The sequence below is a fragment of the Canis lupus genome, chromosome 13 (genome assembly GCF_048164855.1).
Source record: "Canis lupus baileyi chromosome 13, mCanLup2.hap1, whole genome shotgun sequence".
Classification (NCBI taxonomy): domain Eukaryota; kingdom Metazoa; phylum Chordata; class Mammalia; order Carnivora; family Canidae; genus Canis; species Canis lupus.
In genome coordinates this window covers 56,286,030-56,358,118 of record NC_132850.1, presented here as the reverse complement: position 1 = coordinate 56,358,118, position 72,089 = coordinate 56,286,030, and the positions used below count along the sequence as shown (strand labels likewise).

At 34.2% G+C, this 72,089-nt stretch overlaps 1 long non-coding RNA gene across 1 annotated transcript; it reads left to right on the top strand.

Moving 5' to 3' along the window:
- The first annotated feature begins 15,138 nt into the window (after window positions 1–15,138).
- Window positions 15,139–48,579, top strand: LOC140603140 (uncharacterized). The gene is made up of 4 exons (XR_012006187.1): window positions 15,139–15,353; window positions 45,398–45,464; window positions 47,731–47,846; window positions 48,515–48,579. It is a non-coding gene; the product is annotated as an uncharacterized lncRNA (long non-coding RNA).
- Window positions 48,580–72,089: the final 23,510 nt, after the last annotated feature.

Here is a 72,089-nt window from a genome sequence, read left to right as displayed (position 1 = left end):
AGTCTGATCCTGTGAACCATCATTAGATGTAAAAAGTTTTCTATTCAGAGATAAAATAATTTCTGTCCTCATAGATTCTATGTTCCTGTAGAACACAGACCAAAAAAAAAAAAAAAAAAAAAAAAGCAAATACTTAGATACATAGTGTATTGAGTGGTGTTAAGTGCTAGAAAAATAAAAACAAGGAAGGCAGCTAAAGAACATATGTGTTTACATGGAGGACTGTATTATAGGCAGAGGAAACAAGTGCAAAGGGTCTGAGGAAGGAGCCAGTGAGCCAGACATGGACCAGGAAGAGCAAGGCCAGTAAGCCTGGATCAGAAGTAAGAGAGCAGTAGGAGATGGGATTAGGGAGTTAATGGCCAGCCAGATGGGAAAGTGCTTTGTAAACCGTGGTAAAGAATTTGGCTCACTCTAGAAATGAAGATAATAAGAAGTACCATTCTGAAGATGGACATTTTGAAGAGTTTGGAATACTTTGTGATCTTAAAAGAATGGATCAAGAACGAGTGGTGGAGCTGCTACAAGAGAAGGGTGATGTTCTGAAGCATCTGGTTAATGAAGTGCCAGTGCTTTTTATTCAGTATGGTTGTGGTTTGTGTGACTTTGTTCTGATTGCTGAAATTTCCAAGGAGCAGGATTGAAAGACTTAATGTGACTGTTGGTATTGGTCCTCTGGGAAAGTCCTGTTTTGTTGCTAAGAAAGTGCCTCTAGTGGCTGGAGCGTATATTACAAGCCTAGAGGTAACTTGGGATGGGTCCCTTGGGCAGGATATTACTTTTACTGGTGATTTTTAAAGGTAGGTTCCTTATGACCAGATGTTACATGTTATGGAAAGATATCCTGAAAGAGTTCCCATAAAGAGTGACTTTGCGGAGTTTAACAGAAACTGAGAAAAATGAAACACACACACACAGACACACAACACAGAGATTTTGGCCAGGGGTTTAACATAATCTAACAGCTCAAGGCAGAATCACTTCAGTTGCTTTTTGGGGGACAGACTGAAAGATGTGCGAGAGTAGAAGCAAGTAGAGAGCAAGAGGTCATTGCAATAATTCTGATGCAAGATGATGCCAGACAGAGAACACAAGCTGAGGAGAGGGCAGAGGCAGAAGCAGACTCCTCACTGAGCAGGGAACCCAATGTGGGGCTCGATCCCAGGACCCTGAGATGATGACCTGAGCTGAAGGCAGCCGCTTGACCAACTGAACCACCCAAGTGCCCCAGTGACCTTGAATTTAAAGTAAGGCTGGCCAGCTGAGTGACTAGTTCATCCCAGCCCCTTTCATGATTTAAGAGTTGGGTATAACCAGAATCTATTTGGGTCAAGTAAAAATAAGGACAGAAGAGAAGATTGCTATTAAGGAACTAGTAAAATATGGTTGACCCTTGAACAACATGGGTTTGAACTGTGTGGGTCTACTTATACATGGAATATATATATATATATATATATATATATTATATATATAATATATATTATATATATATTAGTACTATACATGTATTTTCTCTTCCTGATGATTTTAGTAACATTTTATTTTCTCTATCTTACTATATTATAAGAATATAGTATGTAACACATATAATATACAAAATATGTGTTTTTGTTATTGGTAAGGTTTCCAGTCAACAGTAGTATGTAAGTTTTAGGTGAGTCAAAAGTTAGATGTTAATTTTCTACTGCATGGGGATCAGCAGCCCTAATCCCCATTGTTCAAGGGTCAAGTGTAATAAAATTGACAACATATATGTTTACAAAAATTATGAAAATTCATAAATATGAAATTAAGAGTATGTAAATTACACAAGCTTTGAGAGGAATCCAGTGAAAAAAGAAACCCTGGTTCAGAAAGTTTTCCTGGAGGAGGGGCAAGATGGCAGAAGAGTAGGGTCCCCAAATCAGAAAGTTTTCCTGGTAGAAGATAGACTTGATTTGAATCTGACCCCCCAAAGTATTTTTCTTCCTTATTTGAGAAATCTATAAATTATTTGTCCATTTACTAGTTTAACTTATTACATTATAATTGTAGGACTATACTGCTTTCATAAGTTATTCAATAGGAAATTTCAAAAAGCCCCAAAGTAGAGAAAATTAAAAATAAAACCCCAAGTACAGATATAAAATCATCAAGTCAGGATCACTTCTGTTTGTCTTTAATTTTCCATCACTGAGGCTGATATATCTGAAATATTTTGATCCCATTTTCCTAATAGTTAAAAAAAATGAACCCCTGAATGTATAGACAGGTATATATACATATATAACTTATTTACAGAATAATGAAAACATATTTATTTATAGAAAACAACTATGTGTAAATTATAAATATATCATCATATTTGTTACATAAATATGCTATACAAATACCATAGAAATAATATATAATATACATAAGATAAACTATATCATTTATAAATCAGATTCATGTATTATGGTATATTTGTATATAATATAGTATACATGTGAGAAAAATTAAGTATAAGCCAAAAATAAATAAGTGACATTTTAAAATATTACATTTATTTTTATTAGTCAGACCCAAATCTCTTTGCTTTTATTAAATATTATTGAAAATGTGCAGCCACTCTGGAAAACTGTGTGGAGGTTCCTCAAACAGTTAAAAATAGACCTGCCCTACGACCCAGCAATTGCACTGCTGGGGATTTACCCCAAAGATACAGATGCAATGAAACGCCGGGACACCTGCACCCCGATGTTTATAGCAGCAATGGCCACGATAGCCAAACTGTGGAAGGAGCCTCGGTGTCCATCGAAAGATGAATGGATAAAGAAGATGTGGTCTATGTATACAATGGAATATTACTCAGCTATTAGAAATGACAAATACCCACCATTTGCTTCAACGTGGATGGAACTGGAGGGTATTATGCTGAGTGAAGTAAGTCAGTCGGAGAAGGACAAACATTATATGTTCTCATTCATTTGGGGAATATAAATAATAGTTAAAGGGAATATAAGGGAAGGGAGAAGAAATGTGTGGGAAATATCAGAAAGGGAGACAGAACATAAAGACTTCTAACTCTGGGAAACGAACTGGGGGTGGTGGAAGGGGAGAAGGGCGGGGGGTGGGAGTGAATGGGTGACGGGCACTGGGGGTTATTCTGTATGTTAGTAAATTGAACACCAATAAAAAAAAATAAGATAGAAAAAAAAAAAAAAAGAAGAAATACTCAACCTATAAAACTGAAACAACGTCTAGAAAATTCTCAGGGCATGCCACTATGTGACACTAGGAGAACAAAAAAAGGACAAAAAGAGTCTAACCTTCCAATTACCCGAAGGGAAGGCTGGCCAAAAAAAGAAAGCAAATGCTATAGAGTGAAAAGTTTTGTTCTTGTTTTAAAGGTATTAAGAATAGAAAGGATGACAAAAAAAAAAAAAAAAAACCTCAAGATAATAAAAAATGGTAATTTGCTCATCAATAAATTTAACTCAGACACTTTTTAAAACATTTTATTTTATTAAAAATTAGCTGATTGTACCAGAAAGCACAACCTAGGAGAGGCAAAAATTGAAAATAAAGCAGGAGTAAAAAAAAAAAAAAAAAAAAAAAAAAAAGAAAATGCTTCAGTAAACTGAAAAATGAATTTTAATCCTGTGTTTTTGATTATTTTAAAGTTTTGGTTCTAAAAAACTATATTACAATATTTGCTTTTAAAGGAATAGCTGTTATAGCTGAAAAAAAATATATAAATTTACCTAGAGAAGTTAATACTTGGCAATATTTGATAATTATGATACACTTTTTTCTATTCTAATTATGAAAAATGTTTAATTGAAATTTAGCTCTTAATTGTATATTCTAACTGACTTTGATAGGCTATTCCTGAATTGTTTGGAAGCTGCTGAATTTGGTATTTTAAGCAAATGGTTCCAAGTTTAATAATACTATTTGGAGAATTTGAAACTGATCTGAAATTTCTATTTCCATATTTTAATGTACAAATACTAAAGTCTATGTAAATGGCATATTTTTACAATAAAGTCTCACATTAGGAGAAACTTTAACAAATACCTGAATTCAAAGGAGTCCCTTTCAAAATATAGTTACTTTCATTTATTATTAAGATATCATTTTTATCTTAAGGGTACAGTGAAGGTTGAATTTTTTTATAAAATATCTGCTATATAGCACACTACAGATAGCAATTTTTTATCACCAAAAATTCAATATATTTGGGACACTTATCTTTTTAAAAGAAAAATGCTTTATCTTCAAGCTTGACAGCTCTTTACAGTACTTTGCCATGACATAAACAGTGAACCTCAGAATGTTACAAAAATAAATCAGAATCACTTTCCTTCCCATGTCATTGTCTTGTAAAAACTCTAGCATTTGAGTAAGCGTTCAAACCAATCTAATAGTGCACACATAAACTATTATAATTTAACTTTTGCTAAAAGTAAATAAAGAAGAGATAATACCACTGTCAACCTATCCACCATGTAAAATTCCCACTCATCCCTTCACATCCCTGTATGTACAGAACTCCTCACCTGCTGACTTACAGGCTGAGTGAGGGCACCAATGTTAATCAGATATTAAATATTAATATAAGTTGATTTTTAAATCATTTGAAGTTGTTTTAATAGAAAATAGATATTCCAGTATTTTTTTCCACACTAATTAGTCATCTCTGGTGCTCATAACCTATTTTGGAGACCATTGCTTTAAATACATAGAGTGAGGCATGCTACTATTCCAAGAGAAAAGAGATGTTGAATCTTAGTGTTAGTGATGGTTCTTTTGCTTTATAGTTAAAGAAATCAAATTAAGCCATATAAAAAATTTATTAGAGAAGATATTCTAGTGTCTCACTCAAATCAAGGAAGAGGTGGTTTTTTTAAGTTTTTTATGTATTTATTTGACAGAGAGAGTGAGAGAGAAAAAGAGAGAGAACAGGAGCAGGGAGGAGGAGTAGAGGGAGAAGCTGACTTCCTGCTGAGCAGGGAGTCTGATGTGGTTGAGGCTCAATCCCGGGGACTCCAGGCTCAGGACCCGAGAGACCGGAGACCTGAGCTGAAGGCAGATCCTTAACCAGCTGAGACACTCAGACCTTCATGGATGAGTTTTTCACACAAACCTCAAGGATGGGGCCCAGGATGGCTGATTGTAGACTTTCTTTTACCACAATCCTATTACTGATACTCCATTACCCACAGAATCTAGTCCCAATAATTTTGTTCAGAAATCTACATTCCTGAGGATTTTAGGATTCCTGTATCTTTTAGGTATGCCTGGCCCAATTTTTTTATGGATAGAGAGGAAGGTCATATAGCAGAAATATACCGGTAATATTATAAGAGGAGACATGGGAAGCAGATCTCTGAGAAAAAGAGGCTGATCAGTCAAACCAGATTATTTCTATGTATCAAGGAATGGATGTGGGAACACATGTGATATGTGAGGAGCAGAGTGAGCGATATAGTCTGACTAGAGAGTAGTGCCCATGTAACTGAATAATTGAAAATCATCAAGACTGATGGATTAGGGCTAAATTTAGTGGGGTTAACAATCAGATGTCGGAAAGTGGAATCTATATTAGAGGCATAAGAAGACATTTGTGAGCACCTGTTTAGAAAGTAGCATAACTATTGCAGGTAACAATTGAAGAGATAATTGAAGAGCATGGAATGAAGACTATTTGGAAAACTTTGGGCAAGATTAAGGGAAAGCCATGGTGGGGCTCAAAACATTAGACTTGGAGACATGGGAAGAGAAAGCGATTGCCAGAATTTGAAGAAGCTGAAGGTGTTGGAGACTGCCATCTTCTTGGAAGATGTCCTTACCTTGGAAATACATAGCTACCACCAAACCACAGCCCAACAGCATGGTGACCAGCATAAAAGGTATGTTTACCTCCTTGTCCTACTACTTCCTAACCTCCTATTGGTAACTCCCTTCGGCAAACTCAAAACAAAAGCCAAAGACTGTGATTACTGGTTGATGCTGGCTATAGAGGTTAACCTCTGGGGCATAGAGAAGAGTAGAGAATGTGTAAAATGAATGAAGAGGGACAAATAGAGAATATCTCAGGCCACTGATCAAAGCTCCATTTTAGATATATAATATTTTGATGTTGACTAAGGAGTATTGGGCAAGAGAGATTATAATGAGAGAGATTATTTCAATAACCTAGGTAAGAAGGAATAAGAATTTGCACTTGGGTGTTAGAAATGGAAAGAAAGTGGAATTCATACAACACATAAAGGAAAAAAAGATGACTTAATAGTTGACTGGATATGGTAAAAGTTGTAAAGAGAGAAAAGTCCAGAAAACTGTCTTTAATTTATTCACCTTGAAATACCACCCACAGATAGGGATAAAGTAAAATGGTATATAGTGAGTGAGTGTGTGGTATATAATCAGTGTAAGGGTGGGGGAGATGGTGGCAAGAACTCAGTTAGGTGACCACTGAAGTCATTTTTTATCTCACTATTTAGTGAATATGAAAAAACACTATTTGATGATGCAAAGGTTCTTGAATTTCTCCCCCAACTTCTCAATAACAGAGCACAGCCTTCTGGTTAACCAGCATAGGATTGACCCTGCTTTGATCTTCCTAGGCCCAGCTCTTTGAGGCTATACCCAATCTGATTCCTTTTAATGAAATGCATTATGGCATTTTCTACAAATGAGAATACTTTGTATAAAGAATAGCAGTGGTACCCACTAAGAGAGCAAATAGCATGAAATGGATATCTTTTCTCATGTTATAGATTTCTAAATTTTTCTTCTTTCCTTTTTTAAAAAAATCATTCTAACTACAAGATTGATTTCCTAACTCAATTTTGATTACACCATTTCACAAAGCTATTCAAAAAGCTTGCCCATATATTAAACATCTCTTAAGTATGACATACTATACCTATGAGATTTATATTTATGAGATGGGATGGGGATGGGAATGGGGATGGTTGTAGTGGTTTCGTGCTCTCAGGTATAAAGATACTTTGTTCATTCTTCTAATTTTCCTTTTTCTTTCTCTTTTTTAAATATTTTATTTATTCATGAGACACACACACACACACACAGAGAGAGAGAGAGAGGGAGAGAGGCAGAGACACAGGCAGAGTGGGAGAAGCAGGCTCCATGCAGGGAGCCCAATGCGAGACTTGATCCCAGGTGTCCAGGATTAGGCCCTGGGCTGAAGGAGGCGCTAAACCTCTGAGCCACCCGGGCTGCCCCCTAATTTTCCTTTTTCAATCCTCAGAAGGAAATTTTAGACATCTCTGGCAATTAAGTCCAGTTGAAGATGTTTTCTTTATCTTACAATAATTCCCAGGAGATTTAGTTTATTTTGGAACTTTCCTTAGACTTTGCACAATTGAATAAATAAGGTGAATTTATCTTCCAAAACCAGTTAGGTAGCAGCTGGGAAGAAGGTGAGGACCTCATCATATGGCATTGTTTAATGTCACTAGGACTATGTGGGAAGGAGAACTCTTTTTTTTTTTTTTTCTTGGACTTTTAAAATATGGTCTAAGTTTCATTGAAGTCTCCCTTACAAAAACACCATTAAACCAAAATTAAGGGCTCCATACATTCCAAAAATAGCTGGGTGGTTCAGAATAACATATTTGCTAGCTGAAAAGTACCTCTGAATAGCTCATGGCACTGCTGGAAGTCTTATTCTCCAAACCCATTAAGTTTATGCATTAGAGCACACAGACGGTGGCAACTGCCTGACATATCCCATTGTGCTCAAGGACTAGAAAGGGATAAGGTTAATGAGACTTTGTATTGATGCTGAACCACTCAGAGGACAGCAGAACTATGTAAGTCCTGCCTTACAGGTTTTCCAGTGATTTTAAAGTGTTAATAAGCTCACAACGGTGTTTTTGGAGAAAGGGTCTAATTTTGATAGAAATATCACCCTCAGAGAATGTGTTCTTTATACTCAAAATTTTAACCCTATCAGTCGTTAACAGGATTTTGTAAAGTTCTGGAAACAGTCTTGTTTCCCAATATAGAGAGTTTGAGAGAATTCTGACTGTTGGATAGAAGCACTTTTCTCCCAAAGGTTGGGAGACAACTGTATGCAAGTTCTCCTCATCACCTGTTGTTACTGCACAGAAATGTTCATCACCTGTTGTTACTGCACAGGACCCAACATTTGATCCTCCCTCATTTCGTGGGATGAAAACAATGAGTCCAGCTTCAAGCTTTCCGTTACCCCTGAATGGATGATGTTCAGAGTGTTAGCAAGTGTTGGGTTTTGAAAGATTGGTTATCTCAGGTCCTCTGCTAAGAGTTTGACAGTCATTATCTCATTTAGATTTCACATAAACATTTTAGTTTTTTGATTCTCAACCCTGCCTGCATGTGCACCAAAACCTGGTTAGCTTTGCTTTGCTTTGCTTTGCTTTGCTTTGCTTTTCTTTTTTCTTTTCTTTTCTTTTCATTTCTTTTCTTTCTTTTTTCTTTTCTTTTCTTTTTTTTCTTTCTTTTCTTTTTTCTTTTCTTTTCTTTCTTTTCTTTTTTTTTCTTTTCTTCTTTCTTTTCTTTTCTTTTCTTTTTTTCTTCTTTTCTTTTCTCTTTCTTTTCTTTTCTTTCTTTTTTCTTTTCTTTCTTTTCTCTTTTCTTTTCTTCTCTTTCTTTTCTTTTCTTTTTTTTTCTTTCTTTTCTTTTTCTTTCTTTCTTTCTTTTTTTTTTTTAAATCGCAAACATCTGGGTCTCATCCTTTGAGATTCAGCAGGTCCAAGCACCTGTATTTGCATTTGTGATGCTGGTGTATGTCCTGTGTTTGTGTAGATGAGAAGAGCAATGCTCATAAAGGCATACTGAACTGCTTGAAGCCACATTGCCAGGGGAAGAAGTATTAATTCTTCCTTGAAGGTCCCAAAGCTCATGTGCTTCCATCACACACTGATTCTCCCCTCTGCTACTAACTTTTTGTGACCCAGGGCGAGTTCAAGGGAAGTTCAACCGGCTTTGCACCAGGGGTCTGACATTTTTTTTTTTTTAATTTAATCTTCATGCATCTCTTGTTTATTTTTATTTTAAAGTTTTATTTATTCATTCATGATAGACAGAGAGGGAGAGAGAGGCAGAGACACAGGCAGAGGGAGAAGCAGGCTCCGTGCCAGGAGCCTGATGCGGGATTTGATCCCGGGACTCCAGGATCGCGCCCTGGGCCAAAGGCAGGCGCTAAACCGCTGAGCCACCCAGGGATCCCCGGGGTCTGACATTTAGAAGGCATAGGAGCTTTAAATTATGATTGTAAATAAGTGTGCTACTGTTAAATTGCACATTCCCGAGTTGATAGCATAGGCAGTCCTCCGCCATCACTCCAGACATAGCAATAAGTAAGCCCAAGACCAGTTAGTCTTAATAAAAGCCTTTGTTGAGGACCCCCTATTTCCAGGCACTCTTCTAGGTGTCCTCCATGTATTACATAGTCACTCTTGGCAGCCTCTCCATAAGGTAGTTACTAAAATTGTCTCCATTTCACAAATGGACACAACGGGGTTCTCAAAGTTTAAGAAACTCATTGGAGTAATGACTAGTAGGGACAGACATGGTATTTAAACCTAGTCTATCTTGCCCTGAAGCCCAGGCATATGCTACCCCAAGGACTGACAACCTTCTGTCAAGGGCCATATAGTAAATATTTTAAGCTTTGTCTGTATACAGTTCCTATCATAACATACACACTCTGTTGTGTAGAAAAACGGAGACAATACATAAATGAATGAGGGTGGCATTGTTCCAATAGCACAATGAATAACACGGTCACTGAAATTGGGTTGTCATAATTTACATGTCACAAAATACTATTCCTTTGATTTTTTTTCAACTGTTTAAAAAGTAGTAAGGCTTTACGTATGCAGGTAGCAGGCAAGATTTGACTTTTGGGCCATAGTTTGCTAATACCAGTGATATTCCTTATTGCCATGTCTCATCAGTAGGGCTTGGGAGACTGTCGTGGATGTAAAGGGACATTTACCTCTTCTTTTGCTTTTTAATCACTCAATTTATTAAATTTATAAATCACTAGGCAAATTTCCCATATTGAAACGCTACTTACATTGCTAGTAAATCAAAATATACATTTATAAGTCCAAAATGCTGACCATTTGAAAAGTTGATTAGGGGAGCCTGGTGGCATGCTCAGTACAGAGTCGGGTTGGGACTCTCCCCCTCTCCTTCTGCCCCTGTCCGACTCACTTGCTCATGCACATACATGCTCTATCTTTCTCTGTCAAATACATTTTTCAAAAAATTTTAAAAATTAAGTAAAATTTTAGTAAAACCCAGGCAAGAGACACTGGGGTGGCTCAGCGGCTGAGCATCTGCCTTCAGTTAGGGTGTGATCCCCTAGTTCCAGGATCAAGTCCCACATCATGCTTCCTGCGGGGAGCCTGCTTCTCCCTCTGCCTGTGTCTCTGCCTCTCTCGCTGTGTCTCTCATGAATAAATAAATACAATCTTAAGACAAAACCTGGGCAAGTCCCAAATGTCAATAAAAATAAGAATCTGATGTAAGAGATCTTTTAAATGCTTCAACCTCTTAAAACAAATCAAATATACACTAAATAGCTCAATGATTACAAATCTTATTGTTACACTGACACTTCACTCACTACAAAGATATTGCTACCATGGATTTATGGGTTTACAAAATTAGCATTTTCTTTTCTTTTTTTTTTTTAAGATTTTATTTATTTATTCATGATAGTCACACAGAGAGAGACAGAGAGGCAGAGACACAGGCAGAGGGAGAAGCAGGCTCCATGCTGGGAGCCCGACGTGGGATTCGATCCCGGGTCTCCAGGATCGCGCCCCGGGCCAAAGGCAGGCGCCAAACCGCTGCGCCACCCAGGGATCCCAAAATTAGCATTTTCATTCATTCCTTTGGATAGCATTGTCTTAATAATAATCTCCAAATAATATTCTTTCAAGCCAAGATATCAGGTTCTAATTTATTAACTAGTTGATTCTTGGTCTGAAAACAAGACCTGTTTTTATCTCAGTGGGATTCAGTTCCAAGTCTACACTAGTTGGTGCGGCTCCCTCTTTCAGGACAGGTTCATATGCTATTTCATCGGCTTTGTAAATTGATTTCTTTCACCTCCTCTTTCTGTTCCCTTATCCACCAAGTTTTGGCTATAGATATTTCATATAGTTATTTACTTCACTATATCTTGTAGTGCCTCAATTAAAATTAGTAGAAGCATACTAATTTTTTTTTTTCCCTCCCAGACAGCTGAGTCTTCACTGTCCACTTCTTTATGGATATTCGGTTGCACCACTGAATGGTTTCTACCTGGTTTTCTTGTACGGTCATTTCTGCTGACCACTCTTCTTGTTTATAATACAGGTCTAGGTTTTCTGGTTCAGGTGAGTTCACTCATGATTCTGTCTACCATTCCCTATCACATAGTTAACAAACAATAAATATCTCTTATCACACATATTCTTAATAAAAACAAATAAAACCCTGAGATCAGCACATTCATATGTCAATCTGTAACTCAACTAATGTGAATTTGTTCCTTGGTGAATAAGAAACGGCACCAGGTTGAATTGTGGCACAAAGAAAACTTTCATTTGCATTAAATAAGTGGGACACTTGGGTAGCTCAGTTGATTAAGCGTCTGACTCTTGATCTTAGATCAGTTTTAGAACTCAGGGTCATGAGTTCAAGCCCCATGTTGGGCTCCATGCTGGATGAAAAAAAATAAATAACTTCCAGCAGATAGATTATAGGGAATGGCTTCCAAAGCCATGAATCCCTGAGACACGATGGATGGGCCTCTTTTATTTACAGTTAGGATGAATATTTAAGTAGGAATGAAATCTCATCTTATGTAAAGGCAGGCATAAGGTTGCATCTTAAAGAGAAATGCCTATACATACATTGCATGTTATGTAAATGAGGCTGAGGTCCCTCCTTGGCTGGAGATTTTAGTATAATGAACTAAAGGTAGTTGTCTCTCATTCCAAGGGTCCCTCCATGGAGGCACTAGTTAGGGAGTTTAGCTCAAAAGCTCTGGGTGGTCTGGGCCGCTGGGACGTCTTGTCCGAGCAGTTGCCATCACCTGAGGACTGGTTTTGAGTTTCATTTGCCTGAGTTAAGAGGTAAGTCAGTAAGTAGAGTTTTGAATGTAGGAGAAAGGTTTTAGTGAGAAAAAGCAGGTGGGCAGTAAATGTCGGGTTTTGCCGTCTAGCTGGTGCCAAATCCAATCACACATTCACAGTAATTTTAAAATATTTATTAAGCTCACTCTTCTTTTGCATTCAACTACTTTGCTTTACATTTATATGGTTTTTCCCAATTTGGAATATGTCTATGAACTGAATTTGTTTCAATTGATCAGTGTTTCTCAATCTAGGCACTACTGACAATTTAAATTGTAAATTCTTTTCTGTAGGCAACTATTCCAAATATCTCAGGAAACTTAGCGGCACCCCTGCCTCTACCTATTAGGTGCCAGTAGCCCTTCCCCTAGTAGTGAAAACAAAAAATGTCTTCAGACAATTCAAATGTCTCCTGGTGGACAAAATTGTCACTGGTTAAGAACCATTGCAGTCGACTATTATTTTTCTTTTTATGGATCCTCAATATTCAGAGCGTGGCCAATAGTAGCCTTTTTATTTGGCTCCATTGTTCTTTTAGTAACATCATGGGCAGTTTTGAAATTTCACTGCTTTCTGGAAACAGGACGACACATCCTATCTTCCTATTTCCTGGTCCTTCTTTAGTCCCAGATCAGAACATTAAAGTACAAATGACATTTTGGGAGTAAATAGGTTGAACCTACTGCCAGTGAGGCCAGTAGAATGGCCAAGCTGAAAAATATATTTAAAGTCAAAAGTCCATTATGATGTTTAAAAGATAAACCTGAAAATTATAAAGCTTTAATATTTTATTATAACCAAAATTTTTAAGATTACTTTTTTCTACATATCTAGTTATATTTATCCCTTCCTTCCCCATCATAATTGTGTCATGCTTCCTGGTTTGCCTCCATTATTAGTCATTGGGCAGATAACAAAAATAATTGGTTAACATAAAGTATTACCAGATGACCTACCATCTAGTAACTACTAAGCACATCGTGAGTGGATCTGTATTTTAGGAGGGCATGTGGTTATAAAACAAGCTTCTATATTTAAAAAATAAATAAATAAATGCTGCCCATCTATCAACTAGGTTTACTTTTAAATTACAAATAATTTTACTGCAAGTGATTTTACTATGAACGCTTATATTAGCAGTTTATTAAGTTTTCCATTGCTTCACACCCTCACTGCACTTAATCATAGGTTGATGAGGGAGAAATAGAAAATTTTGTAATTTTGTCTTCTGACCCACGAGCATGGAATATTTATTCATTTATTTAGGTCTCCCTTAGTTGCTCTCAGAAACGCTTTGTTTTCTATGTAGAGATCTTGCAGATCTTCCATGAGGTTTATTTTTCGACATTTAATACTTTTGAGACTTTTGTTAATTTTTTAAAATTACATTTAATTTATAAAATTATATTTGGTGTTTGTTTCTCTTATATAGAAATAAAACAGACTTTTGTATTATAAGAGGATAACCAGCAAATTTGTTGAACTTAATTGTAATGATTTTTATGGATTTTATTTTTTATTTTCTTTGTTTTATTTTGTTTTGTTTTTGTTTTTCTATACGAAGATTTTTATTGAGGAGGCATTGGACACTTTCTTTTTTTTAAAAAAAAAATTTTTTTTGGAGTTCAATTTGCCAACATATAGCATAACACCCAGTGCTCATTCCATCAAGTGCCCCCATCAGTGCCCATCACCCAGTCACCCCAACTCCCTGCCCACCTCCCTTTCCTTAAACACAATCGTATTAGTGAGTCATGAGAGCTTCACTTTTTGTTTCTAATTCTTACATTTTTATTTCTTTTTATTGCAAGATCATACTAGTCAGTGCCTTCAAAGTAATGTGGCACAGAAATAGTGATAGCAGGTATACTTTTCTCATTCCTGATTGCAGATACAAAGTGAATTTACCTTCTGTTTCTAGTTTACAAAACATTTTTATCATGAATGAATGCCAGAAGTCAGGTTAATACCCTCTTCTTCAAGAAACCTTTTTTTCAAATCTATAACACTTTTTTCCTTCCCTCATTATACCTTTGTATAATTTTCCTATTCTCATGTTTAAAGCATGCAAGTCCTTTCTATTATTAAATAGTCAAGTGTTTTAACTCTAGAAATCATGTCTTACTTTATAAGAATAAGCACATTCTTAGCAGAATGTAAAATATATATCAGACACTCACTAATTAGATAAGAGTCCCCAAGATAACTTTTATTTTTTATAACATTTAATATATTTTGTGTTAATGATTGAAATTCTGTACAGTATTTATTTTAGATTTCCCCATTTTAAAATGATAATGCAAGCAATATAACCATAGTTATGATTCCATATTACTTGCCATACTAATATATGCATATTTTTCTTTTGTATTATTGATATCGGGATAGCAATGGCAGTTTATAAAATATATTTTACCAAATTTAAATATATATTATTGTCAGAACCAAAGCTTGGGGGTAGATTCAGGCTTGTTTGAAAAACCATGGGTCCTTTAAAGAACCCAAAGACAGATGATGGGACTCCTGTTTTGTAAAAACACTAGAAGACAAGTCGAAGTTTGGGCAGATGAGGGAAGGATGAGTAAAAAGGCCTATGTTGTAGAGACTTGATTGTTTCTGGTATACGAACATGAGGTAGAATTTAGCCATAGTCTTTGAATCTATGTCTTTCAAATCCTCAATTACCAAAATGCTTTTGAGAATCTTTACTTGGAGGAGATGGTTGTGTTACATAAGATGAATTGGGTCATTAGGATCTCTGCAGCTTCATTTTGGTAACTCTAAGATAGTTTTGAGGAGCAAAACAAATTTATCTTTAGGGCAGAGAGGGAGAAATTTATGAAATTTAGCATTTCAAATGAGATCTATATGTGTGCATGTAATAACCCCAGGCAGCGACATCTCCTGGCAACCCAGCAACCACAGACAGAAAAGAAAAGACCATTCACATTCAGACACCAGCTCTGATTATAGATGTTAAAGACTCTCCTTTCCTTCAGACACTGCTATGGGGAATAGCCGGCCTGTTCATCAAAGGAAAACCAAGCTCCATGCTCTTTGAGGAGGTAGCTGAGAACACTGCAATCTGAAGCACTCTTAAAGAGACCCATATACCACAAGCTGAGGAATCTTCAGTTATTCCTGTTCCATTTGATGGAATGTTTTCATCATTATTACATCATTAGATTCCACTAACTCGAGAAGCAGGCAGGGGCACAGAATGTTACTCCCATTTTACAGGTGAGGAAATAAGCCAGACAGTTAGCTTTCTATAGCCAATACAGCTAGTAAATTATATATCGTGATTAAGAATCTAGATTTTTTTGTTACTAAAGTAGTGTATGTTATTTTGTTTTGTTTTGGTTTGGTTTGGTTGTTTTTTTCATTATTTAAAAAGTCTGTGATCTTGAAGAAGTTACTTTGCAACTGTATGTCTCAATTCCTATTTGGTATTATGGGCATTACAGTAATACTTATAAACCCTTAAATGATGAAAAAAATCAAATAAGATTTTATGTATGTGTATGTGAGTGTGTGCGTTTGTTGGAGTGTATGATGCTTATCTTGCAATCAGTTCGCAATAATCATCATAGTAATACTATGTAATAAAGAAACATTCATTTAGAGTACATTGAAAATGAGTCTTCACTAAAAGTTCTGTGGCCTAATAATAGCTAACATTTACTGAGTGTTGAACATATGTCAGGGATTTTTCTAAAATCTTTATAATAATCAATTAATTCTTTTTATAGTTAGAACAGACTTTGAATTTAGTGCTGTTTTAATATTCACAATACAGTTGAGGAACTGAGGTAAGGAGTAGCTCAACCAAGGTAGCTTGCCCAAGATTAATGGTTCAGCTGGAAGTTAAACTGAGGTGACTTAGTCAAAGTCTGTGCATTTGACTGTTGTCTTCCTGTTTGGTATGAACATGTTTACATCATTTTTTGCTAGTGTATGCAGCTTAAAATAGTTAGATCAATAACCATATTTGCTTATATTTTGACCCATAGTTCTATGAGTTATTTATGTATATTTTAGAGATATAAATCTTGAAAATTCTATGGACCATAATTTATATTTTAGAGCTATAAATCTTAAAATTCATGAGCCAGCATGATATTCAAGACTTCCTCTTAGCTTATAATCAAATATTAACATCTACTTATACTGTTTCATCATCCTAGTCAAAGGTACCTTCTTTAAGGTGTGGCATTATATGTAACATTATTACACCTTTTCATTTTAACATAATACCTGGTCATATTCTAGGGGTATGCTTCTCAGGTATGTAGCATTGAAATCTAGATATTTTTCCACATTAATCAATATTTTTATGAGGTAAAATCAGGTTTAAGTGGACAGCAGGAACACATTGGATTAGGAAAATTAATCACAAAAGGGCAGCTTAAAATGTAAGGACTAATTACAGAGAATATTTTAAAAATGTGTGATTATATAGTGACAATGAAAACAACAGTTCTGTCTGGTGCCCATGGAAGTAGATTTCATTGTTTTATGTCTCTTGCTTTTTAGAACTAGCTGTTGAAATACATAGTTTTCTCTAATCATAAGAATTGCTGAACACTAAAAGCACCAGGCCTGAGGCAAGGGTCCACTTCATCTTAGTATAGGAAGAGCTGTATTCCATCTCTTCCAAGAAGCTTGCATAAATCTGTCTTCCCTTTGCTTTTCTTATAAAACTGTATGACCCTTTATGAAGTTTAATAGGGGAATTCCATTTCCACCAGTGGAGGAGGAGTGTCCATCTATAGCTTGTAGATCAACAGATTTCCTCTGAAGTGAGTAGAGAGAAACAGCCAGATAAGAGTATAGGCATATGGTATATAGCTTATGGAAACAGTCCAGTTATTCTAAAGCTTCCATACTTTATGTTTTAAAAGGTGGTGATGATGATAAGGAAAAGGGGTAGGAGGATGTACAGAGATATGTTTAAGATGATTATTGAATTTAGAATGTTTATTAAATAGAAATGTTTAAGATTTGATTTTCTAATGATCCCAAATTTGATTTAGGAGCATTAGGTCATATATAAACTTTAAAATAGCCTAGGAGTTGTTACCCCTGAAGGTTTAAAATTAAATATGAATGATCCATGATTATATGGTCAATTAATCTATGACAAAGTAGGCAAGAATATACAATGGAAAAAAGATAGTCTCTTCGACAAATGGTGTTAGGAAAACTGGACAGCTACATGCAAAAGAATACAACTGAATCACTTTATTATACTATACACAAAAAATAAACTCAAAATGGATGGAAAGATCCAAATGAGACTTGAAACCATAAAACCCCTAAAAGTAAACATAGGGTGTAATCTCTTTGACATTAGCTATAGGAATACTTTTCTAGATATGTTTCCTTTGGCAAGGAAAGCAAAACCAAAATTAAACTATTAGGACTACACCAAAATAAAAGCTTTTACACAGTGAAAGAAACCATCAATAAAACTAAAGACAAACCCCCAAATAGGAGAAGCCATTTGGAAATGACATATTTGTTAAGAGGTTAATATCCAAAATATATAAAGAACTTATACAACTAAACACCAAAAGATCCCAAATAATCCAATTAAAATTGGCAGAAGACATGGATAGACATTTTTTCCCCAAGAAGACATACAGATGGACAATAGACAGGTAAAAAGATGTTGAACAGCACTCATTAGCAGGGAAATGCAAATTCACTACAATGAGATATCACTGTACATCTGTCAGAATGGCTAAACTAAAAAACACAAGAAACAATAGGTATTGTGGAGGATGTAGAGAAAAAGGGACTCTTATGCACTATTGATATGAATATAAGCTGGTACAGTCACTGTGGAAAACAGTATGGAGGTTCCTCAAAATATTAAAATGAAACTACCATATGATCCAGTAATTTCACCACTGGGTATTTATGCAAAGAAAATAAAACACTAATTTAAAAAGGCACATGCATCCCTATGTTTATTGCAGCATTATTTACAGTAGTCACAATATAGAAGCAATCCTAGTATCCATCAATAGATGAATGGATGAAGAAGGTGTGAGATGTATATGCAATGGAATACTACTCAGCCATACGAAAGAATGAGATCTTGTCATTTACAACAACATGGATAGATCTAGAGGGTATAATGCTAAGTAAAACAAACCAGACAGAGAAAGACAAAATACCATATGATTTCACTTAAATGAGGAATTTAAGAAACAAAGCAAATGAAAAAGTTTTAAAAAAAGACACACACACACACACACACACACACAAAAACAGGCTCTTAAATATAGAGAATAAATTGATGGTTACTAGAGGGGAGGAAGGGTGAAATAGGTGAAAGGGATTAAGAGTACACTTACCGTGACAAGCACTGAGTAATGTATAGACTTGAATCACTAGTACATCTGAAACTAATATAACATTATGTTAACTGCACTTGAATTAAAAATAAATAAAAATACTTTAAAAACAAAATTATATATGAATGATGCCTTCATGCCCAGCAACCTGGCAAATGGCATAGTGCTTAGGACATAATGAGCAATGTCAACTCATTTTATAGGGAAAAGTTCTTTCTGTGAATTCAATTAATAGTCTCTTGTTTATGTATGATATGGCCAGACACAGAGTCTCCAAATTCTTATTCTTTGCCTCATAAATGATTAAATAAACTGCTATCCCCACTGATCCTTTGGAACCAAGTGCTTATTAACCAAACTTTGGTCAACCTTCTCTCCATGCCCCAGGTCCCAAGCTTTTGGGCCACCCTCAGCCTGAGCCACCACACAGCCCTTCTTCAGAGCCCACCATAGTCTAGGCTGACCTCAGGGTAAAACATTCATTTTTTAAAATATTTTATTTTTTTTAAGTAATCTCCACATTCAACATGGGTCTAGAACTTACAACTGATCAAGAGTCACATGCTGACTGAGCTAGCCAGGTTCCCCCTGGGTAAAGCATTCTTTACTCCGTCTTATCATACAAGTCTTTCATCCAACTTGCCCACGCTTTGTTTTTTTCTAGCCTTTTTTCACTGTAAGGGAAATGCCCTTTTTGACTTACCCTCAGATGTTTGCTATCTATGGTGAGCACTTTCTATTTTAATAGTGCCTTTCCTTACTTTACAACCATCCTTTTGAATAACATCTCTACTAAGTCTGAATTTGTTCTTTGATGTTTATTTGATGATTACTTCCAAAAACTATGCTTAGAGGCCATCAGTTTATTTATTTTATTTTTTAAAGAAAAAAATCTTAATTTGCTACAACTTAATATAAAGGGCTTTATGAGAACATTTACGGTTTGTTAAATTCCTCGTTTTTCAGCCTGACAAGACTGCTTAAAAAGTGAATTAGATGAATGTTTTAATGTACTGCAGTCATTTCCTTAGCTTTTAGCTAATGACCTCATCTGGACAAAGCAGATATTTCCATTTCTTATCAGTAATAATTAGAAATATAACTAGTGTAGTCTCATGCCCCCTGAAAACTCTCCAGGAGACTTCAATGGAAGTCTCCTTCCACAAAGGAGATAACTTTGTGGAAGTGATAAGCAATGGAATAAAGAAATTTAAAAGTAATGGCTTTGATTCCATAGGAACATGATTGTTTTTAGAGTTCCTTTAATGTATAAACCCTTGAAGAATTATAAGCAATGCCAAAAAAGAAATGGGCACTCTATAGGAAGAAAAGTAGATCTTTCCAATTCAAAATAAAAAACACAGCCACAAACACAAACAACAAACAAAAAAACCACAAAGCTAACACAACTACATTATAAATCCATAGTGTAGTAGTATATAAAACTCAAATGTTATTTTAGCTCATAGTTTTGTTTTCCTATGTATCTAAACCTTTCATAAAACATTCTACATAGACTTAAAGCTATCCAGTGAGATTTCATTTCCAATATTTCCCCTGCTTGTGAAAGTATAGACAGGAGAGCCACCTTAATAAAAATTAAAATATCAATAAAGAAACATTAAGGAGCTTGGCTTCTCTTATGCTAATCAGCACAGACTATAAGAGAATATTGTTTTATCATTTTAAAATACTTTAAACTGCATTTTGGTTATCACATCTATAATTGCAACGGGTCTTGTGGCAGTGCTTCTCATGTCAGCTTGACCCCAGGACTCCTGAATCAAAAACTTTTTTGGTGTGTTCCAATGATCCATATTTTCAACAACCTTCACAGATTGTTCTCCCCACTCAGTGAACCACAGATAGAGCATCATAGCATCAATAGAATATTAGAGATACAAAGAAACATGCAGTCCACCTTGCATAGAATCTGATGAAATGTATTGATCTTCTCTCCAAAACAAGGCACACAGGAAATTATACGTCATTTTTACAAAAAAAATTCTGGGACATTCAGAAACGTCTTCAAGACAGAGGCCAAAATATATTTTATTAACAAAAGATTTTTGTTCCCAAGTTAAAAGCACCTAGTTTATTCTATCCAATATTGATTCTATAGATGAGAAAACTAGCCAAGAGTGTTAATATTTTGACTAAGGTCAAACAGATGGACTACTTACATTTTCAGTTTTCAACAATTTAACAGTCAAATTTAACTGGGTTCTAGGCAAAGTGATTTTCAAATAATTTATTCTTTTTTTTTTTTTTTTTAAGATTTTATTTATTTATTCATGATAGTCACAGAGAGAGAGAGAGAGGCAGAGACACAGGCAGAGGGAGAAGCAGGCTCCATGCACCGGGAGCCCGATGTGGGATTCGATCCCGGGTCTCCAGGATCGCGCCCTGGGCCAAAGGCAGGCGCCAAACCGCTGCGCCACCCAGGGATCCCTCAAATAATTTATTCTAAGATAACTTTTTTCTCTAATGTATATGTAAAAATCACAGTTGGTAAATTGTTAACTTGAGAATAAACTAACTTGTGCCTCGATATCATTCTATTTATAGAGCTTCCTACTACTGATTTGAAGGCATTAACAGGAATTCTTGTAGTTAATTCCATTTTAGTCTCAATACAAAATTCATTGACTTGTATTGATGGAACATATTGAGTGTGGTAAAAAATGAACCTATCATGTTAAATTCAGTTTTCTGGTATTAGAAAGCAAAAATGGAAATTATAATTCCAAGCATTTCTTTATAATTATACTTTTTCTGTCCTATCATCTTCAAATAACTATTCCTCTAATTTTTCTCTCTTTATGTAATTCATTTTATGAAAAGCATTTGTACTTTAAGATATATATTGATAAATATCCTCCTGGTCATGTTAATGAAACTTAGTTCTAAAACTCTAGAAGGAAGAAAGAATGTAATGACTTGTCTAAATGAGGAGAATGTATGAACAGATGTGGAATAATTTTCAAAGGAGAAAGGTCAATGTGAGGCACATCAATGAATTATAGAAAGCACTAGATAGTTTCTAATGAAGGGAGAAATAGGGGGACAGAGAGGGTAAATTGGACAAACACAATACAAAACAAAGTAGACATTTCAATCTTGTACTGCAGTTTCTTCCATCATCATTTGGTTGGGAGATCCTCATATGCCTGCACTTTCCCTTAAATTACTTTAAATTATGTTCCAAATTTAAATTATGCTAAATATTGGTAGTAACTGTGTACACCTGTGCTTCACTGTTGGATGTTCCTGCTCTGATGTACTTTATAAGCATTTACAGCTTTAATGAGGCTGTTTATTTGTAATTGGTCCCTATAGGAATCTGCTGCTGTATTTCATCCAATTTGAGTTATTTTCAGTTATTCTCTGGAGATATCATTTGAAATAATATCTGATGTTGCTTACAATTCAAAGAAAGATATAAGACATTTTTAAATGATAGATAAATGCCTGTACTATAATCCTGCCCTCACAGTTTCACAGTTAGTATTTCCTGCACCACTACTATATACCTTAACTGGCCATTTCTGAAACAAAAGAGAGAGCATCAGCTCTAAGTCAAGAACATCTAAATTAATAACTTTCGCTTTAACTTCCTTGACATTTGCTCTTGGCCAAGCCCAATTTCTCTGCATCTCAGTTTAGTTATCTGTTAAATGGAAAGAAGTTAGACCTTCTAACCTCATGACTATGACAAAGACACAATGAGATAAAGAGGTTAACAGAGCTTTGTGTTTTGGAAATGGACATGCATTTTTCTGAAATCTGAGCATATTTGGGGTTTTCAAAGGTTTTCAAAGTTTCTTACCTTTTTCTTAAAGGCATGGGAATTCTTGTTAAGTCAAATCAAAGCTATGGACTCTGATTTCTGTAGTCTTTGTCTTTCTCTTTTGTGTTCCCACTGATGACTGTAAGTTCCTTTGGGCCAATGACCAGATTTTCATCTGTGTTTGTTCTGTTATGAGATGATCTGTAATGTAGTTCTCTCAATTGGTTATTTTGATTCTTGACTTCCTCAGCTCTTCCTTTTCAGATAACTATTTTAATCTTATTATTGTGGTCTTTGATTTTTAAATTTGTGTTCTATTTTTCTTATCTACATTTTCCGTTGATCATTTCATTATGTTTTCTTTTAAAATGAACTCCTTATTTTGTTTCCTTCTTTTGGTTTACTACATTTCTTTCTTTCTTTCTTTCTTTCTTTCTTTCTTTCTTTCTTTCTTTCTTTCTTTCTTTCTTTCTTTCTTTCTTTCTTTCTTTCTTTCTTTCTTTCTTTCTTTCTCTTTCTTTCTTTCTTCTTTCTTTCTTTTTCTTTTATTTCTCTCTCTTTACCACCAATTTTCCCATTTTTTTCTTATTAGTTATGGTTTTCTTGGCAGATACCAGATTGCCATGCTGTACCACTCGTCATTTGCTCAAATTCAATGTGGTCAGCTCTCCCACTTTCTCTATCTTTAAAGCAATTTTTCTTACATCAGTAACTCCCTACTTACCCAGGACTGTTTGTCTTCCCTCTAAGCTCCCATTAGAAGGGAATTTTATTCTGCATTTGTAGTTTGAGCACATGGAAGAATTTCAGTTTGGTCTTCTTTTCTTCTAAGATCCTGGCAAATATTCTCTAACAAGATTTAAGATATCTATTTTCATAACTTTGGGTTTCTTACCATTACCACATTTCTGCAAGGAACACTGGAAAATGTCAAAATTTTACACTTTTCTTACTTCTGCAGAAATCCTATGTCTCATGCAAATCTTCGTTCACTTCTTTCCAATGTCAACTGTAATAATGAGAATTCTCACAATTGTGCCCCCCAGTCAGTCATATTCTTTCTTGGTATTAATTTTGAGAGTCGTTGTGTGTGTGTGTGTGTGTGTGTGTGTGTGTGTTTTGAACATGGTATGGAGTCTGAGTCAAGGTACCAGAATCTTTATGTCTTTTTGGAATGAGGTGGCATCAGTTCCTTCTGGGTTACTACTGTGAATTCCTCTCTTTTATAAGATTTGTGGCTTCATATTCATTTTATTAGGCATTGGGGGCAATAATTCTATGACTTGAGTTTCTTCCACCAACTTTCTTACTCTTCAGTATATTTCCTATCCTTTTGTTTTTAAACTCAGTGATGACAGGAATGAAATTTGTATTCCTCTTATAACTTCTCTGATGGAATTCCGTAGCTTCCCCTGACCCCACAGAGACATATCTAGTTATAAAAACAAGAAAAGTTAGCATTGTGCCTGTAAGTTTTTTGTTGATGTATTCAATCATTTCATACTCCCTTTCTAAGCACCTTGGTAGTATATTCCACAAAGGATGTAGTTCTGGTATTGGTGGGCATCTGGTAAAGAATACACTTTGGTATCATGAGATATAAACTAGGTGAAAACTGAATGCAAAGATAAGGAAATGAGAAGAATATGTTCTCCTTTACAATTGGGAAAGATGAATTATTAGGACCTCATCTCAGAAGAGAAACTAAGCTTGTCAGTAAATTGAGCATTTTCTTATATTTATTAATCTGATTTATATGGAAACAAAATAATCTGGGTTAAATATGTAAAAACAACACGGACAGTTTAGAAAGGGGGATCTTTTGGCATTTCGAAACTATTCCACTTCATATTTGGTTTACAGTATCATTTAAGGTCAAATGAGCCAAGCTCTCTAATATTTAAAGTAAATGGTAAAAGCAAATTGTCAATATCCCAGCATGGAATGGCACCTAGGTATAGTGCTTGTATTTACCCTTCAGACATGATTAGATACCTTGACTGCATTCTTTGCAATCTATATCTTCTTTTGATTTACTAAGAAATGTTGGTTCCATAAGAGAAAGTCATTTCTTTGAAACCAAACCTCCATGCAGGTATTTTTTAAGTGTCAGATTGACAAGTGCTATAAAACAATACACTTCTCATCTATTATACATTCTCGCCCTTCTCTGCATAACAATAGATTGATGTGATGAAAGGAGGGGCTGGATAATAGATCCAGAGCAGATGTGTTTAACATTGTTCTCTGAAGAATAACTATGTAGTTAAGAATAACACTTTACTCTCCAAAAATATGATTGGGGAGGACCAGTATTTTACCCAGAGGACAGTCAAGAAGCAAGGATGATTCTCAAGTGATTTTTTTGTACTTAGATGAATCCTTTAATACTCTTTACCAAATCCACTTAATGATAAAATCCCTGTAGCAACACTTCATCGTGTGAAGTATTTCAACCTTAGATTTTTTTTTTAACATACTATAATGCATACATGGAGTGCTGTTCATGTCTGTGGGTGATAGCTGAATATAAAGGCTGTCTCCATGGTAGATAATAATATTTATGACAGGAAGAAGATTGAAAAAGGAAACATTTTAACAATACTTTTAAGTATCCAAACTACCGAAGAAAAATGCTTTGGAAGATTTTTCTGTCATTTTCCAGATTTCACTCTGCTTTTCAGCCAATTTCTTACATGCAGACATGAAACCTTTACTAACCTTTCTTTTACTCTAAGTATTATATTTATATATACATATATATATCCTATTTATATAATTAATCATGGAAATATTTTTCTATACAATGAAAAAATGTATTTCATTATACTTTCGAGGAAAAGAGGACTTACGAGAATAATTTTGTAGTATATTTGAAGAAATGGCACATTAAGAAAGGATAATTCAATAGTTCTTTGGACTATTTTTCTTGTGCAAGGCTAGAGGCTATTCGAATGGACATATATTCATGTGAATCAACTATTTTTCTGCAAGAGGAAGATGGATGCAGGATATTTGTCAGTGGCCTAAGGAAACGTCACAGATGTGCTCCTCCCTTTTTACTCCCTTAAGGAAATGGACCTTTAGAATTAGGATTCATAAGATACTATGCCTATATCTCCTTCTTTTCTCCACTTTCTGCACAGCTTCAAGAGATAGGTATCATCTATCTATCTATCTATCTATCTATCTATCTATCATCATCTATTTATCAATCTATCATCTACATCTATCACCTTCTTCTATCTATTATCCATCTATCTATCCATCTACTTGTAATGATAATCTGGAAACCATACGTTTAAAGTCTTTGCCTTGATATCGATGTAGTTTGCAAATACTGCTCAGATTTTGTTATCAGCAGTATCTTTAATTTGTTATCTTGGGCATTCTATTATTATTCTAAGTGGAGAGTTTTCACTATGTTGAGTGATCTAGGGTCTCATGTTTTACATTAGCATCAGAAGTTCATTATGTGAATAGAGTCAAAAGCAAATTAATTCTAATGGCATAGAAATGAGAAAAGTTTGGGAGTTGAAGGTAGTACAAATAAGAAAGGTATATATTCCGGAAAAAATAATTTCTAATTTATATTCTCTCATATATATCTCTATCTATATATCTGAGACCATCCTGTTTAATCTTTTAAAACTTTATTATCATTTGTTTTTTAATTGGCAACAACATATAAAATACTTATTGTGTGCCGGGCACTGTTCTAAGTAGTTTACAATTGACACCTCACGTAATCCTTATAACAATCAGATGACATTGTATGCACAAAGTTTATGAAGGAACCAAACTTCGAAAGCAAGAATAAAGAATGAGGAGAATGAAACGAGAAAGAGAGAAAACAAAAATAAAAGTCAATTATTGAATGTTGATCATTGTGGGCTTTGGACGCCTGACTCCACCAGGTCCTTCTGAGGAGCTATGTAATTGTCTGCCTGAGGAATGAAATAGAGGATTTTTCTATCATCTCCATGCCTTGAGATTTGGTCCTTAGAGATTTGGTCCTTAGAGTATAGATACACCACACCCATGTGACATTTGTATATGAATGTCAAGTGTCTTTTTCAGGTGTCCCATGCCTCTGCAACAGAAAAGTCCTAACATACATATACATAGTCCTGTACGTATGGTACATACTTGACTTTAGTCACCACGAGTGTGAAGTAGATTAAAGCCTGCTTGGAATTGTTCACCATAGCCATGGTTGTAGTCAGAGAATATATGTCAGTACAAAAGTAATATTCATATGGTCCATTCCTGCCTCACTTGGATCCACTCACAATATGCATAAGTCCCTTGGCAAGAATTTCATACTTAATGCTTATTATTGGAACAAGCTATTGTCCTTGCTGTGATAGCCAACTTCCTCTTCCACTACCTCTCATTCTGTATTTTCTTCACATTTGGACATCACATCAACTGGGCTGATGTTTGCCTATTTGGTTGACCCATACCTCAGCACAAGTGTTTTGGGGCATTGGGAATCTTGCATTTACTTGCAATTCATCACTTACTATTAGGATGGGGCATGGGAGTATCAAAAATGTCTTAGTGAATTCTAGACCTACTATTTCCTATCTCATTCTGTAGCAGAATTCCTAGCTCCTTATCATAATAAGGGTTAATTATCTACCTTCTATGTAATAACTCTGTTTTCTTCTTCTTTCTGCTCTCCTAGCAAAAGAACTCTAAAATGATCAACCGAGTTATAGCTGACTGACTCTTTCTAGGTAATGCACTATATTGTACAATGTAGAACCCAAGTAATTCTTGCTTTTCCATAAAATGATTCCCTCAGTCTAAGTAACATATGCATAGATAAAGAATTCTCTGATGCTGGAGCTAGCAGTATTCCTGAAGCCAGAAAAGAGAAATCTAAATTAGTAGGTATTAATTCTAGAAGATGAATCACTGTCTCTTCCATCGTGGTAGAAGTTCAACATAATCCACTTGCTACTAAGTGACTGGCCTGAGAGATTTTGCCATATTGAGAGTTCAGTGTCAGTCTCTGAGGCTAGCAAGTTAGGCATTTGGTAGTGACAATATGACACTGACAGTAGTATCACTAAATTGACTCTAGTGAGATGGAGCCCATGTTGTTAATCCCATGTTTAACCACCATCCCTGCCACCATGGCCATTCTGTTTATGTTCCTTTCTCTCATGCAGTGGAATTGTTGAGGACATAGGCTACTGATGACCTTAGGCTAAGTCATCCCATCTACTTGGCTAATGTGTTTCCCCTGTGTTGGATGCTCTATGGCTAGGCCAATATCAGACATATAAATCTTCATACTTCATCTTCCATAGGTTCATCCATATGTCTCTTGCCCAGATTTTTTTTTATTCCTGATCTTCTAATATTTACCTCTGAAGCCATTTACCATTGTCTATAGAATTCTGTGTGTATGCAAGTCTTAAGATACTTCTCTCTCCAAACAAATCAGCCAATCAAATGTGCTCCCTGGAGCTTTCCCAATGATAGGACTTCTCACTGTTGTTACTCTTTTGGACCACGCATAAGTAGCACTGTCCTTTTTTTTTTTTTTTTTTTTAAGTAGCACTGTCCTATAAAAGAAATCCATTTGTAATTTACCTCTACATCCTGAAGCTGTAAATACATCTTCAAATGAAGTTTTCTGTCTTCTATAAGAGAATGGTAGGAATGGCTCTCCCAAGAGATCAGGAGTATGAGCTGAGTGGCTTGCTTCAGTGTAAGAAAGACAAGTGATGTGAGAACTTGATCACCTAACTTACTTGTGCCCTTTAACCTTTCTTATATCTTAGACCCCAGGTGTGATCCTGAACATACTATTTTCATTGTATCATGGATGGATAGCACCACTCAACTACATGACTTGGTGAATCTGACAATAACTGACTCAGAATGAGCAGTACTAGTCACAGAATTATCTTTTCTCTCATGATAAGGGACATTAGCATGCCGGCCTCCTGTCACAGAATGATGACCTTCGCCACAGCCCTAGGGCTCTGCAATAATACTTGGTAATTTCCAGAGATTCCACACAACACCCTTATCCACCAGAGATACATCTAACATCATCAGATCTGCTGGGTCATATGACTTGGATGGCTGGGTAGATATCTCTATAGCCTAGGACCTGCTACACAGTCTTGTCTTGCCCTTGGCCTCAAAACTGACAACACTTCAAATGCCCTGACAATAGGTTGGAGAATCTTCTTCCAGTTTAAAATGTATTGCTTCAAAACTCCAAAGACACCTAGCAAGTGCTATAGCACTTAGTGACTTATTGATAGGGGAAGAAGTTGTAGCAACTTGTTATTTTTGCCTGAGATGGGAAATCCTGGCTTGCCATAGACCAGTATATTCCTAAAAAAATTTTACATATAAAACAGCTCTTGAATCTGCATATTTTCCCTTTTATTTCCAACATGCCTGTTTTTAAAAAGTATTCAGAATATTTGCTACTTCCTGTTCAATTTTGCATAATGCTGTAAAATGATAGACAAATATGGCCTTTGGAAGAATGTTAATTGCTAGAGACTATATTTAAGTAGTTGGATATTTATCTCTTATACCATTTAATATATAATAGAATATTATTTTACTTAAAAACTTAAGTTTTACTTAAAAACTTGTATTTTTTATAATTAGATGATTCTTTCCCCCAATGAATTATAAATTCCTTGAGTGCAAAAAGCATACATAATTTATTCTTTTTTATAGCCACAAATATCCTTCCAACATCTTGCTTAGAGCTGAAATAAAGATGAGTTGATTTGATTAAAAACTAATGATTATGAAGGTAATAATTGAAATATATAACCTGAGGAAGTGTTAAATTGCATTAAGGAAAAATAGGATAGTACCTGCACCAAATGTAAGAAAAAATGAGGAATTAAAAAAACAAACATTTTTAATGTGCCTGTTATGTGTTGACCACCTGTGCTTTATCTAGGATAGGGTCAGCAATGTGATGTTCTTGTTTAAGAAGCAAACACCATTAATGAGATTCAGAAATAAACCTAGCATATTTAGACACGACTGTCTTCATTCCCTGATAATTTTCTGTTAGCACTAGAAAAATACAAGACATCATTTTTAAGTGTATTTTTAGCCAATTATATGGCTTTACCATGGAAACACATAATTGAATTAAATATTTTTTAAAAATAAGGAAAATAAGCATCCTGGATTATTTTCACATAAACTATTCAGTATTTCCTCTATTTCAACAGCTACTGCAGTTATTAAAAGACCAACTTCATTTCCATTACTATGTGCTAAAGAAATCCTTTCCTACAATCCCAATTCATATTCTGGGATTGGAACACATTACTTCTATGCATCACATCACAGCATCTATTTAAAGTGAGGGACCAATCATGTCATTGGATCAGAATAGGTCTAGTCTTGGGACGCCTGGTTGGTTCAGCGGTTGAGCATCTGCCTTTGGCTCAGGGCATGATCCAGGATCGAGTCCCACATCGAGGTCCCTACATGGAGCCTGCTTCTCCCTCTGTGTATGTCTCTGCCACTCTCTCTCTGTCTCTCATGAATAAGTAAATAAAATCTTTAAAAAAAAAAACAGAAAAGAATAGGTCTAGTCTTTTCTCTGGAGGAGAATTGCTAGAAGGAATGAAGACATAAACACTGATTAATAGCATTTTGTTTTTTTTATAAATTTAATTTATAAAATTTAAAATTTTAATTCTCCAAATATGTCCAGCACGTATGTTTAAATAATATTAAAAATGTAAACCAAGTAAGACAAATACATTTTCTTCTAACTGAATGGCAAAACTGATGCAGCATTCCCTTAGGTTTTTCCCATTATATTTTTTCACACATACACATACATTATATATATAGGTTTTGACCTTTGAGTCCAGCTAGTTTTTATGAATTTCAGGTTATCTTTGAACATATTACTATTTGGTTACTGTTTTTCCTTGCTTTCCTCTACTTGGGTGTCCTGTTATTCTTATCAACTACTATCCTACTGACATATAGCAACTTCAGGCAACCACCAAATTTGAAGGCAATAATAATCTTCTCATCTCTTCTTCATCAGCTCCTCTTTGAGGTTCCTTAATAGTGATTTTTTCTTTGGTCATTTGACTTTATGTTTTTTGGCTTCCCTCATAACTGTGTAAGGTCTAGTTATAATACATTTCTTATTCCATAGCACTCATATTTGTTCTGATTCCTTGAGTGACAGCAGTAATACAAGTACCTTCTTACTTTACCTTTCAAGTCTCTCAGTCTCGTTTTTCATAGATATCCATTTGTCTCGTGTGATGCATGTAATTTGTCCAATTCTTTCTTGGAATTTATTAATTCTGTGCTATTAGACAATCCACAGTTTTTCTTGTATTCACTTTTCACTTTCTTTTTAATGTTAGAAATGGGTTTTTTGCTCTTCCTCCAAGTTATCTTTTCTAGTATATTTTGTCTTGTTTTATGTTCCTTCTTTTAGGCCTTTAATAATTTTGGATATACCATTGTATAATGTCTTTCAGATGGTCAACTATTTTCTGAAGCTTTCTGGAGGATTTCAGTCTGTTCTTTATTGTGTCTATTGACACTCCTTTGTTGTAAAACCTTGTACATTTTGTAATTTTGAAATGTAAACTCTTAGTCATGGATCTTCTTTAGTAGAAATCATTTTAGACTTGAGATGAGATTATGATCTTTTACAGTGTGGTTTTTATTTCCTTTTTGTCAACCACCCAATGATTACACTGGTAAGGAAAATAATTTTGTATTATTATTATTGTTATTATTAAATTTTAATGTATAGAATACTAAAGTAGTTTAAAATCTAACTGTGATGCTTCTAGTTAGAGGAAACCCTTACTCCCTAAACTCAATATGCACCTTGATTCATTATCATACACTGGGAAGAACTTTCACTGTACATACTGACTAGCATCCTCGCTAAATTTTATCATCAAGACTTAAATTTTTTGTATAAGCTTTTGAATAAATTGTTATTTTGTCATTCATGGACTATATAATTCAATAATGAGAAGGAAAATATTTTCGCTATTAGATTATTATTAGCTGATTTTATATGATTTAACTATTAATCTGCATTAAATTCTCACTATACGATTTTATAAAATATAAGGACTTTTAGCATTTTGCTATATATACTGTTATATTTCATAACACTTTAAAATTTTTATTTATTTATTCATAAGAAATATATACATAATAGGCAGAGACATAGGAAGAGGGTGAAGCAGGCTTCCTGTGGGGAGCTTGATGTAGGACTCAATCCCAGGACCTCGGGGTCAGGGATCACACCCTGAGCCAAAGGCAAATGCTCAACCACTAAGCCACCCAAGTGTCCCTGTACAGTGTTATATTTTTATTTTAATATATTTTGTTTATTATGCTCTGGCACATTTTTGTTAGAACTTGAATCCTTTTGTACTTGAGCTTAGTATGTTAGTCTTGATAAATTATTTAATATTTCTGAGAAATTACCACTTAGGAATAATACAAATACAGAAAATTCAAATACAGAAAACTAATTGATTTGGGGCTTAAATGCTAATGAAATTTGTGCCTGAATAATTATATTTAATGAAGCAGAGACTTCATAAACCAAACACATTACAGCCCAAAGAAAAATCTTAATTTACAATAAATTCGCTTATTATTTTTTTCAAAAAAATTGTTGATTGCTTAACATGTGTCAGGTAGTGAGCTGGGAATTCATTGGTGAACAAAATATATTTCTTGCCAGCATGCAAGTGAAAAAGGTAGGCGCTAAAAATATGACAGAAAACATGTAAAATTACAACTGGTAAGTTTAAAATAAAATAAACACAGGATCTATGAAAGTATATGGTAGAGAGATAACAACCTAATCTGTGGATTCATAGAGAGCTTCCCTGAGGAAATAATGCTGCAGGTGATATTTAAAGTAGATATTTAGGGAAAAATGGGAGGTGTGGGGAGGTGTGGGGAGGAGAATTTGGAAGGTGAAACATCATGTACAATTGACATTCAGTTATAGGCCATAAAGAAAAAGGGCAAGGCAGCTAAAACCTGCTGAGACTGAGACCATGATGCATGGTGAGATTTAGAAATAGGTGAGGAATGCACCATGCAGGTTTTTGAGGCTATCATGAGAATAGTGGTTAGTTTTTAAGCATTGAGAGCCATAGGAAGGCTTATGGGTGTTCATGTGGGAAGGACAGCTTTAGGAAGTCCTCTACTTTAAAGTGATTAATGTTTTCATTGGCGGTGTCCAATTTTCTGTTAATCTCATCTCAAATATTTTTACTTTAGATATTTTATTTTTTATCATTAGTTGTTCAGTTGAGTCTTTTAAGAAACTTATCTTTCATGTCCTTCCTTATTATCCTAATTTTTTCTTCTACCTTCTTGATCATATGGAGTAGATTTACAATAGCTTTTTTTAGCTTCATTATCTTCTAGGCGTACTATATATACATTGTTTCTGACTCTGTTTTCATTGATTGTTTTTTACTCCTCATTAAGAACCTTATGCCTACTTTTTATGTGCCTGATAATTCATTAAATGTCAGACATTGTGGATTTTACTTTTTTGGTTCCTGGATGGACTTGTTCAAGGTAACCAAGTTAAGGGCATATAAATATATGTATTAAATAATTTAAGTTTTTTATTTTTAAAAAAATATGTATGTTCCTTTGGAGAAAAGTTCTCCGTTGAGGCTTAAATGTATGTCAAATAGTAAACAATGAAAATACAAACAGTGATATATACTACATCTGACATACTGACATACTATCATTGAGTTTGGGCCCAAAATAGATGAAAAGCACAAAAACTTTCTAAGTGCCCACATATTTTTATATGGTAAAGTATTTGATTCTTTTCTCGGGTCAATTGGGAAATTCAAATTTGGAAGTACAAGGAGCTCTGGTGCCAAAATTATTCTCTTTTTCTTATTAAACTGTATACTTCTTGAGGAAGTGATTATGTCATAGAAAAAACTACTTTTTTATTAGAAAGGTATATACATTCTTAAATTATAAATACTTAAGAATTTTCATTAGCATATTTCTAGTATGAAATAGAATATGAATGATGTCTTAACCTATAAGACAAACTTTTTCAGATGATATATTTTTTTAATAAATCTAAACCACACATAATAAACCATTCTTCTGACAAATTTATTTTTAAAGTAATAATCCTGTCAAAAGCACACAGTTCTTTTGACCAGAGGTTATGTGTCCATTGCAGCAACTTTTCAACTGAAACATAATTTTGAGGATAAGAGTGTTTAAAGACAAGCACACAGACCTTATTGTTAATATATATATATTTTTTCAGTGTATAGAATAATATAATGTATCTTCTACCAAACTTTGTCAAATATTAACTTCAAATTTCATGTGTATGTATTCATAACCTCAATAAAGTGTCCTTTTGAGATTTTTAACTGAATGCTGCCATAATAGATATCTTCTTTTAGCAATTTGCTTTGTTTTCTTTATACATTTTCCCCCTAAGTACTTTTGATATATACCATTCCATATCATTCATTTAAAGTTCAAAATAGGGACCCCTGGGTGGCTCAGCAGTTGAGCGTCTGCCTTTGGCTCAGGGTGTGATCCTGGGAACTGGAATCGAGTCCCATAGCGGGCTCCCTGCCTGAAGCCTGCTTCTCCCTCTGCCTATGTTTCTGCCTCTCTCTCTGTGTCTATCATGAATAAATAAAAAATATTTTTAAAAAATAAAGTTCAAAATAGTGTCACCATATATTACCATTCTCTGTCCTTGAACTTCACATAACTGAAATCTCTGTGTCTAGCCTCCTGCACTCAAGTGTCTGATTATGCGATTCAGTCATTTGTTGCATGTAGTGGTAGTTCTTATTGATATTACTGGTTAAGAATTACACAATGACTTACAATGTGCTAGTATGCAGATTTGGGGGTTTCCTTCCACAGTCCCCTATGCAGTACGTTCATTACTGTGTCCTTCACTTTTCATCTGCTTTGCCTCCCAAAGTCTCTGACTTCTGTCTTCCCTTCCAAGTGAGATCATAGTCATCTTGTGTTCTAGACTCCTGCAGGAAGAACCTGGGAATGGCCTCAGAAAAGATAGGGTTAAGCAGATTTCACCAGCTGTGCTGCTTCTCTTTTTTCAAAGATAGTAGTCTTTTTGATACTTTATTTTTCCAATTCCTTCAGATGATTTTCTTTTATTTTGTCTCTTTGATAATTATTTTTGCCAAGAAAGTTATTCTGATACCAGTTATTTTATCATATTTGAATTGAAGAAAATCCTTTGTGTATAAATTCTTTGTGTTTTTACATGTATTTTGGGGAAATTTATTTCTTTTCCTTTCAGATATTTTTTTTATCTTCTTAAGGAAATGTAATCTATGTAGTAAAAAAGGCATTTTAGTATTTTTATGGTAATTTTTTTTTAAAATTTTGCTTTTTTATTTTAAATCTATGATTGACCTGGAATTGATTTTTGTATATGTTTTCTATTTGGATGTATTTTTTTCTCTTATAGATGAACAGTTGTTTGAGTAAACTATTAAATAATTCATAGAACTACTTATTTATACAATTAAGCTTAAATATGCACAGAAAATATTATGCATTTAATAGAGTAAGCCTTTTTAAATATTTACTTGGATTACGTTTGTTCAGATGCCTATTATACCAGGCACTGTGCATACTATGGCAGAGAGTACAACTGCATTTTGGGGATGGATTACGCTAATTCAGAACACTCAGATCCTAAAACAATGTTATGACTAAGTTTCACTATTTAATCCAAAAGTCACTTTAGCTATATTTTTACAATGCCTCTGTATTAGGATTCTCCAGAGAAACAGAACCAATAGGGAGATCTCTCTCTTTCTGTGTCTCTGTCTGTCCCTGTCTTTCTCTCAATCTCCCTCTCCCTCTCTCTACCTATCTATCTACTGATTTATTACAAAGAATTGGCTCATGTGATTATAGAGGTATTCCAAGATCTGTCAGCAAGTAGAGACCCAAGAGAGCCAATGGTTTAGTTCCAGTCCAGATCCAAAGGCCTGAGACCCAGGAAAGCCAATCGTGTAGTTCCCATTAGAAGGCTTGCAAGCTCAAGACCTAAGAACTATTGTCTTAGTTTGAGATTAAGGTGGATAAAAAGCCAATATATTCATTTGAAGGCAATCAGACAGAAAGAATTCTCTCTTATTCAAAGGAAGGTCAGACTTTTTGTCCTGTTCAGGCTTCCAATGCATTGGATAAAGCTTATCCAATCGGGTCTCATTGTAAAGAGTAGAGAAAAATCTGCTTTACTCAGTCTACCAATTTAAATGTTAATCTGATTCAAAAACACTTTTACAGAAACACCCAGAATACTATTTGACCAAATATCTGGGCACCAGTTGGCTCAGTCAAGTTGACACATAAAAGTAACCATCTCCAAGTACAAATGGATAACAATCAAGCATAGTAATTATTTCCTGTCCATTTTCATTTGCTATAATAAGCAGGAAGGAGTTGTTATATAAATGTCATTCATTCATTTGAAAGCATGTTTTAAGCCCCAATAAGCTCAATCTTTGTGAAAATATTGGAAATTTACAAATTATGATATTAAAGAGAAAGTCATGGGATATGATTAAATATGACTAGGCCAGGAAGAAACTTGCAGATGGAATGTGATGGCCTGCCAGCATCTCTCAGGTAGGCAAAGAATTGATTGGAATCATGGTATAGATCCAAGTAAAGATTTGGGTCTACATTCTAAGGAAAATGAAAAGAGATTGACAGCTTTCAAACAAAGGAGTAATATATCTGATTTTCATTTTTGAAATAATTCTGTCCTCTCTGTGAAAATATATGAGATAGGAATAGGGTCAAAATTGTAGGAATGAAGTACAGTTATAAAAGACAATGGTGATCTGGACAACAGTAGAGATACAGAGAACTAACTGTATATACAAATAGAGGAAGAATTGATAAGCCCTTAGCAATTGATTGGATTTAGGGTAGGAAGAAGGCAGGTGTCAATATTGATTTTTTGGCTTTGGTCTAAGGGATTGTTAAAGAAATTCTAAGGAATTAACATTTGCTGAGAGATAGAATGCTCCAGGAGAAATGGGCAAGAATGAGAGCCCAAGCAATAAGTTCTTTGGAGAAGGATTGAGGAGAGATGTGGAGAGATTCTTGATGAATGTCTACTGCCAAGGGGATAAGTCTCATTCTTCTGTAAATCAGATATTTATGAAAAATTAGTCTTTCAGTTCTTAAGTTACTTTATTTTGAAACCACATGCATGAGATTCTCCATTTCATATCCTCTGGTTCCATACTAGATTTAAATCCTTTCACAAAGTTCTTATTAAACTTTTGCCCTTTATTATTTGATCCATTCCCTAGGTTTACATTCTCCTTTCTCTAAGTCCATAGAAAAGGACTTGTCTCCTGTTTGGTCACTAAATAAAAATTCTGTCCGTAGAACTGTTTCTCAATTCAATTCCACATAGACTAAGAAAGACAGAGGATGTATCAGTAAGAGAATATGTGGTAAATTGTCAGCCACTTATTTCTGAAATATCAGGTCAGGTGGGGTTTAAAAAGTGTCAGGGGACATCTGGGTGGCTCAGTTGGTTGGGCAACTGACTTGATATCAGCTCAGGTCATGATTTGAAGGTCCTGAGATTGAGCCCGAGGTTGGGCTCCACACTCAGGTGGAGTCCGATTGAGATTCTCTCTCTGCCTCTCTTTTTGCCCTTCCCCCTCACTTTCTCTCCCTAAAATAAATAAATCTTTTTTAAAAAACTGTCTATTAAACTTAGTATCGGTGAGTTTATTTATGTTCTTAGACAGTTTAGTCAAGCACCAGATGTGGAAGATTAATGGGAAGGAGATAAAAATTTAATAGAAAGTAAAGAAGATGCATCTGTAGACAAAGGAAAATGTATGTTTGACTGAAACAGGACAAAGAAAGCAAACATCTGTTTGTAATTATCGATTAGTTTTATGTGGGGAAACAATGACCAATAATGGTGATGTGATAATATGATACTTTGCTGATCAATTCAAAACTCAAATTCCTTGATATTCTTCTCTCTCTCTCTCTTTCTCCCTTTCTCTCTCCCTTTTTAAAGTAGGCTCCACACCTAGCATGGAGCCAAATGTGAAACTTGAACTCAAGACCGAGCTGAGATCAAGAGTCAGATGCTTAACTAACTGAGCCATCCAGGCACTCCTAATTTCCCTGAAATTCTCATTTGAACAATAAATGCACTTCTCTTATGACCACACACAATTTTATAATAAATCATTCCAATTGTATAATTAAAAGATTCACTTGGATGGCTCTTATCATTTTCATTTTTAGTTTCTTTTATATACTAATATAATTGAATTATTTCATACCTTCCCTATCACATGTGCCCAATATTTTGCCATCTTCTTTGCATCCTCTGCTGTTTAAGAACATGAGAGTGGGCCTTTTTTTTTTTTTTTTTTTATTACAATGCAAGTCCTGACAGTAAGCTTTAGATTGCTGAGGGCTTCACTTCAAAGGCAGCTCTCTCCAAAAACACGTATACATCTAGAGAAAGCGGCCACTCTACCCCTGGAGTTTCCTTTGTTTTAGAGATTTCTGGTTGACTTAAACAATTTCCATAGCTTGTTTTCTCTATCCTGAGTTTTAATTTTCTTTTCTTTTTTTTAAAGATTTATTTATTTATTCATTCAGAGAGAGCGAAGAGAGAGGCAGAGACACAGACAGAGGGAGAAGCAGGCTCCATGCAGGGAGCCCGACATGGGACTCGATCCTGGGTCTCCAGGATCACACCCCAGGCTGCAGGCGGCGCTAAACCGCTGCGCCACCGGGGCTGCCCTAATTTTCCCTCTTATGTTTTAAATTCACCACTAAAGAATGAACCCATGAAACCCTAATCACCCTATCCTAACTCTCCAATGAAAGTAGAACCCAGGTCCACATGTTCTTTCTCTTGTTATTTTTTCTTCCTATCTTCTCTCCTTCTCTCCATCTCTCCCTCTCCCTAAAACCTTGCTGTGTGGGCCCTAGTGCTGTGTACCCTCCAGGCTTTGTAACTAATAAGGGTTTTCTTTTATTTTCTTTCTTTCTTTCTTTCTTTCTTTCTTTCTTTCTTTTTTTTTTTTTTTTTTTTTTTTGTCCCTTGATGATTGTTGTTGAGGTGCATCCTCCAATCACAACAGGAACCACAAGGACTGGTCCAGCCACAACATTGGATCAGAAAGGAAAAATATCTGTGGTCTACTGGTGGGTACAGCTGGTATTTCTAGCTAAGAGCATCACAATCCATAGACTGAGACCAGCAGAAAACAATTCTCCTATCACCTGGTTCATACTTGTTATCCTAGAATGTCCCTTATATGCCATCATCATATTTTCATTATGTGCTTTATATGTTGAAGTTCCTACTAAGTTGGTCACATCCTTGTGACTTTGGCTATACAATTCACTTTGAGAGTAAGTTCACCAATACCTTCTTTCAGGTGAGTACTTGGAAAAGTTAACTTTGTTGAGACTTTGCTTGTCTAAAAATGTTTTTATTCTATCTTTATATTTTATTTATAGTTTGATTGACAATGAAATTCAAGATTGAAATAATATTACTTCAGTATTTGGAAGCTTCACTTTAGAATCTTACAGCTTCATGGAAGTCTGAAGCCATTTTGCCATTCTGAATGTTGATCCTTTGCACATAAGCATGAGTATTATGTACTCTACCTCCTTAATTTCTGAAACTTAATGAAACTTATCTTGTTTTTTCATGTCCCAAACTTTTATGTGATATGCTTCAGTATAGGTCTATTTTTGTTCACTCTGTTAGCCACCTCAAACTAGATTATCTTTTAATTACATTAAATTTTATTGAAAAGGTTTTGGGGGGTAGTTTCCTTTTCCTTCAATTATTTTTGCTGCTCCTCACTCATTTTTAATAAAAAATCAACTTTTTTCCCAAATATTTTTACCAAGCAAACAAGAAAGTAGGTCGAATGGCTTCTTTTTTAGGTAACTTCATTGTAACTTTGAGATTCTTATTGCAGTGAAAGAGATGGATGATGTTTGCTTTTATTACAAAATAAGCTGACATCTCTACTACTCTCTGTCCTTCCTTACCCTACAAAGGTAGAAATGGACTAGAGGATCAATCAGAAACTCTCCAGGGTGTTCTACAAACAACACTAAAATGATCTTGGAACAAGTGATAAGACAGTTAAGAAAATAAGATAACCTTTTATTGTGAATTTGTTGCTAATCAGTAAAATCTGGGAGTCATACAAAAGGAACACTGGCTCTCAGCAAAACAAAACAAAACAAGACATCAATTTGAATCAATTTTTTTAACTGGATAAAATTGCCAAAGTAAATTTACTCATTCACTCAACTGCCATTGGTTAAATAAGACAGCTCATCTGATACAGTGGATAAAATAAACTATAACTTACTACTAATAAAGCCAGACCTCCTCATGAGAATGCCTTGTGTGTTTTGAAGTTAGTCCAATAAGTAAAACTAAATAATTATGAATTCAGTGCTGCTCTTGATTGAAATCTTTGATTGAATTAATTGAAGATGAATCCCCAACATTCTTTTCCAAATTATTGACAAAGCATGGTTTTAGGGTTTTGCTTTGTGACTCTTTGCCACAAAGACATAGAGTCTACTTTTCTAATACATTCCCAGGAACAGAGTATGAATCCCTCTTGTCGCTTCTGATCAGGAAGATGAGCTACAACCTTTAAGTTGGCTCATCCAAAAGCAAATCTCATACAGAAAATTATGTTGTCCATCGATGGGTAAAAGAAGAAGATTCAAGCTTTTGGATATTCACTAAGGCTGCTTTGGAAATCGAATGTTATATATTAATATGGGATTTAGCCTAATTTAACAGTTCTTTTCTTGTTTTGGATATGACAGTTTTCTCAATAGCACTGAGAAGTACATTTTATACTTTAGCTAGATCACATCATACCTGTTTAAAAAGTTTGCTAAACAAAGAGTTTCTATACAATTGTAAATCATTTAAAAGCTGACATTTTGTTTTGTGAATTCACACCAGCTAGTGTCTATCTCTATTTTTTAGGTCATTGCAAAGCTTTATTAATTTGCTTTCACTTTGCAGTTTAAAATATTACAGATTTAGGCCAGAACTTCAAATATTTTCAGTTTAATCTTTATTACTAAAGTCACTTAATATTATTTATTATGTATTTGTATGCGTGTTTTAGTCACTTGCAACAGATATTCTTTTAAATTTTTTTACCTTTTAAATTTTAATTTTTATCAAATTGGGCTTCTAATACCCTCATTTGAGTTTAATGTATTAAGAATGGCAATCTCTGAGCTGCTTATAAAACATGCATAAAGGTAGAAATTTGTTCACAGTCAATAATTTTTATCTCTACCTCTACTTTCTGATACTGTATTCTGGTTTAATGTTATTGTAACCCTGGAATGTGTGTCTGTGGCTCTGGCCATATTTATGATTGATAATACCCAGTATTTCCCAGAAACTGGAAAATTTGTAACAGATTCTGTGTTAGAGATACATAAATGAGACATTTTTGATGCAATATTTAGCAGCTGTAAGGCTATTTAAGGAAAATTTCAGTTCCATTGGCCAGTCTACTGTGTTATAAGTGTGAATAAACTAATAAATGAGGCTCAGAAATAATAAGTGAACTTATTGACCAGAGCCCCACAAAATGTTTATAGAAAAGTGAGAACTAAAACACAATCTTTTTTACTTTTACTTATATTATCTAATTTATATTCACCTATGTTCATTGTTATGATATGGCTCTGATCAAGTTCAGATTTGTTATTGGAACTATTTGACAGTTTCTACATGATTTATACAACCAATTAGTAATTGTCAACCTCTTAAATCCCAGGCAACGTCTATGGACTTGTCCTAATCCTAGATGCAGACTGGAGACACCTGGGCAGCATTTAAAATAATATGATCACCAGACTCTATCCTTAGAGATTCTGATTTAATTAGTTTATCATTGTGCTTATGCATTGATATTTCAAAAAATTCTCTAAGACAATCTAACATGTAGCCAGGGTTGAGAATCTCTGCTTAGTTACAACCCTGGTTTTACCATGTACATTTTCAGACACCCAAGAGCATAAATCTAGAGTCAAAAATAAAGCATCTGGGAATGGGCTTAGAATTTATTAATTTGTGCTCCTTCTCAGACAGGAATCTGTCTTATTACATGTCTGATGGCTAATCACCAAGTGTTGGTAAAGTTTCCCTACTATTATATTTCTGACAACTCTAAACTTCTTAGTTTAAACCAAAATATCCTCTTTTTCTTTTTTTTTCACTCAGTATTGTCTTTGTAATTATGTTTTATTTATTTTTTGGAGAAGTTTGAAATTGAGTAATTTTAGTAAGTGTTTATATCTTCATCATTTTCCTGTGAATACAAGTCACTTTATCCACTGAACAGCAATATTAATTTTTTTCAGTGGATAGACATTTTGAATTATTTCATTGCTATTTATAACAAATCCAGCTGTTCCTTTTTGCATTTAAACAGGACTGAATGTTCTGTCCTTCAAATTCTAGAGGATACAAAGCTTCCCTTTACCAGGATTCTGGTTCCAAAGACTTACAGTTGGTTTTAAGTAATAGTTTCATTCTGTTTTGGGAAATCTGAACTGAATTGGGATATCTAAAATCTATATTTCAGTTCCAACTCTGCCATTAATATGTTAACACGAATCCCATGAGTACCCATTATATGTCAGTATGCTAGTATGAGCAAAGTATACAGAGGTTTAATAACAGAAATAATGATAGCTTACATTTATATAGTTAATTATAGAGAACTACAAGTTTTTGCCTTGAAGAAGATCTAAATGAGTTGTACAGATAAGAATGTAAGAAAAAGTAATGAATGATACAAGCAAACTGTATAAAAATTTCCATGATAAACCTTGGGTTCCTTAAGAGTTAAAAAGCATCGGGAAATTAATAATGAAAAATATTTATGAATGGCTCCATGAAAGGTACCTTGCAAATGACTTGAACTTTGTCACATCATGTTTAAACAGAGAACTGAAAAAAAAATTAAAAAATATAATAAATAAATAAATAAATAAACAGAGAACTGAAGGGTAAAGAAGGTGTTCTATGTAAGGAAAATGGTATAAAGAAATGTTTGTGTGTGTGTGTATGTGTGTGTGTGTGTAGAGAGAGAGAGGGGAGAGAGAGGGAGAGAGAGACTCTAAATGAAAGGATAATGTGTTGACATTAGGAAGAAGTAAAACTAAGAAATGTGGAAGCAATATCATAGAGTTATTAAAGAGCATCAACTTTGAAGTCTGATTGATAGGGACTTTTTTGGATATTTGTTTTTTAATTTTTAAAATTGAAATATAATTGCCATATAATGTTATTTAAGGTATACATGTTGATCTGATGTGTATATATATATATATATGTACATATATATGATAACCCCTGTAGCATTAACTAATACCTCTTCCCATCACATAATTACTTCTTTCTTGTACAGGGTTAAATTCTTACCTTACTCTTACTAGCTATATGATTGACTAGCTATAGGATAAGTTATTTACCCTGTAAAACTCAGTTTCCATATTATTAAAATAGAAATATTACAATACTTACCACATTCTGGATGGTAAATGAGACAATCATCATCAAGTACTTAGCTCAGTGTCTGCCCTCAATAAATACCACCTAAAACTTAAATGAAGCCAAGCAAAGAAAAAATGCATTTAGTATGGTTGGAAATTTGCTTTTCCTAAAGCCTGCAAATCAGGAAACAATATTTGAGGTAATTTAGTCTGAAAGAACACTGAATAAAGGTAGAGAGAATTTAGGGTTTGAGGGCTATCAAATTGATTTTTTTTAGGAATTGAGGCTTGAAAAAGTAGAGTACAGCACTAGTGGCATTAAAATTTTAAATAACAGGACAGGAGAAAGAGATTTCAAAGAAAATTTGCAAGTCTTCCTTACTCAGAAAAAAAAAAAAGGAAACAACATAGCAGGAAGCTATGTGAGTAAAAGAGTCTAGGAGATAATTAAAAATAATAGTTTGAGCTTGAATGGGAGAACAGAGCTGAGCTTACAGATATGAGCATCATCAGGTATAGAAGTTAAAGTTATAAAATCAAATGAGCACTGGGGGTTATTCTGTATGTTAGTAAATTGAACACCAATAAAAAATAAATTAAAAAAATAAAAATAAATAAAATGAGGTCTCTGAATAAGAAAGTGTAAGAACTTGAGAGGGATCATTCAATCTGCCTAATGGTTAATGGGTCCCTTTCTGTATCAGGCTCTCAAGAAATATGTACCAGAGCATTATTGATTATGATTATTTCCATCCACAACTTTCTCCATTTCATCCACTTCTGGATATCCGTCCCTCGCACCATCTTCAGTTTCACATTTGTTGAGTTGACATAGTTTCTCTTACACAGAGATGAAAGCTATCAACTTTTTCTTTTTTGCATTTTTCTCATTTCATCACTTTAGTGTCTTTCAGAGTAAAAAGTAGTATTTGTCAAACCAAAGACGGAGCTAGGCAGTTTGCTTTCAATTCTAAAAGCATTTTACATTATCAGACACATATTGATATTCTATGACTTAGTCCTTTTATGAATATGTAAATGTCGGTTATATGTTTATTTGTTTCCATTGACTTAAATTTTCTTCTTTTGTTAAATAGTCTTCCATACATTCCTCTTATAATCGGAAACATGGAGGGAAAAATCACATGCATGCCTTCCCTCCCACCCCCCCTTAATGTGAAATAAAATACTTTGGGCTTTGGCAATGGTTAAAAGGAGAACTTTCCTGGTATAGCAATATCTAATAAATGGAGCTTTTCTCTTCATCTTCATGCTTTGAGTCTGCAGATGTGTTTGAAGAATAAGACCACTGGATTTCTAGGCTTCAATCTCTATTTTTAAGGTTAGTAGAGCCTTCAGAAATACATTTCTTCCCACATTTTTATCGTTTGTCTTTTCTATTCTGCATAATCAAACTTGTTCCATGTTATTTTATTCTTTTGGCTCAGAGGGTATTGGTAACAGAAGTAGAAATCAATGAGAGAATCTGCTTTTTCACCTTGTCCTTGGTGGGTCTTCTGGAAGTATATACTTGGTGGTATATTAATGTTTATGTACTAACAAGGAGGAGGAAGTAGTAACAAAGCTGACTAGCAGATGGTGTGCTTCAAAGACTGTGTGGTTGTTAAGCCAATGTAATGGCTGTTACTTGGGCAGTGGGCCAGATGCAGAGTCTGCATGGTCATTTTTATTACCAAAGTGATGAGTATCACAGCCTGGCTGATTCATAGTTGACTTGCCAACCTGTACCATGAACAGCCTATATTATGGGGCACCCCAAGTGGTATGCAACAGATGCAAATGTGGAGTCATTACAGAAATGAACCTTCACTCTTATTAACTCACACAAGGTGTTTATGAGGGTCATCACGCCTTTCATTTGGCACCTATGTGAGGTCTGACTCTTTCAGGGATGGTGCTAATTCATTTTCAGCAGCAGTTTTTACTCTATTCACTGACTGGTCTTTTGAAAACCTCCTAAATAAATGTGAAAAATACACAGTTTCTTAAAGATTTAGTAAATAACAAATGAGAACAGAATCATTTTCCATCTGCATAACAGAAAGGGTATCCATTGTATATAAACACTCTCCTTATTACTCAGGGCAACTTTTATGGTATTATTTACCTAATTTAGTAGTCAGTACATACATATGAATGCAAACCCATTAAAGTTACATTTAGAAATAGTAAATTTTTTCTATTTTGGAGGCAAATACAGTTTGGTTCGACCTATGCCTACTTCAGATAGGGATAAAGTAATAATTAATTTTAAGTGGAAATACATAAGGCTAGAGGCTTTTAGATAGATCATAATTAGATAAAGTAAATTGATTAATCAGAATAAATAATCAACAGGTGACTATATGCTCATAACTGGTAGAGATTAATTTCTAAACTTCAAAGGGCTGATGGCATTTTCAAAAATCAAAAGAAAACTAGACTATTTTGAGCAAATCCATTTTAAAGGTATATCTTTCCTTTTGATTTAGATTTTCTTAAGAAATGCAAAACATTGGAAAGGCATGAAAAAATGAGGAGTTGTAAGCACAGTTAAAAGTAAGTAAACATCCATTTAGATTTTTCTAAAAATGTTGAGGGAACTTTGGAGTTACCAATATAATTTAAAATATTGCTTTTACAAATTTTATTTTCAGGCATTAGCTTTGATATTTATGCATGAGAAAATGATAAACAACTTTCATTAGTTTTACAAGTTCACCAGGAAAAAAGGAGTATTTTTATTACAGTGTTCTTTCCTGTAAATAATAAATTCTTACTTATAAGATGGAGTGCCATAGTTTCTATCTAGAGGAGAAAGAAATGTGTGAGTGTCATAGTCTTTTTGTAAACAGTGATTTTTCTAGCTCCATCAAATGTTATTTCAAATCCCTTACAAAGTTGTATTCTAACCATTTCTGTATTAACCATTCTGTATTTATTTAACATGTATTTTTAGCATTTTCATAGTGTACCATATCAACAATAAATCATTTACTTTTAGTGCTGAGTTATGGAGGTGAAAGATGAGGGGATGAAGACAGTAATGATAGAATTTATCAGAGTTACATATGATATCTCAGTTGAGTCAGTCATTAGCTGGTACTTTAAGATGTAAGTATAAAAGCATAAAATTCATAAAATAGTTTCAAAATATTCAGCATTGAACATTTCAAAGAGTTGCACTTTTTTGTAGACTTTAAGATTGTTCCCGTTTCATTAAGTTAAAAATATTTTTGCCAATTTTAACACTTGTTAATTATGAATCCGTGGAAAAATATACAGAGATAGCCTGTTTTTCTGTTAAAAGAAATTAAGGTAGATGTGGTTCACTTCTACAAAGCTGTCCTTTTATGGAAATACATTTTTTAGTATATAACATCACTAAATAATGTGCCTGGACTCTATTATTCTGGTAGCATATAGAAATTATTTTTATTGCATCTTTCTGTTTTGGAATAGTTTTGTCTGTTTACAACAAAGGGCATTAGAAAACAATAACAATACTACATGGACTCTGTTATTTAATAAAGGAAGTGCTAGTTACTATATTCCTTGAGTACTCGGACCATAGTTACAACTCTGTAAGAATCCAGAGGAGAAGCATTTCTTTTTTCTGTGCTACCAATGATTCTTCTGACAACTTTACTATATCCATGCGTGTGTGTAGACAGATGGGAATCTTGAAACAACATTTATAGGCTCACAAGTACATAGGATTTTTATGGCTTGCATATTATGCATTAACTTGATATTGATTTCATTTTACGTTTTGAACATTGATTTTAATTTTTCTCTGCTTTATGTACTATTTATTTTAATCTTGGATTACAGTGAGGATTTAAATATGAGGTTTAGAATGAATAAATCCATATAGATACATTCGTCTATCCATCGTAAAGAATAAAAATGCAGCTTGATCTACTTCTTTTTTTTTAAGATTTATTTATTTATTTATTTATTTATTTATTTATTTATTTATTCATGAGAGACACACAGAGAGAGGCAGAGACACAGGCAGAGGGAGAAGCAGGCTCCATGCAGGGAGCCCGATGTGGGACTCGATCCTGGGTCTCCAGGATAAAGCCCTGGGCCAAAGGCGACGCTAAACCACTGAGCCACCCAGGGATCCCCTGATCTACTTCTTATAGAGTCATTATAATAACCAGCTAATTGACTAATACTTTCAGGCATGGCCTTGAATATGAGTTATGACAACTTAGATGACTGAAATGTTTTGGCTAAGAAATTATCTTTACACACTTAAGTTCTTTCTTGAGAGAAATAATAAGTATCCAATTTTATAAAATGTATTCAACATACAAAAATAGTATCATTTAGTGTTTATAATATGTTTAGCATCAGTATTAAGATTGTAGATTCTGGAGGCTGAATCCAGAGATTTAAATTGTTCTGTGTCACTTACTGGCTATGACACCTGGAGCAAGGCATTAACACTGCTGTGTCTGAATACATTATTGTTAAAGTGAGGACAATAATAGAATCTCTCTCTTAGAGTCATTTGGAAGATTAAAGCATTGAATATATGCAGTACCGAGAACACTATTTGGCTCATAGAAATAGCTGTATAAGTTAGCAATTATTTCCATCCTATTCCTGTTCACAGTCATAGAGCTTTTCAGAAACACAATTCTTTTAATGCCTTCTTTTTTCTTTTTCTTTTGAAAGTTTCAGATCATCCTTCTGATGAGGGGATGAAATTAAATTTCAGTGATACACCTTTCAAGAAGTTCAGAAAACCTTGCCACTTGGTTCAGTAAATTGTTTTCAAAATTGTTTGAATCCTTTTTTCCTCCTTATCTAGGTTTGGAAAACTTCAATGGAGCATTGCTTGTGTTAGAGAAAAGAGAAAATCTTATGCAAGTGCGATAAAGAAATGACAAGAAAGATTTCCAGATGGGAAGGATATGCACTTGCTCTGTGAGTTGTGGCATTACTTTGATTTCAGTACTTGCTTTTATCTTTTGCTTTCAAACTGAAGAAATGTTTTATACTTAATAATTCTATTGATGTATCTTTATTTTTACCCAAGGTAGTACTCAGAGTACGGCAAAGATGTGTTTCCCAATTTTCACTGAGTATTAAGAGTTCATACTTTTTATGGCATGTGGTGAAATACATTAAACATATTGAACTTTTCTAAAAACATATTATCTCTCCTATCCATCTACTTCTACTATGTCTTCTAATTTTCTCTCTTCCAAATGTTGTGTTCCATTTTTCTTCATATTTAGTATCACAAAAATAAAGATGTTGTTCATCCCCTCACATAGTTCCCCTCTATAACATTGTGAGTATATACATTAGGTAGTCTTCTCAGAGAGTCATTACTGTACTAAAGAATCAATCCAGTAAGCATTCTTACCCTTTGTAAAAAAGAAATCACGAGATCCTGATGAGATCAAGTTAAGACGCTGTATTTGAAAGAGGCTAAAGCCACAGCGAACAATAGGAACCATGTGCTAAGAATGTCCAGGAGGCATTCTTTTCCTCACACTGTTCCTTTCAGAAGAGCACAGCTATTTGTAGTCCCCTAGATGTAATGGCCTGAAAGTTCTCTATCTCTCATCTGACTACTTGTTCTTCAGGTATTATCTCAATCCTGGCCTTGTCTAAGAAGACAGTCCTGGAAAAAAAAAAAAAAAAAAAAGAAGACAGTCCTGTGTTCCCTGGCCCAAAGTTCCATGAGAACAGTCTCTCCTTTCATCATTGTACATACAACTTCTATTGAACTAATTGTAATATAATGGTTAATGTTGAATTGGCTGAATTCATGAATTAAAGATAAGTAAAATTAAATGTAGATCTTCTTTCTTTTCTGATCAAAGGCAATAAATCTTACGGACAGTGTAGAAAAAATTGTTTGTTTTGTTTTTTTTTTTCACTTTTGACATAAGATTCACTCTTCAGTTATTGGAGCAACATGTAATGATAAGTAAAATCAGGAAACTCATTTCTATGCATCAAGTTTTAATATAATTTTGTAAAATTCAAATGGAAAATGAACTGGCTTCAATTGAATAAAGCCTGTGGCACTCACTACCAGTATAGTTACCTACTAACAGTTTTGCCTGATTTAATTTAAAACTGAGTAATAATTAAAAGTTATTGTATGGATGCCACAATATTTAGTGTAATCTCTTCTATTAAATGTTCCACAAACTGTTCAGAGAAAATATCTGAACCAAAGTAGCAAATACATTTGAGAAACGTTGCACACATTATCTTGTCTTAGTCACAATTCACATTAGCTTATTAAAACCTCTGAGAAGTCTTACAATAAAGAGATATGAACTTAAAAAATATATTTACTAAATGTATTTGACAATATTAACATCACAGGGGCTACATCAAGAGGAACACTTTTGAGAACACATAATGAACATTTTTATGTACATCCTGAGGAAGCAAAATAAAGACAAGGTTCTTGGAGAAACATAGTGCTCTTTTGCAAGTTGAATTCCTCGTAATAGAAAATATTAAAATTAAGCTTTTAATACAAAAATTACCCATAGGAGTAGTAGCCCTAGAGTTAGACATCCAGGAAAGTAAATATAAAAGCAGGTCTGAAAGTATGAGATCAATAAAAGGGGAAATGGGAAGGATGAATCTAACAGTGATTGCTTTCAAGGAAGTAATCATTAAATAAAGTGAAATACACCTACAGCGGGAGAAAAATCAGGCCTTAGGAGTGGAATCAGCTTGAACTGAAAGACATCTATACCCTTTCATTTAAATGAAAATAACAAAGAGGAGGTATTTTGTAACTGTTCCTGATTGTCTTCCTCACTTATCTTTCCAACCAACAGATGCAGATTCATTTCTTTAACCTTAACATCTTGAATGATGGGAAGTTTCAGAGTCATATTAGATCACTACAAATAAATATTTTCACAAAGTTTGAGTCTAAGCATCGGCTATTTTTGAGAACAAATTGATGACCTTTGTTCGTCATGTCTGCCAGATGGAAGTCATAAGTATTGAATTCTCTCATTTAGTGTATATTTTAGGAAAATGTGATCTCTTAAGTAGTACTGAAGTCTTGCAATCTCAGGATGTGGTCATCTAAAATTATCTATTTTCTTTACTACATTCTGTATCACCTACTAAACCTCTCTAAAGCACAAATGGGAGCATATTTCAGCAAAGATATTTTCCCAAAAACTAAAGGAATTTCTATAGACATTAATACCAGTTATTGGGAAAGTATTGGTAAATACTAATATTTGTAAAGAACAATAACAATGTAACAAATAGAATAGAATTGGAAAACAATACAAAGGTCTATAGTTGATTATTATGGCATTCTGTTATTAAAAACAAAATACAAAAGCAAAGAAAAAACTTCTATTTTTTTTTTTTCTAGCAGCTTTTAAGGAGCAGGAGCAGAATCAAGATGCCTGAATATTCTGGAAGCTATGGCCAGAATCTATTGTCACTTACTAATGGTTTATCAAAAATGGATAGATTAGGAATTCCTTTATTCATTTATTCAAAAACTATTTATTGAATACCTATATAATGATCATCAGGCTAAGCACTGAGAATATAATAGTCAACCTGGCAGATATGGTTCCAGAACTCAAGAATCTTGCCCTCTGATGGAGAGCATAGAAAAGAAGGTAGGAAGATAAATTTTGTAGAATATATTTAATGATAAATTTTATGAAATAGCTTCTATTGGAGGAGGTTATGAGTCAGAGAAGCATTTTCAGAGAAACTGACATCTAATTTACAAACCAAAATATAAGTAGGTGCTAGAAAGATCAGGGTGAGAAGAGAAGATAGATTAAAATAGAGAAGAGAAAATTATATATAAAGCCCTGAAGGTAAGGGAAATTACAGAGTGTAATAGATGGGGGCACTCAAGACTGAAAACAGGAGCAGAGTACTGAGTAAATGTAGTGTTCCAGTAGAAACATGATTTGTGATACTATGAGAAAGGTAGAAGAAAACAGAAGAGTAGGTGGGTTTGAAACACATTTAATCATATTAATAATATAGAAGAAAATCTAACCATTATTGAGCACTGCCTGTTAGACAGTAAATGCTTTTATGTAAATGCTTTTAGTAAATGCTTTTCATGCATTATGGCATTTATTCCTCCTCAATGTCTATGAATTAGATTTTTTTATTAAGACATTTTTTTTTAAAGAAGAGCTTAAGATTCACAGCAAAATTGAGGGGAAGATACAAAGATTACTTCCTGTTCCCACATGCAAAACCATTCCCAGTATCAACATTCCCCACCATAGTGGTATATTTACCATAATTGATGAGCCTGCATTGTTTCATCATTATCACCCAAAGTCCAAAATTTACATCAACGTTCATTCTTAGCTTTGTACATTCCATGGGCTTGGATAAATGTATGTCATGTATCTACCACTATAGTATCATACAGAGTTTTTTTCACTGCCCTAAATATCTTCTGTGTTCCTCGTATTTAATTTTTAGCTATCCTTTTTTTTTATTATTTATTTATGATAGTCACAGAGAGAGAAAGAGAGAGAGGCAGAGATATAGGCAAAGGGAGAAGCAGGCTCCATGCACCGGGAGCCCGACGTGGGACTCGATCCCAGGTCTCCAGGATCAGGCCCTGGGCCAAAGGCAGGCGCTAAACCGCTGCGCCACAAAATTTTCTTTTCTTTTCCAATGGGAGGCTCTTCAGTTAGCTGCTAAATCTTTTTGAAACATACTGCATTAGCTAGTCTGGGTCTTTTGCCTCTCCAGTGAAACTCTAAAATGTTTGTCAATATCCACATAACTCACAGGGGTTTTGATTGGGTTGCATTCTATAGATTCAATATTGAGTCTTTCTCTCCATGACTGTAGAATATCTCTCTATTTACTCAATTCTTCTTTGGTTGAGGTAGATATTTTTAAGTGAGAAATTTTATTTTAAAATTATGTCTTAAAGAATTTTGAAAATAAAGAATCTAAGGCTCAAAGAAACTCAAGGTCACACAACATTAAGAAGAGAAATAAGGATTTAGATCCAGGCTGTCTGATTCTAAAGTCCATTTACTTTACTATATTAGGAGAGAAGAAATTAATTTGACATAGGTTATGGAGAAAGAGAAGGATTAAAGTCGTGTTAGTTTTCTTGTTTGTTTACCTGGGTGGATAATGCCATTCATGAGATAGGGAATATGGGAAGAAGATTAGGTTGGGAAAAAAATTAAGGATAGCTATTCTCTGTATGAAATATTCTTAGTATATACAAGTATAGATATTTTATCTATACAATATAGATAGAAGAATATAAGTATACATTTTCATTCGATGGTTGAAGTATATACATCTGCAGTTCAGAAAAGAGAACATAGTTGTAAATGTAGATTTGGGAATTACTAGTATAAATAGCAGAAGAAAGCCAGAATTTATTTCCACTGGTGAGTCTAGAAAACTAGCATTATATAAAAACAGTGATGAGGTCAAAATATGCCTTGATTGATGATGGCTACAAGGAAATGATATATGTGGCACCTCCAGATGTTCTCACTAAGGTCTGTCATTAAAAGGATGATTTGCAAAACACGAGAGAAGTCCATTTATACATTCATTAATTCATTTAATCATTCATTTATCTGTGACACACATAAGTACTGTAATAACTAAAATGCACAATTTATTCAGAAATCCTATAATAGAAAATCATATGGTGCAAAAATATATTTCCATTTTTCTTTGTTTTCAGAACAAAGATTATAATTCTCTTCTGAGGCTATATCCTGTATAATCATTTGGGGAGCAAAGGGACTCCATGAATCCATGTACATTAACACAAAGGCTAGTACAATTCAAAAGAAAACTAAGACTGTTTCATGTTATAGAAGACCAATTGATGAGGTATTCACAAGCAAAGAGCACTTCCCAAAACAAGGATATTTCTCAAGGTTACATGTGAACTCTTAAAAATGTTACACACTCATAAATATCATGCCAGTGGTAGACTCTCAGAAAATATTTGAACTTCTATTATGACAGAGGGAACTAATATGCTACCATTTTTTTAGGCTTGCAGAATTCTTTTAGTAGCTATTAGCATTTAGTAACTTTTAATTCTTTGTGTGTCTGTAAATAAAACAATAATTTATACCCTAAATGACAAAGATAATTATTGAATAATTCAACCAACTTTCCTAGTATAGTTTGAACGAAAATTTTTCTCCAGACAGTTTATTTTTTTTCACACATTCAAACTTTATATTACTGAATTACAGAAGAATATGAATATGTTATTTGATTACTTTTATCCATCACCAATATCAATTAACCATTTTCTTGTTGATATAGATAGAGACTTTGCTCCAATTACATGCATTGCTAATTACATATATAATACTATTATACACATACACATATCACATGCTCTGTGTGGGGTTAACAAACCAAATTGGGATTCCTACAGATTTCATATTTGTGCTTTCAAATTGTCTAAGAGCCAAATATATTTGATTACTGAAATCTACCCAGGATATTTCCTTGAATTCAAAAATCTCCAAACTGTTTCACAACAATTTGAAATCATTACAGTTAGTATAAATACATTATTCTGTTTGCTTTGGTAACAGTGTTAGGGAAGAGCTCTTATTCAACAGTCCTTCCATGTGGAAGGTTATTTATTAAAATAAAATTCCTGGCCCCTCTCAACCTTCTCAATCTTTCATCTATTAACTAACTGGTGAGGCTTAAGAGAGGAATTGGTTATGAGTAGCTAAAATCTTTTTGTCTTTTTGCATCTTAGTAGTATGCATAGAAGTATCTTTCTGTACTGCTTCTCTATGCTTTATGGTTTATTTTAAAAAAAGAGAGAGAGTGCATAAAATAGACCTCTTGAGTGCAGAGTCCCAAGAAGAAAAAGATAGGAAGGAGTTGACTTACCCATGACTAATCAGTCTAGTGATGGAGTACAATCAGAATTAGGAAATTTATTTTGTCCCAATTTTCAAGCCACAATCTCAGATTTCTGCTTCACCAGCAATAAAGATTAGATTTTGTTCTGAATACAAGTTCTTTCATTCCTCAATTAGTTCAGAACTTGAGTAGAAAAGTGAAGCTTCTTAAAATTTTACAAGTGTAAAAAAAATAAATTCAATGAGAATATATGAAGATTTATGATATATTCATCACCGTCTTAGATGCTGTGGAGAGAAAATAAAGTATATAATATTCCCTGACCCCAAGACCTTATTATTGGGTGAAATAAAAGTGAGTATGTGTGAAGCAAAAAGAAGATTAAGGGGTTATGAATGTAATAAGAATGCAGGGAAAATTGAGGCAGTTGTAGCTGAAGCAATTTTATATAGTTTTATAGAGGTGACAAAAAAAGGTAGCATAAATAGAGGGCAGAAATTATGGATCACAGCTAATGATCAGAGAACACTGTAGTTGATTATTCTGGAGACACGGACAACCCCTGCCTGATTGCAATGGAATGAAGCTTTAATTCCTGGTCAAAGATGGTTTCAAAATAAAGAGCTATGTTTATCAGGAACACGAAGTGAAAGCACAGTTTATATCTATTTTGTAATCTCCTCTTGGCTCTGAATTTGATACACTGCTATGATATGATTGATCATGTTTCCACATTATTTACTTGCATTTTTACTGCATGTGGCTTGACAGTAAATATTCAGTCTTCACAACACCTTTGCAAAGAGACGTTTACCTAGGGCTCTTTTCTAGAATCAGACTACACTGAAATCCCATGATGAAAAAGTACAATGTGCCAAAAAGTTTATTATTTGTACATCAATACCAATAGACTTAGTGATATGTATCTCCCTGTAATGGAAATATATGATAGCATTGAAACAAGGGAACCCTTCGAGATTCTTGTGATACTGTTATCTTCAAACTGGAACAAATTCATTCTAATTTGTATACCTTATTATTTGTCGCATAGCCTCATTGGTTCTCCACTGAGCTACAATACTTCTATTTAAGTAAATTTTAATTTTGAACACTTCAGGCAAAAGCACGTATATGATGAAGTGTTATCACAAATGACAAGATGGTGATAAATATGAAGTTAAAGCAGTTTTCTAATTTTGTAGACTGTTTTCTATTATGCTTACTTGGCTCATGGTACTGTAAGCTCACAGAACAAGTGGCAGCCTAGTTAATCACAAGCATCATAGGGTAATTTGTTATGACAGGGCACCATGTGTGCTCATTAAATGCAGTGATTCTTTCATTCCCTTAATCTTACTTACTTCCTTTTATGATTCTTGTCTACCAAATCCTAGGAATATACAACAATGGAAAGCAAGAATTAATAGCCATGCCTAACATTATATAAAAGCATCTAGAGATTTTTTTCTCATTAAACATTTAGCAAACAAATAATTTCACTAAATGACACTGAAATTATCTACATTTATAAATTATGAATTGACACACTATACATTTAATTATCCACAGTGTAATGATCATGAAGCTATTAAACAGATTATATATTACTATAATTTTTACTAAAACTGAATACTGTTACATAAAATATGGAAGATTCACTAAATCATACAGGGCCATTCTTCACAGTATTTAGACAAAAACTTAACTATAGGGTATAACATGTAAGATATGAATTATTTTATATTTTGTATCTATTGCTTTCTAAAAAACTCATAATTTACTTTTGGGTTTAGTTCTGTCTTAATTATTTAATCTAGTAGTTTAATAGCTCTTTTTGGACCATTGGGCATTATAATTACACTGTGCATTTCTTAAAACAATTCAGTGTAATTGTGAATATGCATAGGGTTAGTTTCAGGCAAGCTTGGCTATGAATCCTGCTTGTATTACTTAATTATTTAACCTTTGGTAACATAATCTCTGTGAAGGCCAATCTTCGTCAATATGGGTATTAAAAGAGGCAATTCTCTCAAAGCCATAGCATCCAGTAGGGACATTATAAGAAATAATCACTCATCCAAACACTATGCAGTTTGGATATTTATAAATCAATAATTACTGTATAGGTAAATGACAGAAAAGTTTTAGAGAATAGTGCTGGGTTTTAGTAACAGAAAGTCAGGGAAAGTTTAAGATAAACAAATATCAGAATATATTTTTGTCTCAAGGAAAAGAGATCCCAAATTAGGCACATCAGTTCTGGGACATCAAGAAAAAGGTAATAAAAATACAAATAGCCATTTCTGGGATGCATGGTAAGATCCTTAAGTTTTAGAAGCTGTGACATTAAAACTAATTAAGATGTTATAAGAATTATCTCAACATATTTGATAATTTAAGTAGATAAAAGAAAAAATAATACTAAGGTGACTCATAAAAACAGCAAGTTTTAATAGTCTCATTATTAAAATATTGACTCAGTAACCAACATCTTGTTATCATGAGAACGTACTGCCCATTTTTTTTGTTCAGTGGGAGTTCTAACAAAAATTTCAAAAATAAATCATTTCAATTAAAAATTCATCAAACAGGGATCCCTGGGTGGAACAGCGGTTTGGCGCCTGCCTTTGGCCCAGGGCGCGATCCTGGAATCGAATCCCATGTCAGGCTCCCAGTGCATGGAGCCTGCTTCTCCCTCTGCCTATGTCTCTGCCTCTCTCTCTCACTGTGTGCCTATCATAAATAAAAAATTTAAAAAATTAAAAAAAAATCATCAAACAGCAGTGAAAAATATTCCCTAATGTATATAGCAGGCTTTTCTATGACAATGAAATCTGACAGTACCTATGTAAGCACAGAAAATTACAGATTATTCTTGGTGGTAAACACATATGTAAATAGCTTAAACAATATATTAGAAAACTGAATCCTTAAATACATACAATCTTAAAACATCTTTTAATGACCAATTTTATTTTATCCAACTAATGTGAGATGGTTTATTATTAGGAAATCAGTCACTAGTATCCAACATATTAACTGATTAAAGAACAAAGCAAAATTTAGGATGATCTTACTGGAGACAGGAAAAGCTTTTGGTAATGTTAAATATCCATAAATGGTAAAACTATTAGACTAAAAAGGAAAAGCAATTTCCTTTCTTTGATAAAGAAAATCAGCCAAAACAATTTATAATAAATATCTATCCCTTTGAATCTAAAACAAGACAAAGATGCCATTTATTGGCATTTGTATCTAATTATATACTGGTCTTAGAATAAAAGGAAACAAAAAGAAACAGAAAGCTTACATAGGAAAGCTCAAGTCTTTTGTGCTAAGGTGGTATGATTATTTACTTAAAAGCGGATAGAAATACAGAGTATTAGAATTTATAATGTAATAATTGTATTTCATACAAAATTAATATATGAGTTATAAAGCACCTAAAATCACTCCAAGAAAATTTTGCAAACTCAAAAATCAGAATTATAAAATCATTTTGAGATATGTTATATAATTCTTAATAAATTGAGTTATATATCTTGCTCGTAGTTTAGAAGTCCCATATTATAATAACATCAGCTCTGTCTAAATTCACTTACAAACTTAAAACAGTCTAAGTGGATTCTAGTAGGCCTTTTTGCTTCCACTGTGGAAGTTGACAAGTTGATTCAACAATGCACTAGAAAGCACAAAATTCTGAAAATAGGCCTACCATTCCTGAAGAAGTAGAATAAGTTTGAAAGATGTGCTTTATAAAGACAGTATATTATGGAAAAGAGACAAATAGATTAATGAAGCAAAATTGAGAGTCTCTGCACAAAAGAGTACTCATATGGTCAATAAATATGGGATAAAATTCTCAATTTCATTAATGATCAACAAAATTACAAATCATAAACGCAGTGGGATACTATTACACTATTACACACCTGCAAAAATGGACACCACATTTCAAATCAGACACTACCAATACTTGGGGAGTTTTTATAGCAAGAGTTGGAAAGTTTATGGAATTCTCATACACTATTGATAAGAGAAAATTGGTACAATCATGTTGAGAAACCAGTTTGGCATTATATAGTGAAACTGCATATGCCCATATTTTAAAACTCAACAATGTTACTCCTAGATTTTAAGTTTAGGGGAATTTTTGCTACTATAGACTGAATGTTTGTGTTCCTCCAAAACATGTGTGTGTGTTTGTGTGTGTATATATATCATATACATATATATCATTGGCATATATGTGCACATATTGAAACTATAATCTCCAATGTGATGGTATTTACAGGTGGTGTGTTTGGAAAGTAATCAAGTCATGAGAATGGAGTTCTCATGAGTGAGATTAGTGCCCCTATAAGAAAGGGAGAAGACTAGAGTTCTCTCTGCCATATGAAGATATAGGGATAAGATGGCTATCTGCAAATCAGGAACAGAGCATTACCAGAACCTGACTATGCTGACATCTTAATCTCAGACTTCCAGCTTCTTGAACTGTGAAAAATAAATTTTGGTCATTTAAGCCAACTAGTATATGGTATTTTTGCTATAGCAGCTTGAGCCGAGTAAAGCAATTGCATATAATATCCATAACATCATTGTGTATTAAAGCCTCAAGTTGGGCAGCCCAGGTGGCTCAGCGGTTTAGCGCCGCCTTCAGCCCAGAGCCTGATCCTGGACACCTCGGATCAAGTTCCATATCAGGCTCCCTGCATGGAGCCTGCTTCTCCCTCTGCCTGTGTCTCTACCTCTCTCTCTCTCTGTGTCTCTCATGAATAAGTAAATAAAATCTTAAAAAAAAAAAAAAAAAGCCCAAAGTTGGAATAGGCCAAATGTTTGTAAAGGTTAGAGCAAATAAAAGTACCATCAAAGCACAAATGGAATACCATAACGCAATAAGCATGAACAAGGGACACCTGGGTGGCTCACATTTAAGTGTCTGCCTTTGGCTCAGGGAGTGATCCTGGTGTCCCAGGATCGAATCTCACATCAGGCTCCCTGCAAGGAGCCTGCTTCTCCCCCTGCCTATGTTTCTGCGTTTCTCTCTCTCGGTGTCTCTCATGAATAAATAAATAAAATCTTTTAAAAAGTATGCATGAAAACAGCTATCTGCAAGCATGTGAATGAATTCACAAACAATATTGATAAGAAAGAAGCAAATCATAGAAGAATAGTGTAATATATTTCTATTTACGTAGGGTTCAAAAACAGACAAAACCACACATGCATAAGTATGTATATGGGGAAGGGGGTATATGGAGTAAAACTGAAATAGTAAGAGAATGATATTTCCCAAGTATATGTTTATATGTATATGTGTGTACCTGTATTATATATATTATATAGGTATTTATGCATGTGTAAGGTGATTTTTATTTACGTTTTGAGAAATGTCTATTTTTTACTAGGCTACTGTGTGTGGTTAGGTTTAGAAGAGTGATAAAAGCACAAAAAGTTGAGAGTGGGACATTAGACAAAGCATGTACAATGCTTGTCCCATGCAGTGACTTCCAGGTCCTGCCTATCTAGAAGTATATGTGTGTAAAGAAAGATTACAAAGGTTGACTTTGAGGTTCCTTTAATACTGAAAGGGAAGAAGAGACGAAAGCTTGCAGCATTAACTCAGGATTTGAGTGGAAAATAGTTTGTCATAGTTATGCTGTCTTCCTTAGATTAATTAAAATTCTAAAAAAAGATGTGTGATTGCAAATTTGTGTATCTAGGGTAGCACTGCTCCTTCATAAAGGACCTCCAATCTTCCTTAGCTTAAGAACTAATTATTATTTCCATTCCTCTGTTCCCTCAGCTAATCTTTAAAAGCAAAAACCCAGGGGACTCCAGTATCCTGAAATTTAGTGTGGGTGTGCCCTGGGAGTATCTTTCAGAGAGAGGATGTCAGTTACTACAATTGCTCAACTCCTTTTTCTAAGTCCTATAACATTTTCCTTCCTACCAATAAACACTATCTTGTAATTAATATTGGTTAGATCTTAATATCATAGCATTTGTAGCATCCATTGTTCTTCCAGAATAGATGTCTATATGCATTTGTTTTTGTTTTCTATAGGCTTTATTCCAAACATTAAATTCCAAATCCAACACAAATGAAGAACCAGTACATATATACTTGCATATGCATAGAGAAAGAGTTGGGTGATTAGCAAGGGCACTAATAGTCTTTTTAAGCTGCGAGCATTGTTTTATTTCCTAAATTGTAAATACATTGAGCATTAACTTTGTTATTATTCATTACGATGATTTTTCTGTGTCTAAATAAATTGCATGCATTTATCTGTATGCAAATTTCACTGACTTTGCTTGCTTATTTTTAAGAAAGAGACCTCCAGGCCATAGATTGGTGTTTATTCACTTTTATTTTTTATCATAGTTTTAAAGTTCTTCATTTTTTTTTTTCCATCACAGCCTACAACAAAAATAAACCCTGTTTTTGGTTTTGTTTTTGTTTTAATGCCCAGCATAGATAACAGATGGTCATTTTGTAAAGTTATAGATGAAAGTACACGTTAGAAAAATTGAGCAGATATAAGTATTCATGTGGAACAACAGTCTGGGAGTATGTTGTATAGATACAAATAGCTTGATGACTTTCAATATTTCCTTCCATAAGAAACCAGTCCTTATATCTGCAAAAATATCCTATAGTGAGTGATCTGGGGTTGTTCAGTATTGGTTCCATGATTCTGATCATACTGTTACCAAATTCAAGTCCTTGGATCCAGCAACAGTAGAATGATCCCGGACCCAAAATTTAGAAGTACAAGCTGCAACTGAATGGACAACAGTCACAAGAAAGGTGTCAGAGTGGGTCCTGGAACACTAGCCAGGGAATGCTTGAAAGGGGCTGAGGTGGGAAAGGAGTGATGTTTAAGCATGTAGAGGCAGGGAAGTCCAGGGCATTGGGAGCGCAGTTGATAAAATGTGCTTCTTCATACATCATACTTACATGCTAAGTGTCCACCGCTGGGTGTGTTTTTTAGTATTATGATGAAGGAAAAAGTCAGTGAAGGGTCACATTTGGTGGCAATCTTGTCTCTGACCAGTTGGAACTGGTCTAGGCTTGCTTCTTGGTGGTGCTTTGCTCTGAAAGAAAGTAATAAGAGCCACTGGAGAGTGTCACAGGTGCCTAGGGGATTGTTCCCAAGGTGCTTGTCTCATGTCCATGAAGGTTGGGAACATACATATTTTAATAAAAATATCCATAGATTTTTTTTTTACAATAAAAAAAGAAAAAGCTTTAGTGCCTTATAAGGTAACCTTCAGTTATCTACCCAATGTAGACTCACAAATATACAAACGGAAGAAGCTTGGATACTTTAGCGCCACTCTCATTTTATGGACAAGGAAGTTAGGAACCAGAGATGAGCAATGATTTCCCAAGATCATAGTGCAAATAAGCACAAAGCTAGTTTTATATATTGGATCTCAATTCCTTGTATTTACACCATCCCTTATGTTTATTGCCCCAATTCATGGATAAAGGATGTGCTATTAGATTCATATTTATCATCCTTGAGATACAGAGTAAAGCCAGGAGGAAAAGAAAATAATAATATTAGAGCTAATATGGGTGAGTGTCTACAATGTGCTGGCTACTGTTATAAACATTTACTCATTTAATATAATTTATAAAAATTCCATAAGTATATTAGCTATCTACTGCTATAAAACAAACCAGCCCCAAATCTCTCAAAATGAAAGCTATTAGCCACATTTTTCTCTGGCAGTGATTTTGTACTTAGCAACTTGAACTGATCTTACTTGGACACAGAGGTGGTTACATTCATCGGGTGGTTTGAGGAGGCTGCTTTGTTTAAAATGACCTCACCCATCTCTCTGGTAGTTGGTGCTGGTTGTCAGCTGGGTCTTGTGACCCAGAGCTAGCTTGGGAGACTTCACATGGCAGCAGTGTCCCAGGAAGGCAAGCTGCAAGGCCCAAGCCCTGTTTCTTTAAGTTATTGTGTATGACAAAGGCAAATAGGTTGATAGCAAATATTTCGGTTTTGCCAGAATCCTTAGGATTAGAATCCTATTCTTTAGAAAATCAGCTTTCAAGATAAAAAGCTTCTGCGCAGCAAAAGAAACAGTCAACAAAACTAAAAGACAATCTACAGAATGGGAGAGGATATTTGCAAATGACATATCAAATCCAAAGGCTAGTATCCAAGATCTATAAAGAACTTACTAAACTCAACAGCAAAGAAACAAACAATCCAATCATGAAATGGGCAAGAGACATGAACAGAAATTTCACCAAGAAAACATAGACATGGCCAACAAGCACAGGAGAAAATGCTTCACAGCAATGGCCATCAGGGAAATACAAAAAAAAACCACAATGAGATCCCACCTCACACCAGTGAGAATGGGGAAAATTAACAAGGCAGGAAACCACAAATGTTGGAGAGGATGTGGAGAGAGGGGAATCCTCCTGCGCTGTTGGTGGGAATGGGAACCTGTGCAGCCACTCTGGAAAACTGTGTGGAGGCTCCTCAAAGAGTTAAAAATAGACCTGCCCTGAGACCCAGCAATTGCACTGTTGGGGATTTACCCCAAAGATACAGATGCAGTGAGATGTGGGGACACCTGAACCCCAATGTTTACAGCAGCAATGTCCACAACAGCCAAACTGTGGATGGAGCCTCGGTGTCCATCTACATATGATGGATAAAGAAGATGTGGTCTATGTATACAGTGGAATATTCCTCAGCCATTAGAAACGACAAATACCACCATTTGCTTCAACATGGATGGAACTGGAGGGTATTGTGCTGAATGAAGTAAGTCAATCGGAGAAGGACAAACATTATATGGTCTCATTCATTTGGGGAATATAAAAAATAGTGACAGGAAATAAAGGGGAAAGGAGAGAAAATGAGTGAAAATACCAGTGAGGGAGACAGAACATGAGAGACTCCTAACTCTGGGAAACGAACAATGGGTGGTGGGAGGTGGGCAGGGGGTGGAGGTGACTGGGTGATGGGCACTGGGGGAGGCACTTGATGGGATGAGCACTGGGTGTTATGCTATATGTTGGCAAATTGAACTCCAATAAAATGTATACCAAAAAAATGAAAAAAAATAATAAAAAAGAAAAAGAAAAGAAGAAAATAAGCTTTCTTTAATTTGGGGGGTTTGTATATTTTATAATGATGGTCCTTTGATCTTTGAGTTTTAAAAAGATAATCTTGAATACGTCAAATGGTCTCAATTTTGTTGAGAGAATTTTTTGAAAACTGTTTTGTTTATAATTTAATACATGGTTTTATTTATATTTTCTCAGAGAGAGGAAGGAGCTAGCATATTTCTATGGCCATCATACCTGTGTTGAAGTAGAATGAAACCCAGAAAGCAAAACCCAGGCTGAGTATCTGGGTAAGTTGCTCTGCTTTCAGGATCTCCCTTTCATCCAAAATTAATGTCCAAATTGTGGTGGTATATTGCTTTATTTCAGTGAGCACAATCATTCTCATTTAGTGCAGAAACCAGGATTTTTGGCACAGATGTCATAATCAAAAATACAAGTACATCAGATAATTCTCAGCAGAGCTTTTAGCCATTAGACTAAATAAGTGATATGTCAGTTTAATAGACTGAATGTAACGGATCAAGCCACTTTGTTTAGGTAATTTTTAATGTAATTGTCTTTTCAATTTTAATTAGCATGGACAGAGCTATAGGAAGACAGAAATTGTTTCTGAATTTTGCCTTTATCACAAATGCTCACATAAAATTGTTTAATAGTTATGTCAGGATGATTAGTTTAGATGATAGTAAAAGTGGAGCCGAACTTGTAAGTGCTAGTGAAATGGAAACAGTATTAAGTAATTTTTTTTGCTGTAATGCTTAATATACATGAGCTAGAAAGATGGGGGCATTGAAGGAAATATTCTAGAATAGCAAATGATGATATAAGGTTTTCTATTCCAGTCAAAAATGAAGTCTTCAGTCTTAAGTTACCTTTTGTTTGTACTTTGGTAATTCTGCTCATACTTTATCTCAACAATATGATTGGTCCCCTTCTTTCTCTTTATTTACATGTATGCAATCTCCTAGAATCAGTAAGCTGTCTAAAGGAGTTTCCTCTTCCTGAGTCTATCACGTTCAGGAATTTTTTTTTTCCCTATTCCAAATTCTTATATAACTTACACACAGGGCTAAATAGAGATCACTATATGTGCTCTATTAATAAGAAAGATGGATTTGTGAATGCACGTGAAACCTAGTGAGAGACTTTCTACTCAGTCTTCTCTGAATTAAACATCTAGTCATTGGTACCACACATGGAAGCTTCGGGGTGCAGTATGAGGAGACTGCTTATCCCCCAGGAGCTAGGAGGCAGAGAAGAGAGCTCCAGTCCTTATCAGAGCACAGGAAGCAGCAACAGAGAAAGCTAGCCAAGAAACCTGACCCGAGCCATGAATACCTGTGCTTTTCTCCCAATCTCCCTGTCCATCTGGCTATACATTTTGGCAATTAATATGTATTGAGTACCGTCTGTGGGCCTGGCACAGTTGTGAGCACAAGAGATACAGTGGTGAACAAGACAGACTAGGTCCCTGCTCTCATAAACTTTACTGCATAGTATAGATAATAAAGAAAGAGACATAATAGCCATCAGAAATGTGGTCAGAAGAAAGTTATCAGGGATGCCTGGGTGGCTCACTGGTTGAGTGTCTGCCTTTGACTCAGATTGTGATTCCGGGGTCCTGGGATCGAGTCCCACATCAGGCTCCCTGCAGGGAGCCTGCTTCTTCCTCTGCCTTTGTCTCTGCCCCTCTTTCTGTGTCTCTCATGAATAAATAAATAAAATATTTTTTAAAAAAGAAGAAAGTTATCAGAAAAGTAAATTATAGTGATGAGTTAGCCTGATTAGAGGAGTAATCTAGATTAAGTGGTCATGGTGGGCTTTTCTGAAGACAAAACATATAAGCTAAAGTCAGGAGGACACCTTGGAGCCAGCCATGCAATTATTAGAGGAAAGAGAATTTCAAATTTAGGAAAAAGCTAGTTCAAATATTCTAAAATGGGATCAACAGTATATGTAAATGTAACTGATAGATGAATTCTGGGGCTGGGCATGTAGGGTTAATAGACTGGGGCAAAGGATTTGGAGATTTTTATATGTATGAGAGGAGGATGTGAGAGGGTTTTTATTAGGACATAAAACTTAGGATATTATTTATATTCAGGCTGCCTTGGGAGGATTAGATTTGGGAAGAGGTAGGCTGCAGCAAGCAGGGACTTAAGTTAGATGTCTATGGCAATATTCTTGAGTGGGGATAATTGTGACATAGTCTATCACAGTGTTGTTAAAATGGAGAGAAGTCGGTCCTTATCACAAAGCAAAAAGCTAGTCAGAGCATAGAAAATAGGACAAAAAGTTTTCTCTTACACTCTTCAAAAGGATGTACACTTTGTGGTGTTTAATAAAATTGATAAAATATCTCTGGTCAGCTGGTACACAGTGGCTAAGAAAAAAAATACTGGTTTTCTCTTTAGCCTCAAATTGTATTTAATTTGACAAATATATGCAAATGTATATATTCAAGAATATATGTGGTATCATAATAAATACATGTTTTCCTCAGAGAAATACATATTTCCAAAACAATACTATGAGATAATGAGATAATGTTCTATTGGTAGATTAGAAATGGTGAGGAATTTCCAAAATATAGGAAAAGTGAGGTAAGACTGAAGAATTCAGAACAGTGCAAGCTTTATTAAAGACACTGGAATTATATAAATCCAATGCTGAAGTAAGAAATTTTCTTTTTTTTTTTTTTTTTGAAGTAAGAAATTTTCAACCACAGTATCTCAGAAGAATGTCAAGTACAAAGAAAAAAATTCAAGAAAAAGAGTTGCAATTATCAGAGCAACTAACTGAAAAACTACATTCTGAATATCCGAGTTCATTAGGACATTCCTTTGCAAATAGTAAAATAGTATAAGAGGTGTGCAAGCAGGAGCACTTTCTCCAACGCTACAGACCTGAGAATAACTTTCTAAATAAAACAATCTGCTCGGGTAAACTCCAGCCACACAGTTGGTACTTGTAAAAGATGCAAACAGATTAGAAAGGAGAAAATTAATTAAATTTCAAGAGCAGTAGATTCTAGGAATTTGCCCAAAAATGAACTTTCTACAAGCCCAACCTCTGAAGTTGGAGTCTCCACTCAGAAAGAGAGTGAGTTGGTGCAATGGCTTGGAAAGGGGAGGTAAGCATCAGGTCCTACAGTCACCGGGTGGACTGAGTCTAAACACCCAAACAAATTATCAGCACACGCTCCTCAGACCCATGCCTGCCCATGACAATGTTCCCGTACAAGCACTCACATACTCACATATGCAGGGGAGGATTTTGAAAACAAGACCTGCTTTTATATACAAAAGAATGGAGAGTCTCATTTGAATTGGGGAAATTTTCAATTTTTTCTCTTTTTTAGTAGGTTAAGAATAAGATTTTTTAAAAAAATCACAATGAGGACTGAGATAGTCCCATTATAAAAATTATGTTGATAATCTTTTTTGGTATTTATTTAGAAATATTCTTGCTATAACAATGCATTTAGGCATCTACTGGTCTTTTTTTTTAATATATTTTATTTATTTATTCATGAGAGACATAGAAAGAGAGGCAGAGGCAGAGGCAGAGACAGAGACAGAGGGAGAAGCAGGCTCCCTGCAGGAAGCCAGAGTGGGACTCCATCCCATCCGAGGACCCCAGGTCATGCCCTGAGCCAAAGGCAGACGCTCAACTGCTGAGCCACCCAGGAATCCTGTCTATTGATCTTAAAATGGTAAATCTTTTTCTCATACATCATTTTTATTTCTACTTTGTTGGTAGTAAATAAAAAGCTTTGTGTTTTCATGTAACCATGAATTTTTTTTTCACTTATAGCTTATGGATATATCATCGTGTTGTCTTTTTTCACATTATAATATAAATATAATATCCATACATTGTATATTATTATTTTGCATTTTAATCCATTATTTATACAGATGTAAATTTTTGTATTTATCAAAATAGAGACTTAGCTTTTTTGAAAATATTAGTGTATTGGCATAATGAAATTTGTTGATTATTTCTTGGCCACCAATTTGAAACATCTCATTTAACAGATATTAAATTCTGCTTCCAGAATCTACATTTTGTTCTATTCATTTATCCTTCAAACATCTTTTAGAACCATTTTGATGACTGAATATCCACATTAATTTTAAATTAGTCTATATTACTGAACTCTGTCATTTATGCTATATTTTTTATTATTTTGATTTCTTGAATTTACCGTGTAGACAAATATGTTTTTGTAAATAATAATATATTATCTAATTCTGTCTCTTATGATGTTGCACAAATAAGATGCTTCACAAAATGTTTGATAACATATACCCTTAAGATATCAATATACATTTGACACTAATATAAATAATACTGTTTTACTGTAAATTTTTCTATTAATTTAATGGTAGATATGATGGTTTTTGTATAAAAAGTTTTCTATTATAGCATACTAATAAAGTAGTGTTTTGTTTATTTGTTTGGGGGTAGTAAATTTTTTCTATCATTTGTGGATTTTGAATGTTATCAAAAGACATTTTGGTGGGGCACCTGGGTGGCTCAGTGGTTGAGCGTCTGCCTTTGGCTCAGCACATGATCCTGGAGTCCTGGGATCAAATCCCGCATCCTGCTCCCTGTGGGGAGCCTCCTTCCCCCTCTGCCTGTGTCTTTGCCTCTCTCTCTGTGTCTCTCATGAATAAATAAATAAAGTCTTTAGAAAAAAAAAAGATATTTTGGATTCTATTGAGATAATTATATATTTTTCTCTTTAAGTAATTATTATAATCAATTACATACATGGATTTCCTAATATGAAGTCACTCTTGCATACTAAACTAAACCAAATTTGGTCATGGCATATTAGTTTTAATGACACAAATGGATTTCATTTGATAACATTTTATTTAGGATTTATGCATCTATACCTAACGTGGATAGATAGTGTTGTTTCCAAAGACATGTTCCTTGAAACACTGATTTTCTGTGGTAGCTATTAAGTTTTAAAAAGTTTTTTTTTTTTCATCTTAGCTCAGGAAATCCTAAGATAATTATATAAAGGAATGAATAATATTGTAGATGTCTGATGATGGCAAGGCTGTCAGATAAAAGAATCTTAGGACTTTTAATGTGCAGCCACCTCTTAGAGCTGAACAAGTAAAATAATAAGTTAAAAATAGCGAAGTCTGTGCTTTAAAAAGTGAAACAATGATGAGAGATTTACCCTACAAAATATTAAGATGTATTATAAAGACAGAGAAATGACAATGATGTAGGACAGAGAAGAATAAGTTAGGTACATAAATGAAGTGCCTGAATCAGACCCATGTATTTATATGAATGAAAAAGACCCTTGTATGTATGGATGCTAGATAAATTATAAAAGGAGAAGAGCAAAATTTGAAGAAAAGACAGATTATTTAATAAATGCTGTGAAAAGAATTTCTATACTAGAATATGGAAAAATAATTGAGATAAACTTGAAATAAAGGATTACTAGTGAAAGTTATAATGAAATATTAATAGAAGAAATATCAAATAAAATCTTTATTAGCTATGTTGAAAAACACAATGTAAACATGCCCCTAAAACATGACAAGATATAGATTTCAGAAATACTAAAAACAATGGAATAGAAAGATATATGAAAAAATCCATAAAATAAAGCTTATATGAATGTTTTAATATTAAGCAATCAAAGTTGACTTTAAGGCAAATAGAGTTAATGGAAATAAAGAGGATGATTATATAAAAGAGAAAGTTTACTAAGAATATATAACATTTTTGAGGTTGTTTGCAGCTAACAATTTTAAGGTAAAATCTAAGAAAATATACAATAGATAATATGAGCAGCATAACTGATAACAATATATCGGAAGCACAAATTTCTGCACATATTTAAGTGCACACAAATATTAACACTGTAAGTGGGATTAAGACATGCAAAAAATACAGGCGATTTTAGCATACTACTCTCAGTAAAAAATGTTTAGCAGATTGAAAGCTAAGTATGAATACAGATGATCTACACAATGAGATAAGAAAAATAGATCTTTTGGATAAATGCAGAAATTTAACACCGTAATAATCAACAATACAACTTTTCTCCCATCCACTTGAAATATCATATTGATTATATATCAGGTATAGAAATATCACAAACAGTATCTCCAACCACAGTGCAGTCTAAATAGAAATTCACAAACTGCAAAAAGGCCTTCTATCTGAAAGTTACAAAAGCTTTCATTAAACAACTCTTGGTGAAGAGGAGAATACAAATTGAAATTATAGAATCTCTGATAATAGTGAGCACAAAAGTACATATTAGAGGCTGTAGGCTATAATTATAGCAATGAAGTAAAGGAAGATTCATAGCTGTAAACATCTATATCAATAAAAGTGAATGAATGAAAATAGACAAATTAATTGTTCAATGTAATGTGCTAAGGGAAAAAAAAAGAATAAAGTAATACAATAAAAACCCAAGGAAAGAAAGAAAGTTTAAAATAGAAAGCCATGAGGTAGATACTAGGTAAAGCATATCTAGCTGTTAAATCAAAATCCATTCCTCTTAGGGAAAAAAAAAAAAAAAAAAACTGTATTAGTTAGGATTTTCAAGAGAAACAGAACTGTGAATATATATTAATTAATTAATTAGATAGCATGTGTATTTATATATTGTATATTATATATTTTAAGGGATTGGCTCATGACATTGTGGGGCCTGGCAAGTCTGATACCTGTAGGGCAGGCCGGTAGGCTGGATATTCACGCAAGAGTTGTAGTCTGATATCTAAAGCATGGAGACGTAGGTGGACTCTCTATGCTTCAGTCCAGCAGCAGAATTCTTCCTTCTCCTGGCCATCTCATTGTTTGCTTCTAAAGCCTTCAGCTGATTAGATAAAGCACATTTCCTTTGTAGGGTAATATACTTTAAAATGTGCATATCCTAGTACTTTTACTTTACAATTTTTACCTTTTAGACACTCTCTTTCCTGTGCTTGAGATACTCATAAGACTTTTTATTTTACCACAGATTATCACAGGAAAAAATAGACCAAATGCAACTATCCTTTAGCAGATGAATGGATAAGCTGTCTTGTTTTTCATATCTGCAATACTCTACTACTGTTAAAATGAATTAAAAAAAAAAAAAGATGTACTTGTCTCAACATGGATGAATCTTAGGAACAATACTAAAGAGTGCCTGGGTGGCTTGGTTGGTTAAGCATCAGCCTATTGGTTTCAGTTCAGGTTGTGATCTCAGGGTTATGAGATCAAACCCCACGGAAGGCTCTGCACTCAGCAGGGAGTCTACTTGAGATTCTCCCCCTCCCCTTCTTGTGCCTCTACTTCCTCCACTCATGATCTCTCTCTCACTCTCTCTCAAATAAATACAATCTATTAAAAAACCCTATAATTTTGAGTCTTAAAAATTTTTCCAAAAGATAAGAACTGTATGTTGCCATTAATACAACATTTAATGATAAAAAAAAGTATGTACATTTCTATGCATACCTACCCATGCAACAGATACATATAAACATAAGATTATTTAGACACCAACTTCAAGATAGTATTTAAAAAGTTGGTAAGAAAGCTATGCTGGCACTGTATCGTTACAATTTTATGTTCTTAAAAGTTAAGAAAAAAAGATGTGATACAAACATTGAAAAATATTAACATCTTTTAAGTTTTTCCAGCAAATGCAAAGTTCCGGTATATCATCTCCTGTACTTTTCCTCTGTGCTCAAAATACTCCATAATTAAAACATATAAATTATATGCTATAGTGTTTTGCTCAAAACTTTATATTTATAGATATATTATTAAGTCCACATTATTATAAAATTATTTGAAAATTAGTTATTTGTCTACAGCCATACCACCCTGAATGCTCCCGATCTCATCTGAAAATTAGTTATTTAATTGCTACCCAAAGTCAACATACATATAATGGGATAAACCTGAAATACAAAATAGTTCTGCTTTTCTGTCTCCTGAGAAACAATTTTTATCAAATCTTGACAGGAGATTTTGAAAGTGTCCTCTCTTCAGGCTGTGAAATGTCAAAGTTCACCTCAATATGAGAATTCCCAACATGATAGAACTTTCTTAGCTCTAATTTGTAATGCAAGGTGTGAGAACAGAAGTTATGGCTTGATTTTTAGAAGTGCCAATGTGAGAAGATGACAAAGGTTATTACAACTCAGAAGTGCCAAACACAATGTAATTTTGGAGAAAAATAGACTCTATAGAACTCTCTCTCTCTCTCTTTTTTTTTTTTTTACTGTAGCCTGAAAACTTTCCAAATACTATTTCATCTTATAAAGAGTAAATCAAAATAAATTATTTCAGTTTTAACCTTTGTCAGAAATGTAATACAGTTCTCTTTAAGGGTAAGCCTAAGCATTTTGTTGATTCTTAAACTGCATAACTATCCCCTTTAATTTGGAAATTCAGATTTGCCTGTGAAGCAGAAGACTATTTTTACCAGATGATGGGAAGTGAGTATGGTATAAGCTACTTCAGTAGTTCTTTAAATTTAACTATAAGTCAAATATAAGGAAAGATAAGTGAAAAAGTCCAAATGGAAGACCTCTGATTAAAATTTTAAATTTTTGTTCAAATAAAATATGTAATCTTTAATCAAAACTGTGTCTCTGAAAAGTAGGTTTTTTTCCCCCTCGTCTATATTTTTATAACTTTATTATGAGGATTGTCAAATTGTTTTTGCATTAATGAGAATGGTGTAGATGTATGAGTTTTTGTGTGTTTTTGTAGGGGTGTGTGTGTACTAACTTCCAAACATCAGTTTACAGGAGATTAATTATCTACATTGGATTACTTCCAGAAGCAAATGTAGGCTGTCTCCCCCATTACCTCACAATGGAGGAAAGATTGAGAAAAGAACTATATTATTAGTCTTAAAGCAAGAAATTTTAAACTAGCTTTGGTTTTCATAGTAGGCTGTGGTTTAAAAATAAATCAACAGAACATTGGGAAATGGATTTTAGCATTGTAGTTTTCTTGATAGAAGCAGATGGCATCCTTGTGGATAAAATGGAATAACCCTAGTATTTGTTAGTCCTGTAATCAGTGATCCTCGGAAGGTTACTCTCTGGAGGTTGGTACCTTTTGCTTCTCTTCTCCACAGCAAGTGAGCTGATCTGGGCATATGCATACCACTCCTCCCGGAGGTGCCTGTCCTACCA